Source organism: Etheostoma spectabile, chromosome 2, assembly GCF_008692095.1.
Source record: "Etheostoma spectabile isolate EspeVRDwgs_2016 chromosome 2, UIUC_Espe_1.0, whole genome shotgun sequence".
NCBI classification, from domain to species: Eukaryota; Metazoa; Chordata; class Actinopteri; order Perciformes; family Percidae; genus Etheostoma; species Etheostoma spectabile.
Window position 1 is genome coordinate 30,467,010 of NC_045734.1, and position 72,089 is coordinate 30,539,098.

Sequence of the window (72,089 nt, forward strand, 5' to 3'; positions counted from 1 at the left end):
CAACCAGATACTAATTTGTATCAGGTAAACCTTTACACCCCTAACCGTAATATTAAAAACTTTACTCAATTTAACTCAAATATCACAAAAGGGCTGTTAGAGCTATTTAACCCTTATGTTGTCCTTGGGTCAAACTGACCCGTTTCAAAGTGTTTTATATCAGAAATATGGATTTCTTTTAACAAAATTGCCCAAAAATAACATGGATGATTCCATACAACGTTCTTCATGTAAAATTAATGATTACTTTCATTGAATTGTTGGGGTGTTTTATTTAATCTTATAGCATTTGAACTTTTTTTTTTTAAGGGTTTCAAAACAGTATCCGGACTAAACTTTGACATCGACCCATCTGAGATCCACTCAACATCCTCTGATCTTAACTATTAATCAAAATAATTCATAATTTCTGCCTTTTTAACGAAAAACGTATGTATAATTTGATATAAAAAGGTTTGTTGACCATGAATTCCAAGAATAAGTTTAAAACCTATTATTAAACTAGCTCAGTTTTTTTTTTTTAAAGTGAATAGCATGAAAAAAGTGAGCAAAAACATCAGAAAAGCTAAAAAAAAATGTTGATTTTCAATTTTGACCCCAGGTTTATGGTTAATGGGAAGACAATACAAGGGTTAATCTTGCTTTTAATTTCTATTCACATGTAGAAAAAGTAAAAGAAAATATGCAACGGACTCTAAAGTAAAAGATTATCTGGAAGATGTTGGAAGAACGTTGCTCCCCTTAAAAAAGGTGAGCTTCCCTGAACGCCATGGTATAGTTTGCACCTTTCATCCAATAACTCTCTGAAGCTTAGTGTCATCTGCATATCACATTTCACCAAAAGACTGTCTTCCTTCGAAGAGTCCAGTGAGATCAAAGCATGTAGTATGATGCTTATTCATTGGGAACAAACAATCAAATTGATTAATTTATAATATATTTCCACCATGATTCAGTCTATATTAAAATAAAGAGAAATGCTACACAACACTACATTATGGGAATTGCACACCTTTCTTGACATGCTTGTTCATAGAAGCCATGTGACAACATGTTTAGCATTTTCAAATCAGTGTCTGAAATGATCAGCAGTGAGCTCAATCCAGTGTGTCTCTTTGAACCCAAAGGGAAAGATATCTACAGTTAGGCCTGGTGTAGGTTGGCGCTGGGCTGTGGGAAGGACGGCCTTTGTCATCTTTTTCCTGTTTGCGACATTCATGGATAGGATATCTTGGTAAGGCAGGGGGCTGTGACAGTAGGCAGTTTGACAACAACAGGGTGGCATGTCTGTTGTTCATGGCAAATGGCCTTATCGAACCATGAACAGTATTCAGCGGAAGAGGGTCTGCACCTTCCTGGAGTCAGCTGTGTCAGTCACCATGGTGAGAATGCCTCCTGGGTGCTTCATGTGCAGATATAAAACTGAACAGATTATTCCTTTGGGCTTGCTGGGATTAAGAGCTGGAGGGTAAGCCTAGGAGAAGCATTTGGAGGATGTTGCGGTCAATAAAACACCATTGCACTAGCATTGCCCCTATATGCAGCAAGGAAATGGACTTGTTTGGTCCTATTTTTTGATTTCTTGTGGACGGGCTAGATTGATTTGGTTTATATGTTTGAGTTCAAGATATTAGTCTTCCAGAAAGCTTTGGATTCATGTGGTTTGTCTGTCTGTCTGATGTATTCTTCCAGGGGACAGGGCCACGTAGAGTGAGTACTTGTGTGTGTCTCTTTGTGTCTGCAGGCTACATGTTACTAACAAACACTAACGAAGAGAAATGATCCTTTTAGCTTCGACTGCGCACTATGGGCTATACAAAGACACACACACACTTGACATGTAGCTTATCAGTGTGTGAATGGCTTCTCTGAAATTTGGACTCATTCTCAGATGTAAGGGACTTGGACACTAATCACTGCAGCAGTGCTGCCACACACCACAATAGATTGCAGTGTGTGTGCGATGGTGGTCTGTCGATTCTTTCATGGCCTAATGAGGTAAGCAACAACATGCCTTAGGCCATGCTGGAGACAGGACACACACAAAGACTCACAGAAGCTGGGCTAAAGATAGTTGCTATTTGAGTTGTTAAACTTCAGCCGCCTGAATCACTGGGTCAAACAGAGTTAGCCTCATTGGCTTGGATTGGACATTGATGGGGAGACACTGTTTATTGTTGATTGTCCTTATTTCCTTCTTTTAGTCTCACATTGCCAGACCTTTCTTCACAGCGCCGCGAAGGAAGATCTGGCAACAGGAGCATACACTCCTGGATAGGAGATGTAACGGTCAGTGGATGTTTGCATTTCTTAAACCATTCACAGTCTTCTTGTAAGCACCAGACGGAGTGAGTGTGGCTGTTTAAAATGTTTTTAAGAAGGAACTTGTTTAGGTGGAACACGTGCACCCCACACATGAAAATGCCATAAACAATATTAAAAGAAGTTAACTGTTTACACAAAACATTAACATAAGATATATAAATTAGCTGGATACCTGGTTTAAATATAATTTGCTCCTACCAGTTTATCGCCTTGTTTATTTTGTCAATAGTAAATACCCACCATTTTCCACGTGTATCGTTGCTTAGAGGTTTTGGGCTGCTCCTCCTTGTGTTTTCATAAACACAAAGAAAGCAGAAAGTGAGGGACATCCAGCGGGACGTCCAGCGGGACGTCCAGCGGGACATCCAGCAGGACATCCAGCGGGACGTCCAGCGGCGCCGGAACTGTCGCCTAAATGAACCATCGTCAATCAGACCTACTGCGTCTGTAATGAAAAAATTATTTCAAAGGAAAATTAATCATTATTATTTCAAATCTATGTGACCTGTAGGCAGTGATGGGAGTAACGCGTCACAATAGGAATGTGATTACAGTAATTTATTCCTCTATGCTGTAACGCATTAATATAGCACATTACTGATAAAATGTTGGTAATGTTATACCAGTTATAATCTCAGTAATGCAAATTCAACGCTTTTTAAACCAAAATGAAGTGGTGTTTTGTTTTTTTGCAAATTGACCAACACCACAAAACATTTCGGCACAAAAAAAGTCTGTGTGTGTTTTCTTGTTGTTGGAATTCGATGGTCCTCACATCCTACCTGCCAAGTCATAGCCTACTGCTGCGGTTATTTTGGTGAAAGTAATTATTAGCATTACAATTAAAAGACAGTAATATTATACTATGACTAATAACACTCATGACAGTAACTAGTAATCTATAATGTATTCCAGTTTGAAAGTAACTTGCCCAACACTGCCTGTAGGCAGGAAAATGAATAGTGTAAAAATGAGGCTTGGGTAAAAGTAAAATGTAAAGGGTAAACAATGTATTGTTTGATCATTTTGTGGCTCACTCTAAATGGTGGGAAGGCCAAATGTGCTCTTTGATGTTGGCTGTTTTGTCATACACCGTGAAAGATTATATTATTGTAACATCTGATATTAACAAATATATCTTTTTGTCGAATTTGCGCAAAAATGCAATCGCACACAACTTGTTCAGTTTACATTTTGGTTTACCGGGGGATTAAAGACAAATAAAAGTACAAAACCATGTTGTGATGTAGGCTACAAGTGTTCAAATGTGAACTGGTCTTACCCCGTACCTGCCTTTTGCTACTCAGTCGCACAATGTCCGGTCTACATGTTGATACTTTCAGCTGCACACATGCCTTTGAATGGTCTGTTGCCAGATATTATTGGGATATTATTGACATCTACACTACTTTCATCCACAGCCACGCTGAACACCACTGCATTTATTAGTGCAACAGTTTGCTGGATGTTAAATGTAACTTTCAACAGTTCTTGTGGACAGGGGTAAGTCTTTGATCCTGGATATAAGATGAAAAGACCTACTACATTTGCTTACCATGTTGTCATTTTTCATACAAAGTAGTGACAAACTGTATATCAGTTTTGTATTAAAATATTTTTCACTTTTTCATGTGCTTTGCATGTCCACCTTGGCACGCTTGTCATAGGTTGCTAAGCACTGGGATTGTGTAAATGCATTCAAATAGGGTTACATTTGGTCATAGTTGGTGCTGTACAGCATACAATTAATTGATTATTACAAAAGTGCCATTTTATTTTCAGAGCTCTGGCGGGGGGAGTGTTTATTAAAATACTGTTTTAATAATGAAGTGTTTATTAATACACCAATCTACAGTCTGAATTGTGATTCATGAAAATAAATTTAATGGGGGGGACAGTAAACTGTGTTTACATCCCAGTCATGTTTCTGTTCTTCTTTGTCTTTCACCAGATATCAAGGCACGGTAACCCTACCAGTGCGGACAGAAAACCATTCTGATAGAAGCTGTGCAGACGTAACTGGTCAAACCACACACACTCATATACGCACACACACACACATGGGGCTGTGAGGTCATTAAGGTTCATTAGCAGTGCTGGCGCTGTCCTGTACCACAAGGTCAGACTGCTAATTACATTGGCCTTAAGATGAGACAGTGCAACACACACAGAGCCCATACAGTAGCCCTATACAACAGGATAGAATGGGTAATGTAATTGTGATAATGACTGGACATCAAACATGAAACATGACTCGATAGATGGGACCACCAAGGGAGAGACATGGAAAGTTGAAGAAAGAAAGAAAGCAGGGAAGTACAGTGGTGTGAAAAAGTGTTTGCCCCCTTCCTCATTTCCTGTTCCTTTGCATGTTTGTCACACTTAAGTGTTTCGGAACATCAAACCAATTTAAACAATAGTCAAGGACAACACAAGTAAACACAAAATTGTAAATGAAGGTGTTTATTATTAAAGGTGAAAAAAAATCCAAACCATCATGGCCCTGTGTGAAAAAGTGATTGCCCCCTAAACCTAATAACTGGTTGGGCCACCCTTAGCAGCAACAACTGCAACCAAGCGTTTGCAATAACATGCAATGAGGCTTTTACAGCGTCCTGGAGGAATTTTGGCCCACTCATCTTTGCAGAATTGTCCTAATTCAGTTACATTAGAGGGTTTTCGAGCATGAACGGCCTTTTTAAGGTCATACCACAACATCTCAATAGGATTCAGGTCAGGACTTTGGCTAGGCCACTCCAAAGTCTTCATTTGTGTTTTCTTCAGCCATTCGGTGGTGGACTTGCTGGTGTGTTTAGGATCATTGTCCTGCTGCAGAACCCAAGTTTGTTTCAGCTTGAGTACACGAACAGATGGTCGGACATTCTCCTTCAGGATCTCTTGGTAGACAGCAGAATCATAGTTCCTTTTATCACGGCAAGTCTTCCAGGTCCTGAAGCAGCAAAACAGCCCCAGACCATCACACTACCACCACCATATTTTACTGTTGGTATAATGTTCTTTTTATGAAATGCAGTGTTCCTTCTACGCCAGATATACTTTCACACACACCTTCCAAAGAGTTCCACTTTTGTCTCATCGGTCCACAGAATGTTGTCCCAAAAGTCTTGGGGATCATCAAGATGTGTTGTGGAGAAATTGAGACGAGCTTTGATGTTCTTTTTGCTCAGCAGTGGTTTTCTCCTTAGAACTCTGCCATGCAGTCTTTTCCTGATGGTGGAGGCATGAACACTGACCTTAACTGAGGCAAGTGAGGCCTGCAGTTCTTTGGACGTTGTTGTGGGGTCTTTTGTGACCTCTTGGATGAGTCGTCGCTGCGCTCTTGGGGTAATTTTGGGCGGCCGGACACTCCTGGGAAGGTTCACCACTGTTCCATGTCTTCGCCATTTGTGGATAATGGCTCTCACTGTGGTTCGCTGGATTCCCAAAGCTTTGGAAATGGCTTTATAACCCTTTCCAGACTGATAGATCTCAATTACTTTCTTTCTCAATTGTTCCTGAATTTCTTTGGGTCTCGGCATGATGTGTAGCTTTTAAGGATCTTCTGGTGGACCTTACTGTGTCAAGCAGCTCCTATTTAAGTGATGCCTTGATTGTGAACAAGTGTGGCAATAATCAGTCCTGGGTGTGGCTAGAGAAATTGAACTCAGGTGTGGACAACCACAGTTATAGTATGTTTTAACAAGGGGGGCAATCACTTTTTCACACAGGGTCATGATGGTTTGGATTTTTTTTCACCTTTAACAATAAACACCTTCATTTACAAATTGCATTTTGTGTTTACTTGTGTTGTCCTTGACTATTGTTTAAAGTGGTTTGATGTTCCGAAACACTTAAGTATGACAAACATGCAAAGGAACAGGAAATGAGGAAGGGGGCAAACACTTTTTCACAACACTGTACATAGAGACAGGCAAGTATACATAAATACAGGACAGTGCTACAGTGCAGGCAGATATACTGGTCTTTATGTGTAATATATACACTATATTTACTGAAAGAACTTGTTTGTATTGTCCCAGACAGCTTAGATATCATAGTATCAGGACTTAGAATCTTTGACCACACCAAATTAAGGCTTTAAATGAGTGCTGTCAGTTAAACGTTAACGCATTCAATTTTTTTTATTGCAAGATTAACGTTCCTTTTGGCCTAGCAAACTTTGTAGTTTTTTACAACATCTGGTTACGTTAGAAAACTACAACACCACATCTAGCTAGACCGGAAACCAAACAACGGGCATGCCGCACACAGGCCATGTGGGCTTGCGAGCCGGCCAAAGAGTGGTAACGTTACGTTTTAAGTGGATGGCAAGGGCGAGGCGCCGAAATGGATGCCAATAAGATTCTGAATGGAGAGTTTACTTTTTAAAAGTTGCCAAATGGTTCCATTGATGAGACCAAAGTGATATGTGTGTGTTTTGTTGTTGTGAACTGAGCTATCATCACAGCACGTCCAGTCTGAAATACCACTTGATGACCAAGCACAAGCACACAGCTGATGCTAATCGTTTGACAGTACTACTTTAAATGCGTTCTGATGCACTGTATTGCTCTTTCAATATTGTTTTTGTACCACATGAAACTGAATGGTAGCCCATGGTTTCTTCTGAAAGTGGAGATGGACAATGTAACTAGCCATCTCCCATCGTCTGCTGGCAATGTGCTGCTGCTGGCTGAGGACAAACACTGTTTTATGGTATTGATACATACAATAAAACATAGCAATGGTTTATTTATCTGGTTTCCCTTTTTGAAAGTCGGCTGTAGTTGTTACGGTATGGTTGCGACCCAGAATGCAGAGATTACCACACGGGACTAGTACGTCAGTTTTCAAAGGAAACTTTAAAACAACACTATGTAACTTTTTCCCGCTTTGGTGCCCCTACAGGTTGTACAGAATTGTCCCATTATGTCTCATTGGAACCACAGATCCACTGGCCAATCTGGCAAACTTGCATAGTGCGGTTATAGCTGGTAGAGAGCCACAAACCAAATGCAGAAGTGCCGTTCACCTTGTTACAAGTTGATGAACCACTGAAACGGTTTTGTAAACAATATTTTACGTCGAGGACTCCTAGGAGGCCGTCTGCAAAGGTGAAAACCCTGGCTGGAGCCAGGCGTAGAGTCCGATGAGCAGGCCGGACGACCAGCAACACACTGGGGACAGGAGTCACTGGGGAAGCCAGGCATAGTCTCTGAAATGCCGGACAATAGCACAGTCTCTAAGGAGTCAGGGGAATGACAAAGTCTCTGGGGTGCGAAGGACCTTGCCGAGGACTTCTGGCAAAGACTCTGGGAGAGCGGTCAGCGTAGACTCTGGGAGAATGGCCAGTGTAGAATCTGGTTGAACGGTCAGCATGCAATCTGGGAATAGGGTCAGCGTAGACTCTGGGAAAACGGTCAATGTAGACTCTGGTAGAACGGTCAGCGTAGACTCTGGGAAAACGGTCAGCGTAGACTCTGGGAAAACGGTCAGTGTAGACTCTGGTTGAACGGTCAGTGTAGACTCTGGTAGAACGGTCAGCATAGACTCTGGTTGAACAGTCAGTGTAGACTTTGGTAGAATGGTCAGTGTAGACTCCGGCTAAACGGTCAGCATAGACTCTAAGAGAACGGTCTGTGTAGACTCTGGGAGAATGGTCAGCATAGACTCTAGGAGAACGGTCAGTGTAGACTCTGGGAGAATGGTCAGCATAGACTCTGGGAGAATGGTCAGTGTAGACTCTGGGAGAATGGTCAGCATAGACTCTAGGAGAACGGTCAGTGTAGACTCTGGGAGAATGGTCAGCATAGACTCTGGGAGAATGGTCAGCATAGACTCTGGGAGAATGGTCAGTGTAGACTCTGGGAGAATGGTCAGCATACACTCTGGGAGAATGGTCAGCATAGACTCTGGGAGAATGGTCAGTGTAGACTCTGGGAGAATGGTCAGCATAGACTCTGGGAGAATGGTCAGCTGAGACTCTGGAGACATGGTTAGGGGTAGACTCTGGGAGAATGGTCAGTGTAGACTCTGGGAGAATGGTCAGCATAGACTCTGGGAGAATGGTCAGCATAGACTCTGGTAGAATGGTCAGTGTAGACTCTGGGAGAATGGTCAGTGTAGACTCTGGGAGAATGGTCAGCATAGACTCTGGGAGAATGGTCAGTGTAGACTCTGGGAGAATGGTCAGTGTAGACTCTGGGAGAATGGTCAGCATAGACTCTGGGAGAATGGTCAGTGTAGACTCTGGGAGAATGGTCAGTGTAGACTCTGGGAGAATGGTCAGCATAGACTCTGGGAGAATGGTCAGTGTAGACTCTGGTAGAATGGTCAGTGTAGACTCTGGTAGAATGGTCAGTGTAGACTCTGGTAGAATGGTCAGCATGGACTCTGGGTGAATTGTCAGTGTAGACAATGGTCACTGGTCCACTCTGGAACACTGCACGTCAGCTGGGACTCTGAAAAGCTGAACATCAGCAGAGGTTCTGGAAAGCTGCACGTCAGGTGGGGTTCTGGACCACTGCATGCCAGAGAAAGTTCTGGAAGGCTGCACGTCAGCGGAGCTTCAAGAAGGCTGAACGTCAGCGGAGGTTCAGGAAGGCTGCGAACTTGAGCTAATGTTACAAGTTCTAACCAGGTTTTCTGAGTAAATGATTTTATGGACATGGGTGTAACAGATGTCAACACAGCAGATAAGGTCTTTACTGTCTGAAATCGTGCACAGAAATGTTAGTGCACTGCTGTATTTGATGAGTGGACATGAATATTCTAAGTGGAATATTGCCATGTTAGTTATCATTATCGCGCTCTATCATGATTATTAAAATGATTTGGTTATTTATCAAATATTTTCCAAATCAGGTTGAGTGTACAAATTCTTTACAGTCTTTCAATATGAGAATCTTGAGAAAGGTTTTATGGGACCAAACAGTGCAAGTGTACATGAGCTGAGGAAGTAGTGCTACCCAAAGACAGAGAGGGAGAGAAGAGCAATGTTAACTAACTGTGGTGGACTGCAGCAATAAATCAGAGTGTCATTCTGTTTATTGAAAAGACTGCTGCTGGAACGACAATTATAAACACTGTCTGTACTGTGTGCTAACCACAAGGATATCAATCTATTCTCTTCTGCTCTATTCAGTTCTTCCTCATAGGCAGGCAATGTAAGCGGTATGGTTTTACAATAAACAAACATTTGACAGGAAAGGTTGAACCCTCGTTTTCTGGCTTTAAGCCCCAAGTAAAGCCATGACCCGGTACTAAATAAAATTAGTCCTGCTCCAAGGACACTTAGAGACTCTCATTCACAGCTTTCTTATTTCACCTTTTTTCTTAAAAAAAGGTTCTTAATAAGAATCCCTAAATTTCAATTGTTGAAGTTATTCTTTCCCACTTTGGGAGCAATGCCATTAATTTTTCTCATGGCAGACAAGAGACTTTTATCTCAATATTTTTTCAATTATGTTTACATCAGATCAGTAAAACTAACAATGTACTGAAGAGTTTTAGTTTTATTGTTGTAATGTCTCAGAGTTGTTTTCAGCTTACACTTATACATAATTGTAATGTGTCACACTGACACTGCTATTGTTGCAATGATGCAGGATTATGCTCATTGGTCTGCAAACAGTACTGTAGTTAATTCAATCAGCAGTATAACAATGGTTCGCTGCAGGTGCGTGTTAGATTTTTTTTCACAACACAACTCTAATTTCTTAGATGTCAGATGTCTCCCCAGCACATTACACACAGTCTGTCAGACCTGTCAAGTCCATGCTTCAGAAACACATTACTTTTACAAAATTTAAAAACTAACTGCTCAATAATTTTAAAAGTAGTAGGGCAAATTATAAACAGTGATTATCTGTGGAATACCTGATTAATTCTTCCTCGTTAGTTTCCATTTCAGAATATTGAGAATTGATACCCCAAGTTTCTGTTGGATGTTGGTCCCATCTCTTTACTGAGTTGACCCCATAATTCTCTTTCCCACAACTAAAGAATCCAAAGATGTACCTCAAAGGCAATTGTTCTGTAACAGTAATTTTGTATGTTCTCTATTTAGCTCTCAGTCTCTCTCTGGACTTCAGCTTATCTGATAGACTCACTGACACACATCGCTACTGCAGTGCCTGCTTCCGCGGCTGAGGCTCAGGTGGTTGAGCGGTCATCTACAACTTGTAAGGTCAGTGGTGTGCAGGCTACATGAACCCCAAATTGCTCTTGATGCTGTGCCATCAGTGTGTGTGTGTGTGTGTGTGTGTGTGTGTGTTGTGTGTGTGTGTGTGTGTGGTGTGTGTGTGTGTGTGTGTGTGTGTTGTGTGTGTGTGTGCGCGCGAGTGTGTGTGTGTGTGTGAATGGTGCTTAAAGCACGTTGAGTAGTTAAGACTAGTAAAACGCTATATTAAATGTAGTCCATTTACATTTCTACTACTTTGACCTTTGGATATAATCCCGCCAACAAAGCCAAAAGTGTGTTTTGGGGAATGATTGGTAAAACTTTTTATTGAAAATTCCAAATGATGCAAGGAAAACAGGTTTTTCTCAGAATTTTACTTAAACCAAATCTTTCAAGCTTTCAGTTATTTCTTCAATAGAAGTCTAGGCATACAATATAATTAAACCTGTTGGTGTTATTGTGTTATCAGCAGATCAGCAGTATAAGATGATGATGATGATGGAAAATGCAACCATGTCTCTGTCATTGTTTGACCTAACTTCTTATCAGTAAATTGTCTGTTGTTGTTTTTTGGGATATGTTTTTGGCTACCTTTGCACAGCTTGTCATTCTTCAACAAATTATACTATTTTCTGTATTTGTTTTCCAGTAGTACAGTAAGAAAGACAGAATCCAAAATCTGTCATTTCTTTCTTATTATTACATGACTTAATTATGTCAATGTGTAGTTATACCAATAGAAATAAAATTGATAGAAAGGATATTGAGTGATTTTGTAACATTTGTAACCAATGCAGCAAGAAAACCCAATGGAAACAGCAAGCCAGCCAACCAGGGGACAACTGGCTAGTTAGCTAGCTTGCTAACTCTGCCATCCACCATGCCACACCAGTTCACATAAAACGTGCATCAAGTCAGTTTATACGGTTAGTCACATATAAATGGCTCTGACCATTTTGCTAGGTCTTCTTGAACAGGAATGGCCTTTCAATCCCTTGTTCTACCTATCTATTGTCAGATTTAGTTTGTTCGGATCCCTCTTTCTTAATACACATAGATCTGACTCTGTACTGTGATAGTAATGATCTTGGTTGAGGTATAAGAGAGCTGACTTTGTTCAAAATCAGCCAACTCCAACAACACCTAGTGCTGATCTTAAAAGTCACCTTGATCTTGTTAGAACACAAGAACAAATGTAAAGGTTCAGTATAATAAACTATTTACTTCCAAGTCTCTCCATTTCCACTTCTTTTTCTCTTACATATTCACTGCTAATCTCTCTCTCTCTCTGTCTCTTAGCAGAGGGATGAGATTTCCATTATTCAAAAACTTTGTTTATGGTGAACCGGCCCTCTGCCAAAATCTCTGACAATCAGTCACCCACCCACTTACCCACACATACACACACACATGCTTCTCTATCTGTGGCACTGCCTTAAAAATGGCTTCCTGTGGTTTGAGGAGAATGTAAACAGAGGGACAAAGAAGAAAGAGAGACAGTCCGAGAAAGAAAGACGAGGGACGAGAAGCTCAGAATGTACTAAGGCTGGAATTTAAAAGGACGACTCATTCATATTAATCAGTTCATCTGCCATTTCACTCAAAGGGGCCTTATCAAGAACATTTTTGTTATTTTGTGTCACCGGTGCTTCCACAAGCAAACACACTTGAAAAGAAAAAAATCCATCTATGCTGTTTTGAGTGAGATACAGGTTTCTGAATGTCCTCTGCCTTCAGATGTAGATGTATTTATTTTATTAGGACAATGCACATTAATCAACATTCCTGTAAATTGGCTTTTCAACTGTAGTCCTACCTAGCATGCATGTCTTTGTGGTGGGAAGAAACCGGAGCACCCGGAGGAAACCCAAATGGGGAGAACATGCAAACTCCACACAGAAAGGCCCGGAACAACTTGGAACCAAGAAACGTGTAGCTGTGAGGCAGAAGTGCTAACCACTGAGACGAGGTGGCTAACCATAGCATGCTAGCGCTTTAACACCTCACTGGAGACATAACACGTACTAGCCTGCTTTTTGTCCTCCACAATCATCCCTGTCCCTAAGAAAACAAGGATCACAGGACTGATTGACCACAGACCTGTTGCCCTGACCTCCAAACCCTCACCAACCTAACCACCAACAAAGCCAACAGATGATGCAGTCAACATGGCTTTTCATTTCATCCTCTGGCACCTGGACCATTCAGGAACCTACGCCAGGATCCTGTTTGTGGACTTCAGCTCTGCCTTCAAAACCATCCTGCCAGCTCTGCTGCAGGACAAGCTGTCCCAGCTGCATGCCTTACTCCACCTGCAGGTGGATCACAGACTTCCTGTCTGACAGGAAGCAGCATGTGAAGCTGGGGAAACACGTCTCTGACTCTCTAAGCATCAGGACCGGTTCCCGTCAAGGCTGCCTCCTTTCCCCTCTGCTCTGCTCCGTGTATACAAACAAGTGCACCTCCACTCACCAGTTCTTCAAGCTCCTTAAGTCCACGGAGGACACCACACTCCTTAGACTCATTTCTGGTGGAGATTTGTCCGCCTACAGGTAGGAGATTGACCATATCAAAAACGCCCAGCAGAGGATGTACTTCCTGCAGTAGTTGAAGAAGTTGAAGCTGTTCAACCAACCTATCAAAGACAATAATAGTACACTTCTACGCTGCCATCATTGAGTTCATCCTCACCTGCTCCATCACTATCTGGTACGCTGCTGCCACGGATAAGGACAAGGGCAGATTGCAACGTGTCATCCACTTTGCTGTAGAGGTGATTGGCAGCAATCTGCCCTCTCTCCAGGACCTGCACACCTTCAGGACCCGGAGACAGACTAGAAAGATTGCAGCCAATCCCTCTCCTCCCTCTCCTCCATCCCCTCTGTCAGGAGGCTGCGGTCCATCAGGACCAAAACCTCACCCCATAAAAACAGTTTCTTCTCCTCTGCAGTCAGTTAACAAGGCCCTGGACCCTCACTGACACTGACTCTCAACCCTAAATGTTCCTTTAGCCTCATTGCATTTATTCAATTTAACAGGAGTTCTGTCTGCATCAGCCAATTATGTTGGAGTAGCTTGAAATTGGAATTATATGAGTTAGTTGTGGGAAAGTTTTCCTCCAATCGTTTTCTGAAATGTCCTCTTTTAAGTCCACCCTCCATGTCTCAAGTCTTACTGTCAATGTTTCTTTAGAGACAGATTATGTATTGATGAAATCAAACCCCTCTCATTGCAATTGTTTGTTATAATTTAGGAAGGATGAGAGTGCAGCAATCCCGATTGATTGGTTTTGCATAGAAGAAATAAAGTTTGTTAGAATGTCACATATTAGATAGATTTCTTTAAAGGTCACTAGAATCCCTTCTTTAAAGAGGTCACTTACTTTACTTATTCCTTTCTTTGTCCATATCTGGAATCCTGTATCCAGCTTGCCTGGTTTAAATGAAACATTCCCCCACACAGGGCGAAATCGTGACAGTAAGTCTAATATGTTCATATATGCTTTTACCTCATAACATATATTAACCCTATTAAGAACTATAGGATGAGCAGTATGTGTACCTACGTAGCTTTAGCTTGGCTGAATACAATGTAATGGTACCTTAAAGGAACCTGACTCTATGTCCACCTAAGACGGAGCATCTGCAAAAGAAAAATAGAATTATAGTTCTCAATTGTGTTACTAAATAATACCAATAAAGATTAAAGATGTCAGCCCCAAAGTATCAAAGCAAAGAAACAGCGGAGATAAGTCGATTCGATGACATTTTTAGTTCCATGTACGTAAATTTCCTAAAGAGTGCTGTAAGTTTCTTAAACAATCCTGCATGTGGCATGAGGGATATTTTGAAATGAATGGGATTAAAAATGGAATTAAAAAACCTGCAGCCTTTTGATGCATGTCATCCCCCCTCTCTCTCCCGTTTCATGTCTAAGCTGTCCTGTCCAAAAGACCTAAAAATGCCCCAAAAAAGTATCTTAAAAAATAATAATAAAAATGTTGTCATCAGCAAATAGAGCTATTCTATGATCTCTGTTGCCAATTGTAATCCCCTGTAGTTGCCTACTAGATGTAACTGCTATTGCTAGTGGTTCAATGGCTAGTATGAACAGAATTGGCGATAGAGGTGATCTTTGGGGGAAACTCTTGTAATATTGAAGGCCTCAGACACCACTTCATTTGTCAGTAGCTCAGGTATAAGGTTTAGATATAATAGTTTGATCCAGTTAAAGAAAGTATTTCCAAAACCAAATGGAGCTATAACGTCAAAGATATAGGTCCACTCAACCCTATTGAAAGCCTTCTCCACGTCAAGCGAGAAAAGAAGTGTCTTTTGCTTCTTTTTGGCAGTACAATACAGTATATTATACTTATGGGTTGCATATTCCTCACATTTAGTGTTAGGTTATCCTGGTTTTGGAAGCAGGATGACTAGTAGTGCGTTCCATTTACCTCGAAATTCAGGAGCTGACGCTGGGAATGCCATCACACCCGAGATGAATGCATTCCATTTACAAGTTGGAATTATCAGCTCTAGCCAGGTTAGCCATTGTTAGCAATGCCAGCTTATAACAAAGTATTACGCTGTTTTTGTGCATACAAACAGCCTAAAAATGTGTCCACAGATATAATATGGACAGTGATGCTTGTATGACTGATTTAGTGAGACAAAAATAACAAAGTGTGCATAACTGTATGTTATGTTCACAACTGTTGGAGCAGCCATGTTCGATTTTTAGCCCAGGGCACTCAATGGTTGTCCGAGTTTCGAGCATGGAAATCGGAAAATCTGAGTTCTGCGTGCAACGGTAATGCACTATAAGGCCTATCTCAGTACATATTCACTGTATATATATATATATATAAGCTACTTATATCTCAACCATGCTTAATTGTTTATCCAGAGATATCCTCAGCTTCTACTTGAGTATGGGAAGTGAGTACTTTGCCATCTCTGCAACATGGTAACAAGATGGCTATAGTTAGTCCAAACAGCCCCTATATTGAACAACGCAAAGAGCTGCATTTGGTGGTAAAGGTGAATCCATGCAATACAATCAAGGAGATCCAGTCTTAGGTACAGATCCATGACTTTGAAGGCTTCTCAGATGTTAAAAAAGTACACAGCAGTTTTAATTTTAGGAAGAAGTATTTTACTGCTATTGAAAGTTAGAATGGCAGCAATCGTTTCATTTTTCGTTGTAACAGTCGCAAGATAAACAGTAGAAATATGGCATTTTAGTAAGTATCTACCATGAATGTTTTTGATTAATCAAGCAGCGCTTAATCGGATGACATTGCATGGTGTCAACTTTCCTGCTGGACGAGGTTTGTTTGCCAGATCCTTCTGGATTGGGACCTCTGATGTGTCAATGGACTGGTCCCGGTCCTCTTTTTTTTCCATGGAGTGCTGTTGTCTGTCTGAATGTGGCCTTACCCTGTTCAGTGTTTCTGGCTCTCTCTTTGGAAAATCTTCTGTGAAACATAAACATGTTGAAGTGTTTTAGAGAGAGCTTTAGGTCGAACACCAGCACATTCACCAAGAAAATGAGAAACATCAAACAACCACAGTTTATTTAATGCTGTGTTGGAAAATAGACAATTTACAAAGTACAAAAATGATTACTGGAGCAATATTATATCAGCAATATTATTCACTGCATTCATTTAACTAACCCTAATTAGTTGTCAGTATACATAAACCGCTGTAGATTAGTAGATTGGTGTTTAAATTATTATATCATTCTCAACTCTGATTAGATGGAGAAAAAGCTTTTTTGTAGAATAAATGGCTGACATTACCCTTCAAAATTAATGCACATGGGCATATGAATAATGGGAGAAAAAAATGGAGATTATAGAACTATCCATACACAAGCTTCTCACTTGATGGAGGAGTAAAATCACATCTAAGGTTGACTAAGTGCCACAATGTTTCTATTTATAGAGTGTTTTGCAACAAAATATCAATTAGAAATGATTGTATTTGAATCGTGAAAGTTGTAATGGCATAAGACTCCACAAATGTGCAGTCTTGTTTTGACATCTACAAAGTGTTTTTTCCCATACCAACTGTATTGCAAATTATTAAACTTCCAAACTCTGCACCTGCCTTATGTAACGAAGTTAAAAGACTCCAAACACATTCTAATATAGTAAATATTCTAGTATATGTTTATTGTTTATAGTTTTTAATTTCCATTCCTACATATCCTAAGTAAACCACAAATTGTTTTATATTACAACAATAATACGTGATGTCTATTTTCTATAAAGCTGCATTACGTTATATAATTTTTAGCGACTTGGGGGCAGCAGAAATAGCTGAAGATGTATCATCTGACATGTTTTTTCACTTGTTCAGTTGGTATTGCAAAACCCTTGCCCATCTAACATTTTAGAAGACACAGAGCTACATGAGCATTTCTTTTTGGTTTTGGTTTCTGACTTCTTAAAACAGCACCCCCAGATACTGAGATATTTTAATTCCAATATTCACTCAGTATCGCTCCGTTTTGGTCTCCACCAAAAACCAAAATAATGAGCTGAAGGACAGTGAAAAGCTATGCAGAGCTCAGGAGAACTGCAGACTTGGGTGATACTGTCCTCATCACAATGAGTTTTTGTCGAGTCCTTTTCCTGTTTTATTTTTGAAGGTTCACTTCTTATGTGTAATGTCTTGATTTACTTTCTTTGTAATTGCCGTTGTTCTTAAATGAAGGGCTTTTACATGTACTTGTATGCATGACTTAAAGTGGCCATAAGAACAGGTGAATGAAAATGTACTAAATATCTATTCTTCTCTAATATTAGAGTGGAAAGTATGTAGGAGTTTTGCCATCAGGACAGATGACCACAGAGGATGTTAGGAGCACACTGTCAAATACTGGGTGTGTTATTTTCCTGTACTGCTGCCAAATACCCACTAAAGCCTGGTCATCAATTTCACCTTGTTAAACAGATAGAAAAGACAAATCAGAGATGAGATTCACAATGAACTGGCGTTCAGTGCAAACCAAGTGAGTGCTTCAGGTTTGTGAGGGGATTTACATGGATTTGTCTGTATAATTCTCACTGATGATATGTGAGCTGACGAAGGCAAAATAATGCAAACAGGACAGCACAGACATGGAAAATGAATTTGTGAATGTTCCTAACTTTGGCGGAAATGTGATTTCTAAAAGAATTACACTACCGTTCAAAAGTTTGGGGTCACATTGAAATGTCCTTATTTTTGAAGGAAAAGCCCTGTACTTTTCGATGAAGATAACTTTAAACTAGTCTTAACTTTGAAGAAATACACTCTATACATTGCTAATGTGGTAAATGACTATTCTAGCTGCAAATGTCTGGTTTTTGGTGCAATATCTCCATAGGTGTATAGAGGCCCATTTCCAGCAACTATCACTCCAGTGTTCTAATGGTACAATGTGTTTGCTCATTGGCTCAGAAGGCTAATTGATGATTAGAAAACCCTTGTGCAATCATGTTCACACATCTGAGAACAGTTTAGGTTGTTACAGAAGCTACAAAACTGACCTTCCTTTGAGCAGATTGAGTTTCTGGAGCATCACATTTGTGGGGTCAATTAAACGCTCAAAATGGCCAGAAAAAGAGAACTTTCATCTGAAACTCGACAGTCTATTCTTGTCCATTAGAAATGAAGGCTATTCCATGCGAGACATTGCTAAGAAATTGAAGATTTCCTACAACGGTGTGTACTACTCCCTTCAGAGGACAGCACAAACAGGCTCTAACCAGAGTAGAAAAAGAAGTGGGAGGCCGCGTTGTACAACTGAGCAAGAAGATAAGCACATTAGAGTCTTTAGTTTGAGAAACAGACGCCTCACAGGTCCCCAACTGGCATCTTCATTAAATAGTACCCGCAAAACACCAGCGTCAACATCTACAGTGAAGAGGCGGCTGCGGGATTCTGGGCTTCAGGGCAGAGTGGCAAAGAAAAAGCCATATCTGAGACTGGCCAATAAAGGAAAAAGATTAAGATGGGCAAAAGAACACAGACATTGGACAGAGGAAGACTGGAAAAAAGTGTTGTGGACGGATGAATTCAAGTTTGAGGTGTTTGGATCACAAAGAAGAACGTTTGTGAGATGCAGAACAAATGAAAAGATGCTGGAAGAATGCCTGACGCCATCTGTTAAGCATGGTGGAGGTAATATGATGGTCTGGGGTTGCTTTGGTGCTGGTAAGGTGGGAGATTTGTACAGGGTAAAAGGGATTCTGAATAAGGAAGGCTATCACTCCATTTTGCAACGCCATGCCATACCCAGTGGACAGCGCTTGATTGGAGCCAATTTCATCCTACAACAGGACAATGACCCTAAACACACCTCCAAATTGTGCAAGAACTATTTAGAGCAGAAGCAGGCAGCTGGTATTCTATCGGTAATGGAGTGGCCAGTCAGTCACCAGATCTGAACCCCATTGAGTTGTTGTGGGAGCAGCTTGACCGTATGGTACGCAAGAAGTGCCCATCCAACCAATCCAACTTGTGGGAGCTGCTTCTGGAAGCGTGGGGTGCAATTTCTCCAGATTACCTCAACAAATTAACAGCTAGAATGCCAAAGGTCTGCAATGCTGGAATTGCTGCAAGTGGAGGATTCTTTGACAAAAGCAAAGTTTGATGTAAAAAAAATCTTATTTCAAATACAAATCATTATTTCTAACCTTGTCAATGTCTTGACTCTATTTTCTATTCATTTCACAACGTATGGTGGTAAATAAATGTGACTTTTCAGGAAAACACAAAATTGTTTGGGTGACCCCAAACTTTTGAACGGTGGTGTATGTACACAAGAAACACATTTTTCTGCATCAAGTTAGGAGAAATCTGGTTAAAAGAGCTAGATTTTTTTAACAGAGAAGCTTTAAGTTGATGATGTTGTATGTGCTCATCCATACCTAAAGAGCTTTTGTGTGTAATACATGGAAATAGGTGTAATAGGGGTGGCAGCATCATAGCTGGATAAAAGGCAATAATATAACTTGTGAATGTGTCCTTGTATCCCAAATTATTGATTTCAAATTACTTAAACTGTTTTGTTTACCTTCTTAAACCTAAACCTACTATTACTACACACACACTGAAATACCCTGCACAGGGTTATTATTATTGTAAAGTGATGATCAAATGAACTCAAATCCATTCAGGTGCACAAACTTCATCAGGGATTCAAACGTTTTTAAGTTTGGGGGTGGGGGTGGGGGGGGTGCAGAGTCTAGTTTATGGAAACTCAAAGCTTAGTTTGGACTCCTTCTTAATGAGCACCTAATTACCTTCAGACACACAGCTGCAGTGATCCATTAATCAGGGGGTTGTTAAAGTTTTTCTTAATGACAGTTTTTTTTGCCTTGATGATTTCATGGTTTCTAACTGTTATTGTTGGGAAACCCCAGTAGTATTCCACTCTAGTAATACTAATGAATGGAAAAGCTGGAATCTCCTTGAACTTATGACTGAAACGTTGATTCAAACATCCAAGCCGGTGAGTAACGTGCAATCACATGTTTGAGTACCATCAAGGTATCCTTGAGCAAGGCATTCAACCAATAACTCAAGCACTAACAAGGCAGCCTGACCTGTAATAAAAAGGTCATCTGTTCGGCTCCCTCCACTGTCACAAGTCCTGACCAAGTGTCCACTTCCCAGCCATAAATACATGAACTCCCAGCCAAGTTGTTTCTCCGAAGTCTCGTCCTTGGGCGGTGGGTGAGTCCAGTCCATTTTAAAACGGTTCTACACAACACGTAACAGTCAAAGGTCCAGGCTTCAGATGATATATTTAACTCAAAGAAGTTTTTACAAATCTGTCTGCAGACATATAAACACCTGGAAAAGTACTCAAAACCACCTCTGTGGTATTTGTGTCTCCGAGACCACATTTTGCCATGATCACACACACACACACAAACACAGACTACATCCACACTATTTTTTTTGTTTAAAAAATGCATATGTCTTTCCACATTTATGACTCACGTCACTGTTAGACATTTGGATACAGTGCTGACCCAATTTTGGTTTTGCAAACTCTGGGTTTGCTTTGTAGTCTGGACCTTTGAAAATGGCGATGCACTTCAGTACCTTTCAGTGACAGTTCCACCTCCTCGTTGATCCAAGCTAATAAATCCCTGGTTTATTTTTTGCCATTGTTCTCCAATCTATTTTTTGTATTTTCAACTACACATCTATGATTTTCAATTGCGAGTAACATCAGATAATTAGCTTCACACCGGCACTCATATGTCCAGTGCATGCAAATGTGATATGTCATCAGACCTGTTATTATGGAAAAAGATTAGTTCTGCTACAGAGTTCTGCTTTATGTAGATGAAGGTTTGCTTTGGTTTCAAAACGCTGTTTAAAAAGACCTTGGGAACCGGGGCACAGCTCTGGATTTGGACAGGGATTGGATAGACCTGAGAAGGGAACCACTCCTTCCATTTTCCGGCAGTACCTCTTCTCCAGATCCACAAAACAAATGCATACTCCCAGGCCCCCTCCAGGATACTTGCGAGAGTAAAGAGCTTGTCCGTTGTTCCACGGCCATGAAAGTCTCAAGATTGACTTTCGACCATACCCTCCTTTCCAGCACCTTGGAGCAGGGCTGTGGTCAAGTCCACTTTTGTTGAGTTCAAGAACTGGGGTCTCTTTTATAAACGTGGCATACGGACACCAGTGATACCACTAGTTGATGCTTTGATTTTGGCAAGGTCTGGTGGCAATCCCAAATAGTTGTAAACATATACATACTGCGGTGACCACCATGCGTAATGCTGCATGATGGCACTGCTGGTCCTGCAGAGTACTAACCCCCAACGGACAAAGGACGATATTATTAATATAGGTAGTCCATAGATCAGGTTTCCCTACACTGTGCTAGAATAGGTCGAAATTTTAATTCAATTTGCAGAAATTCACCAGTGTCTGAGAAGAGTTTTGCTTCTTCCCCGCCAGTTGTCATGATTCGGCGTAAAGAACAACTGCCAGGGTCCCTAACATACTGATCAGCGTTCATGAGGTGCTTTGCATTGACTATTTATGGTTAAAATGGGCGGGTACAGGGTGGGATAAGAGGCGGATTCATGTACGCACACTTTTAGGTAATCTGTGATTTATAAAGGGAACATTGCTTACTATTGTGTATACACATTGTTTTATAAATCAAATTTTATTTTGGCACATGCCATTTTTGGCTTTTGGGCGTACATACACTTTTAGTAAGGATCCTACACACTGTTTTATAAATGAGACCACTGGACTAAATAAGACAGAGTCCAAAGAGGTTCAAGTCCAAGTAAAGGCCGAGTCCAAATGTGTCCCTCAAGGTGTCCAACCTCAGACACATATAGCAATTGTAAGTCGCTTTGGACAAAAGCGTCAGCTAAATGACATCTAATGTAACAAAGAAGAGAGTCCTCTTCAAAACCACTTACTGTACTTTCCTGTTCTTAATGTATGTGTTTTGTAATGACGCACCAACACTGTAGAATCAACTTAGGCTATAATGTATAAGTAGAGCAATTTCACATTTCAGTTGAGTCGTTTTATTCTGGTGTAACAATAACTTTCTGGACTGCCAATAACAACACGGGTGTCATTAAAAATATGTATATGTTCTCATTCATGAACCTATTACTTGTCTTGAAAAGTAAAAAGTACAAAGTGCTTGTGTCTGAAATGAATGAAAATGATGGATGCCTGACGATTGAGGTTTATGAAGCAGCCAGACATCCAGAACAAGAGGCTAGTTCTAGATGGAATTTTAATTAAACTAATACTAGTTTTATGAACAAGCATGCTTCAGTAATGATTTTGTTTTTAAAGAGGAAGTTACTTTAGAAAGAAAAGCATATTTCTGGTCTCTTCTGGTCCCCCTTTTTAAAACAGGGGCACCACCACACTGGTCTGCCACTTCCCAGTTTTCCAGAAGCACCTTGGTGCCGACTGAAAGTCCTTCTCCGAACTTCTCCCACACCTGCTGCTTTGCCTGTTTCATGGCAGAGGCTGCAGCCCTTCGGGCGCTTTAGACCCCTGCCTCCGGAGTCCTCCAGGATAACATGTCCCAGAAGGACTCCTTCTTCAGTTGGCTTCCCTGACCACCGCTGTCCACCACAGTGCTTGGGGATTACTGCCCCTTGAGCACCTGAGACCTGTGGATTACTACCATTAGTTTATAATCAGTTTCATTATTGCTTTTATCAATAGCATTATCACTGTTATACGTAGCTTTATGTGGAGATTAGTTGAATAATTTATAATTGTTGTTTTTTTAGGAAAAACTGAACACTTTATCCAGATTGATCAATAAGAAGAATTGTTGGTTGCATCCATAATTGCCTTGGGGGGAATTATTGGGTCTTTGTAAAGTGTGTGTGTGTGTGTGTGTGTGTGTGTGTGTGTGTGTGTGTGTGTGTGTGTGTGTGTGTGTGTGTGTGTGTGTGTGTGTTTCTGTGTTTGTTTTCTTCGTTCCTATCTTTTTTGGTTTTAATTACCATATTAATACTAAACTATTGTATCACTGGTATTGCTGTCATAATCATTAGTGCTACCAGTACTATGACTGTTGGTGTTTGGGGGAACTGAACTGGTTTGGAGTCCGTACCTGATCCCCGCTAAACCCCTCTCCAACCACAAACAACGACAAGTCCTGTAGAGGTGGGGGCTGCTCTAAAAGGAATGTGACCTGACAGACCAGCCACCTCCTGGGTCTAGTGACATCCTAATCAGAGGGAGGGGAAAAATGAAAACATAAATCTCTGCCTTGACCCAGATGTCCTTTTACATCCCATCTCGGGTCCACCCCGCAACCTATCTTGTCTCTGTCCCAGGGGCTCAACCAGAGAAAAGCATTGCAGGGATGGTTTTTTTTCTTCTTCTTCTCTTTTCTCCTCTCATTTTCTCTCTCCCTTTGACTAATATTGCCTCCCCCTTTCGCGCTCCCTTTCCTCTATATCTTTTAAACAACAAACCTAGGTACCTACGCAGGCACGGGCACACACACACACACACACACACACACACTTACAAACACACATTAATCTAAAGCAAATGCTATGTCTTTTTTGTTTTTGTTTGTCTGTTTTAAGTCTAGTTCCCCTTTTTGTTGTAACTGTCTTTACATTGATCCCTTGTATTGCACAATAATAAATAATATTTACCACATACTGTATGTGATAATAATGTATGTACTTGTGTGAATAGTACATACAATATGTATGTATATATGCATGTAAAAATATATGTGTGTATGTGAGTGTATGTATGTATATATATATATATATATGTTTTATATGCATGTATATATCTGTATGTATATACTGGTTGCACTGGACAGCCAATGGAAGTTGCTTAGCAAAATCAGTGGGATTCAGCAGATGACACCAACTGATCTGTGCAACAGACATGTGCTTAAAAAGGCAGAATCCATCATGTCCGATAGTTCTCACCCCCTAAATGTAGAATTTAATTTGCTGCCTTCCGGTTCCCGTTTCAGTCAGCCACCAGCCAAAACTAATAGGTACAAACTCCTTTGTCCCCTCTGCTATCTCTCTGCTTAACTCTGGAAAGACTAGGTAACGTCGGCACATAAGGTACACCGGGGTTTAAGCTTTTAATGTTGTGGCATTTATTTTTGTCATTTGGTTTGATTCTGTATTTTAATTGATGTTGTTGTCTTTGTTGTCATGTACTGTGTTTCAATTTCTTGCTACTGCAGCAAAATGAATCGAATATTTACACTTTTGCAACTGTATGAAATATGAAATTTCACACTCAACTTTGCTCTTCTGAATAAACAACTTAGCCATAGTGCAACACATACTGTACATCTAAAGCAATACCAGATCAAATAAAATGTGTATAAATCGATAAGATAATGTAGATAATGTTGAATATGATATTTTTTTAAATCCTTAAAATTATCCCAGACTGGGTTCAAACGGGTTCCAGTTGATCCAAATGTCAGTACAGAAAGATCAGACACCTTCAGCCTGAGGAACACACTGCCGTTTTGGCCCTGTGGGGCTGAAAAGGAACACAGGGACCACAGGGACATTTCCCTTAATTGAATGTCCTGAAACAGAGACAGACGTGTCATATGAGCAGTGGGGGTTGAGGTTGGAAGCCCAATGTGTTCCCAGGCTATGTTCATGATGAAAATTTTCTTTGACATACTGTTTTTGATCTCAGGTTGATTTCCATCTGTCCATCCGACTGTGGGTTTGATGGCTGAGAGCCATTTCCAGAAATGGCAGACTGTTCCTTTAAAACACTTCGGAAAAACAAAGGTTGGCTCACAAGCAAAGCGCACACTAGTATGAAATCACATAGTAATTAAGTAAGTAAGATTAAAAAATGAAAGATGGAAAGTAACAGGTCTACCACCAATCCTTGTCCATCTATTGATCCACTGTTAAACCCCTAAAGTCTGTCTAGACACAGAAAAATGTGTGTCTTGGCAATGTGAGGGTGTGTGATGTGGATCTTTTGGCTCTGTGAAGATGAATAAATGGCATTGTTTTCTCACACGGTGTGAGTGTCCCTTCTCTCTTTTCATTTCTCTCAGGTTTTAGCCACAGTCCTTCTGTTTCATTCTGAACTCTCAGTTTTAAAAAGACACTAATCCCTCAGATTAACTGTCTCTTTGGTCTCTGACCATATAGAGAGGACCTGGGGAACGCATTTTGAGTCATTTTTCTGGTTTAAACATGATCCCGTCGACAAAGGATAACCATCCAAACAAAGAAAACATGTTTAAAGTGTCTGTATGTAACTTTCAGTTTGTGTTGATTCTAGCAACCGTGGTGGTGTTTTTACCACACCTGCTGTCATAACGGTCTTTTCTTCACGGTGCTGTTTTGCCCTCTGTGGATTAGTGAATTAGCGTTATGGGGGAGATCAATGATATATTTTGTTCAGTCAAAAAAATCATCCATTTACAATAAGAGAATAGGTTACAGATGCAATGTTGCATTTCAAGTGTTGCATCCGGTAACTTGGACTACTTTGGCTGTACCGTGAGCTAAACTGGGTAACGTTATCACTGTCACTTTGTCACGAGCCAAAACATTAAGAGAGTTTGTTGTAGCAACCAAAATAAAAACTCAGATTAATACACCAATGAAACCCAATAACTTTATGGGGACTTTAGGGGGACAAGGGAAAAGAAAATAGGCCAACACGGACTAAAGGACTAAAACATCCACTCTAAAGGGGAGGGGCATGTAATTTAATGCCAGCTACTGACATACAAGCACATCGCACATTATAAAGTTATTTTATTTTTTTACATAGACATATTACATACCTGAGGGACAATTCAGGAAGGTTTTTTTTTAAATAATTTACAATATGAAATTGTCTCCATCTGTTGAAAGACCTTTTTAGCTTTTAGTTGTTTTTTGTTTAATTTCCTTCTTTCCTGTGATGGCCATACCCCAGTATCAGCCATACCTACAGCAGATAATATCTAAAATGAAAAATAAAATACAATTAGGCCTATATAAAGATGTGACTATGTGGTAAAAATCGGACCTGGGAAGAGGCATTAATAAAACCTATATAAAAATGGCGTTTCTTTTCTCAGTTAGTTTCGTTTGCTGTTTCACATAGTCACTTTAAATACAACTTCATTTTAAATACTGTAAAATTCAATTTTATTTATAGTGTCAAATCATAACAAAAGTTATCTCAGGACACTTCGTATAGAGCAGGTCTGCAGTATCTCAGACCAGTAAGAAGTGAGTTGTCTGTGGGTCCGTTGTGGGTGGCCATTCTGAAATCAGTTTTTTTTAATAATCCTTATCCACCAATGCAAGGGGCTGCAATTCCAGACAAAAACACATGTAATACATATGTGATTTGGTTTCCCAAAAGGTTGTTCCCTTGATGCCCTATCTACAAAGTGGTGAGTAAGTCATTCATTAATATCCCCTCCTTTCCAGGTTCCTCTTGCTGTTTTGCCCTAGTCTTGCTTTGCCAGACACTCCTCCACAGTGCTGCGAAGGAGGGTCTGGTGAGTCCACACAGCATTCTGGGATGGGAGAAAAAACGTGCTCTGTATCATTGGCACCAACCACAAGCAAAAGCACTGCTAAGCACCCTACGGAGCAACGGCTTCTCTGCAAAAATACACTGGGGAAGGAACTTGTTTTGGTGGAACATGTGAACGTTCAGAAGTAGTTTTAGTCATGCAAGACAAAACTCAGATAAGACAGATAATCTAGCTAGCTGTCTGGATTTACCCTGCAGAGATCTGAGGACCAGGTAACCATAGTCCTCAGATTGGACAGATAGTCTAGCTAGCTGTCTGGATTTACCCTGCAGAGATCTGAGGACCAGGTAACCATAGTCCTCAGATTGGACAGATAGTCTAGCTAGCTGTCTGGATTTACCCTGCAGAGATCTGAGGACCAGGTAACCATAGTCCTCAGATTGGACAGATAGTCTAGCTAGCTGTCTGGATTTACCCTGCAGAGATCTGAGGACCAGGTAACAATAGTCCTCAGATTGGATAGTCTAGCTAACTGTCTGGATTTACCCTGCAGAGATCTGAGGACCAGGTAACCATAGTCCTCCGGAGGTTAGAATGCCAACTCAAAGAAAGAGGAAGGAAACGCATATCCGGCCAAAATGGATGAAACTTAGCAGAATTTTTGTCAACGGAGCAATCTCACAAGTGGAACATCGAGGATATTGACTAGTTTTGCCCTCACTTTTGCTAAAATGCCTTCATTTCTTTTGGCCCATTTCTTAGTGTTGTTCTAGTTCTTTGCCACTTTTTTAGCATTTTGCCCTGTTTCTCATTCATTTTGCCCCATTTCCTTTTACTTTTTGCTGTTTGGTTTAGTTCTTTCTGTCTGCCCCTTTTCCGATAGCTTTTTTGACTTTAGCTTAAATTCATTTAGTCTTAGATTTGATGTGCCGTGATTGCGCTGCCCGTTTTTATTAATGGCTTTTGTGATTTTTCTTTACTAATTTTTGCTTGATTACTTTTGTATTTCTTACACAGCAGGGTGCCATCTTGTTTGCAGGTATAGGCACCTGTGAGGTTCCTTCACTGTGCTGCATGTGCATGTGAGTAATTGCACGGGGACACAATGTAGTCTATATTACTGTGAGGAATGAGATTTGCAGTGTTGCACCTAAGGTGAGTAGTGGTGGCAACCCTGAACCTCAGTGTGGTCTGCCTCTCCACCAGTGAGTGCTTGGTTTGTTTATAGGTCCATTTGGGCTGAATTCTTAATATTAGATACGTATTTTTACATCAGTAACAAATCTTTGTGTATTTCTCTCTGTGTTTTCTCTCTCTGTAACCCTATTATAAATCAGTAGAAATAAAAATGTTCTAGCATTTGTTCCGGCAACTGGATATTCTGGATATTGGTGAAACATTGAATGTGGTTTTAAAAAGCACACTTAAAAGATTGACTGCTTATGTGTCATTGGGCAGGGTGGGGGTGTTTGGCTGTCTGTCTTGGTAGTGGAAAAAAGATAAGGAAGTAGAAAAAGAAAGACAGAGAATCAGAGACAGAGCTGGATGTAAATACTGTCTTCGAAAATAGGTATTTTTCTGTCTTTTTTTTCAATCCGTTTTTTTTCAAACTGTTCCACCCTCTAAGTGTGTGTCAGACATGAACACACACACACAGGCAGATAAAGCCTCTGTGTGATGACTCAAGGCACAGAAAATACAGAGGACCCATCTTCATTCCAAGAATGTATTCATCAGGTTTTCTCCCAGAAGTGTTAAGCTTCTGTGAAAGTGAAATGACAAGAAATACAAATACCTTTTGATGCACACTGTAAATGACGAAGGCGAAAAGCTTGAGGTGCTCCTATTAACATGTGTGTCCTGCTGTTTATTAAAGTTACAATCTTGAAGATCGTTGGCGGCACCTTTGGCAATAAGCCATGATTATAAGTGTCTTTTTGAATATCACTTTCCAGAGATCCAAACCCCACTTGCAACGCCGGCTGAGACCGGACTAAACAGCACACCACTTCACACACAAGTGAGTTGAAGAGCGAGTGTGTTGCGTTAGCTCAGCCAACCCTCTCAGACAGACCAAGTCCTGCTGGGTGATGGAAGACGCAGCACAGCTCGTGAATGTCACCAACCAGTTCTTAATGCTGAAAATGAAAAGGCTTTCATCAGTGGGCCAGAGCCTCAATCTCTATTGTCTTAGCTCATTCCGCACTATAGTGACTTAAAGGGATACTTCACCGATTAGCATTAAGTTTTGTATGAGTAGAAACCCGGTAGTGTTTTCAAATGACCGTGCTTCACTCCCTCATGTCCCTCGAGAACGATTTCTCTGTATTTTTTGGGGCTGGAAAAAAAGCCTCTGATGTTCGAAAAATGTCATTTAGCATTGGAAGTATTTTTTTCCCAAACGTGGTTGTGGACTGTTCCGCAGGTTTTTAAACCCCTTTGGCCTTTTTCTGACTGTTTTGCATCTTCATTTTAACCCCCAAAGCCCCCGCAGACACCACCTAACAAAAGCCCCCCCGGGGGTTCGCAGGTTTCTGCCTAAAAGGAAGTTTTCCTCGCCCTGCGCACGTTTGCTTGCTCTGGAGAAATACTAGAACTGTTGGGCCCTTGTAAATTCTGAGTGGGGTCTAGACTTACTCTATCTGTAAAATGTCTCGAGATAACTCTTGTTATGAATTGATACTAATAAAATTTAGTTAAATTGAATTGAATTACTCAAAGCGAGCCAAAGCGAGTCAAGTGTCAGCCATCTTGGAGCTGAGCTAAACAGGCTCTCTCTTTTCAGCAGCAAACTTTTACAACAAGTATATGCAATCAAACTACCGCACATGCGTGCCACCAGGATACATTGGTACGGATCAGAAAATATGAAGGAAACTTTAATAGAGACGGAATAATCGACACAGTACGCGACCTTCACCTGCCACGGAGACCAGCACCTCAGCCAGCATCAACAAGGGCAGGAGTTCCAGCTACGTGGAAAGCTAACGCTAGACAGCCACCTGGACTACATCCAACTTCAACGAAACTCCCAACAGGAGTTCAGAGACTGCTGTGTTTTTGTTTTTATGGAAACATGGCTGAACAACAGTATACCGGACTCCACTATCTAGCTACCCGGCCCGCTAGCCTTCCAAGCAGATGCTGTTCTGTCGGGTAAGACTCGTGGAGGTGGGCTGTGTTAACACGGACACGGACTGGTGCAGAAATAGGGGGCTTTTATCCAACTACTGCTCACCGCTGGTAGTTTGTGACTGTTAATTTCGGACCATTCTACATTCCACACACATTCCCTCAGTGAGTATTTTATACTCAGTGTTTACATCCACCAAGCGCTAATGCTACCAATGCGTTAGCTGAACTATACGGAGCCTATGTGTGTGTGCACTAAATGTAGCCTGTTTTGTACGTCGTTTTTTTTTATACAATTTCATTTTTATCTTGGGCATCACTTTGTTTTTTTGTTCGCTTTCGCACCGGTCATGTTTTGAAAGACTCTCCCTGTAGTTTACTAAGGTAAAAATAAAAACAAATATGTTTACAAAAATGTGGTGAGAGTCGACTCATTATATTTAGAAGAAAGTCTTACATTTTCAAAAAGCATTAGACATATGCAAGTTCCATTTGGCAAACACATGCCCCACACCCTCCCTCAACCTGTATCCCAATGTTACAGTTGTTGCAGTGTTGTGAACTGAGAAATGTGTAGCCAGCGGGAAATTGAAGCCTATGGTTTTCATACATTTTAAATGTGTAACACAACATTGTTTTGTGTATATGGTTGAAATGACAATGACAAAACAAACACACTTGAGTTGAGTTGACTGCCTTACTATCTATGTCTGTAAACGGTAGGCGTTGCTTGGGAGTGGACTTGTAGAGCAGAGAAGCAAGTGCATTCTGGGATTTTGTGTCTTTCATCCACATGAGCCAAATTAAAAGATAAATTCATCTGTCCAACGGTGAAATACCCCTTTAACAGACATTCAATTAAAATCTTTGAGATCATTACGTTAAGGCAAAAGACTGCATGGCCACAGAATGTGGATTAAACAAGGGCCTTAATCAAGGGTGGACTGGCGATCGGGACTGCCGGGACGTTGTGGATGGACTGTTCTTATATAGCACTTTTCTGGTCTTATTGTCTACTCAAAGCACTTTTACATCTTACAGGAACCATTCATACACATCCATACACTGTGGCTGAGGCTGCCATACAAGATGCCACCTGCTCATCAGATAAACACTCACGCACATTCACACTCCGATGGCGCAGCATCGGAAGCAAGTGCCAAGGACACTATAGGACCACCAACCTTCCTGTTGGCAGGCGACCGCTCGACGACTGAGTCACAGACCACTGGACCGTCACACGCATTGGGCCAGTGCAATAAGATTTAATAAAACACCACAAAGGAGGAGCTGAGCACTGTGGTTTCAGATGGCTGTCATTGACTCCACTTTACAGTTTCTTTGGCAGTGTCTTTTAGTATTGTTCAACACTACTATCAAAGCTAAAAACAGCACGAAGGTTAGCTAGAAAAAACATTTAAATACCCAGTGACTACATTTGGTACTGCTGTTGGCAGTAGCTGCCTCACTACAGATGAAAGAAGAAGACACAGAAGATAACAGGGATAAGCTAGTCTTAGTTAAGTTAGAAGAATTATGTAATATTTAAGGACAGGCCAAGGATATCCACAGCAAGTGGGTTTTTTTTCCAGAAAAAAAAGCTGTCAGTCTGTCAAAAAGTCCAAATGATTTTCAAACATTGAAAGCTTAAAAACACAAGAAGTTAATATACACCTATTTTGACCACATTATTGGTGGTACCTGTGGATTTAGATGATGATGGTCCATCTGTCCAGCACTGGGACAGATGGGATCAGGATCTGGGATCTGAGATCTCATGGGTTGGCTTGTGGCTCAGAGGTAGACTGGCAACCCCATAAGCACAAGGTTGGGGGGGTCAATCAATCCTCTGAGGGCAACAAGTCAAAGTGTCCCTGAGCAAGACAAGTTGCTCCCTGGATGAAATGAAATAAAGGTGTCCACTGGTTCCAGTACTTAGGAAGGGTCAGGATGCAGTAATTGAAGTAAAGTTAATTTTTTTAATTTAATACCAGACAGATTCACTCTTTTTTTGGCAAGGCAATATTCCTAGTTCCCAGGGGAGGACTCTTGATTTTCCTCACCCCCTGACTTTTCCTCCTTTGCTACCATAATGTCAAAATTTACACATGTAGGCCTACTCATCAGATATCAATACTGTGATTCAGTCATATCAGAATACCACAAAACCTAATGGGCCCCCCCAGAGAAATTGCATGTGCTGGTAAAAAAAGGATAGCGTTGTACAGAGTATGTCTCAAAATCTAAAGACCACTTGGCAATGATTCCCACTGATTTGAATGACCAATGGTTTTTATTAATTTCCAGAATTGAGTTTAACAATTGCTACGTATTGTACATTATATATGTATACTTGCTTGGGTTTGGTAGAGGGGAAAAGGAATTATTTTCTGAAAGTATAACCCACCTTGTCCCATGGTGAGCAACATCAGGGTATGGTGCTTTCTTATCTTTCTCACTAATAATTAAAAGTATACCACAATGGGATGTTTGCAACACATAAAGTCAGCTGATCTCAGCACATGATGACTGCAGCCTATAGAGTTGCACTATAGTGTGTAATGTAATTGAGTCCAGGCAGCAGCAGCAGCAACAGCACTTCACTCTGAAAAGAAACTTCCGCTGCTCTGGAATGTACCTGCACGTCATCACACCGCCTGACACGCTCTTTCTCTCTCTCTTTCATTCTCTCTCTCTTTCACACACACACACACACACACAGGCCCTGCTACTATGTCAGGTTTATTTGTACAGAGGAGGAATGGTTGAGATCAGAGGAGAGGGCACATAGTGTGCATGCGTGCGTGTGTGCGTGTGTGTGTGTGTATGCATGCATGCGTGCGTGTGTGTGCGTGCGTGCGTGCATGTGTGTGCGTGTATGAGTGTGTGTGTTTGTGGCTGCGTGCCTGTGTGTGCATGTGTGTGCATGTGTGTGCGTGTATGTACGTGTGTGTGCGTGTGTGTGTCGGCCTGCTCTGTGTAATCCATCTATGTGAATGGGAGCTGTTGCAGTAATTTAGATCGGTTTGTGTCTCCTGATAATGATACATAATTAGACTGTAGGTCAGTCGGTCAGGCTCCTGATCTCTCCCCTTCTCGCTCTTTCTCTCTCTCACACACACACACACACACACACACAGAGTGCAGCCCCCCATTCAACACTTAAACAAATATAAATCATATGCCTTCCTCACAGAGAATTCCTCCACACATTCCAACCCCCTTTTCTCCTCAGGTCTGTCTCCCAACATTATAACCAGCACACAAAACATATCTTATTATCTTTAACCATCATTCATAACCAATTAGAGCATGCAAACATTAGTAACAACCATGTTTAGGCTGCAGCTAGCACTTTGAACCAGTTGTGGTCTTATCGTTTTTAACTGTTTTGCGCCTATACTAAACCCTCCAACCTTAACATGGTTTACACTGTTTGTTATCACCACTCAAAGTATGAGTTACAATAAACATACATTTATGTCAACAACTCATTTAGGCAATTCATTGTATTGCTTCCACGTTTACGGCTGTTTGTCTGTTGCTGAGACTATATTTACCCCATACATGTTTTACATTTTGCTGACAGGAAAAACTGAAGCACAGATATTTAATGTAGCCTGTTTTCCAAATTATATTCCCTTAGGATTCCTGGAATGTTGTGTATGTTTCTTAGTCATTCTCGGGTCAGTCACGGAGTAATATCCATCCAAGTGTGCTATTGTATTCATGCAGATGTCACAAAAAGTGTGCATATTCATTGATTGTGAAAAGCTGTCCCATGTGAGTCCTACCATTCAATTTCAGCAACATTAATGTAATATGCCTAAGCTTCATACTACTTCACTCTACGCCCCAAACAGTTCTGTCTGACAATTGAGACTTCAAAATATATACGTCCTCACAGACCAGGATTGGGTCCTAAAACACAGAAGGCAGTTGGTTTTTCTGAGTCCAAGGTTGCACCCGCTGATGTGAACTACACTTTAATTGGGGGTTTGGTTGAAGCCTTTCAAAGTTTGTGATCAGTTTGCGTCCCCTATAAAGCACATTGCTGACAAATGGTAGTCCGTCTTTCAAGTGGAGTTACAGTGTGTTTACCACCTTAAACCAATACCTTTAAACACCAGACAGTCGGTTTAAAAATGATAGTTCTTAGTCTTTTCATTGTGAGGCATGTCATTACATTTAGTGTCATACATGGATGATTAGACAGTATTACTACTATTAGAGCATCATGGACAAATAGCATAACAAATTACATTTAACAGTTATTTTGCCCTCTTATCAATGGGAATGGGTAACAATGGGTATTCCCAGTCTTTTGAGGTCTAATGACATAGCATTGGCTATGCTGCAATGCAAACAAATGTCTATTAAAAGCTGCAGTACTCAATATTAACAGTAGGTCAAATGAATATATGCAATTTGAAAAGGGTGAGTCCATCGTAGTATTGATCCACCAGCCAATTATCATCCAACTCTTCAGTCTGCAGTTTCCCTCAGCTCAATGGAGCATTTTAGCATCTTTCAGCTAATTCTTTTTGGTTTTATGAAAACAGTCCATTTTTCAGGTTGTTTGGTTTTCATTCTTGCTCTCATCAACTTCATTTTAAGCCCCAGCAGGCAGTTATTTTCAGCCAAAAAAACTCTGTATGCTATAACTGCCCAGCAACAAAAGACTGACAAAGTTAGCACCTTGCTGGTGAACGTATGGATTGGGCTAAGAAGATCAGGTAGTTCCCCAGGAGTTGGTAGAGACCAAAAACAGAGTTAAAGTAGAGTGAATAATGGACTAACACTATCAGGTGAACACTGTATTGATTCAAGTGGACCATTTATTCACTTAATATTGATGTGCCTTGCAAAAATATATTTTCATGACTGAAGTCAGAAATAAAGACATTGTCCACCCTGGCGAAATTGAAATGGTGGGACTGGTCATCTAAAGGAGCTCCGCAGGGTTGTGTGTCTTTTCCAGGTCCCAGTGTTTCGTGGAAAATGTAGCTATGCATATTTTTTTCCTGATTTGGCCTTGATGCCATCTGGATACTACCTGGCTCTTTACATTTAGTGTGTCCACAACCTGCACCCCAGACCAATATGATTATGATTATGATTATTTAGCCCTCTGCCCAGGGATGTCTATTCCTGACTTCTTTAGAGAACCAAAAGTGGGGGTTAACACCAGACTGGGAAGTCCTTCTCTGGACATAGGAAACATACAAAGCTTCCCCTGTCAGGCTTCTGGCATTTTCTTATTGTGGGAAGCATGCTAGCTGTGTTCAGCACCTTATGATTCACATTTACGGAACTGAAACTAACACCAAACCCAACAGCCAGATGCAGAACCTCTTCTTCAGGTCCCGATAACTAAGTAGTGTTACAGTGGCGACGTAGAGTCGATTATTGTCTGAAAATGATAGAAGGCTCAATATGCAAGCATACATAAAGTGTTTAAATTCAGAAGTTGTTATTGGTTTTAAAATCCCAGGGATCCTAGAGACCAGGGTCCTTGACAGAGCTTTCAGGGATCTTTGAAAGGTCCTCCGTGGCCCTCAGAGGGTCACCTAATGGTCCAGCAAGATTTTCCAGGCATCACTGACCAAATGCCCATTAGTATTCAATTTAATGGAAATTTTCATAATAAAACAAAAACACATGTGCTTTTATTTCCCCAGACTGAATATTTGTTGAGATTACTAGTTCCATAATTTGGTATAAGGGAATTGTTCTAATTGTCTAATAATAATTGTCTAAACTTAAAATATTCCTACACCTAGACAGCTTTATTAAGAGGAAGAAGGGTATTTTATTTATGTGTATTTATTTATTTTCCCCATGACAATATACAACCACAGGTCAAGCATAGATATAAGTTACCATTTGATCTCTCTCTCTCTCTCTCTGCTCTCTCTCTCTCTCTCTCAGTCTCTCTTTCTGAGAGTAGAAGTATAGACATGTTTTATTTATTCATATTTGAGTAAATAGGTGTTGGATCTTTTAGCTGCTATTTTAACACGTTGGACATGAAAGCTCATGAGTATGAGCATCATGCTCGAGTAGAAAGAGCAAAGGATAACCTTGGTCGTTTATATCGAAACTTTATATCGTCCAGGGGCGCCGTGCTGTGACCCCTCTGAAATGGATAGGAGGGATAGGCGTGGGCAAATTATACACGTCAACTGCATTGTGGGGATTGCCTTCTTCAAAAGCTCCTTGTGTTGAAATAAACGGAAAGAAAGAACGTTTAAATCAAAAGGGAAAACGTTAAATGTTCTGAAATGTGTGCAAAACGGCTATTTCAAAGTTTCGCAGCCCCGGAGATTCAGCGGGCTTTTCTCTTCGCTGAAACCGAGGAAAGCGGTCAGGAGGTCGGTCACATTGTCAGGTCGGACCGGTCCGGACATTTCACCGGGTGCGCCATTAGGCGACATGAAGTCGGGTATCAAGTTGTCTGTTGATCCTCATCAGCTGGAGCCGTTATAGGCCACTGCAACTGCCTGCCATGATCGCATGTATGCTGATTGACATCACCAGTGTTTTACTTTATAAATAGGCTATTATTCTCATTTTTATTTTTTGGGGGTTATAACTATTCTTTTTATTATTATTATTATTATTATTAATATTATTACATTTAAGGCCTGTCTATCTCGTACACATGGACGTATGAAACACATAGTATTCTATAGGTTGCGTCTGGAAGCAGCAATAAATAATTTCAGAACTATAGGCGTCAAATTCACACAGGCCTTTATGAGGCCATCTATGCATGTTGTAAACAAAAAAATGAAAAACGAAAAAAAAAGGTTAGACTTCTTCTTTCTTTATTGTAAAGGAATTTACACAATTGTTGAATAAAGCTATTTAAAGGATTTTTTCATTCTCATAACAAAATGATTTAAAAAAAAAAAAAAAAAGATAATAGGCCTGGTGCAATTTTTCACATTTAGGATCATTTTTCTGTGGTTATCATCAGTGAACATCGGAAATTAGAGCCAAGTGTCCACTGACAATTCTTTAGTGTGTGTGTGTGTGTGTGTGTGTGTGTGTGTGTGTGTGGTGTGTGTGTGTGTGTGTGTGAGAGAGAGAGAGAGAGAGAGAGAGAGAGAGAGAGAGAGAGAGAGAGAGAGAGAGAGAGCTCTTGAAGCAATGAAATAAATGTATTTATTTAAGTCCAGAAAACTGACATGCATTGCACAAGTCCAGGGCTGGCTAGTGTCTGTTTCTGTGGCCTTCACAGAGTGACTATTTGACATCATGTGGACCACTGGTTCCTTCATTAGCTCTGCTAGCTCACGTTAATCCAAACTAAGAACACACAACCAAATGGAAGGCTACCCATCAGAAACACGTAGCCTAGGTCTGTCCAGACGTTTGCTATTGGAAGACATTTTGAATTACATAGGCTACGATTTTTTAGGAGGACTACATACTTCGCATGGCTTCAACAGATGTCATATGCTACCTAATCAATACCGAGAACATGGAATAAATGAAACATTTAAATTGAACATGCATATCAAAATTAATGATGAATGTATTTCCAAACACCAGCTTTGTGCATCCTGGCTTCTCAAGATACACACTTTGTTTGTAAGATTATTTTTTTGGCATTTTATTGGACAGTTTAGGCATGAAAGGGGAGAAAGGGGGAATAACATCGGCAATGCTGCGCAGAGGACTGGACCTGTGCACGTGGAGCGCACGCTCCACCAGGTGAGCTACCCAGGCGCCCCCAGGTAGGTTGCACTTTAAATTATTGTAGACAATGTTATAGGCTATATAGCAACAACAATAAGCGTGTCCTATTTAAAACTGGAACGAAGTGTTACATTTTTTCAGAAAAACGATGTGAACTAAACTAGACCTACATAAATAAATCTGCCTAATTAAAAAAACAGCTTACAGGCTACTAATAGTCTACCGTATGTAGACTATTGCCAAACGTTGCTAGAAACGGCAACAGCGTCATCTCCCTTTATTTCTGACTTTTTAAGCTAATTGTTGCTGTGCATACGTGCGCGTGGCCCTCGCGTGCGCGCGCGCGCGTGTGTGCGAGAGCCAGCAGGTCTATTTAGCAGGCCCATTGACATTAAAGAGAAGTAAACAGAGCCTGCAGACGGGGCCAGATGAGGGGGTGGGGGGGTTCGCCATTGGTTGACAGATGCTCTGAAGTCAGTTTCTCCTCCCCGGTAGTAAAGATGACGTAGTAAATCAGACTCTCTCTCTCTCTCTCTCTCATACAGACAAGCTGGCTTTACCATAGCTCAGTATCAACTAGCCAGTAGTGACCCAGTGCCTGCCCAGACTGGTCCTGCCTTGCCAAACGGCTCTGAGGCTGACAGCTAACTGACTGACAGAGGATAACATGAAGCACAGCGAAAACGAGGAATAGGCTACACACTGTGAGTGAGTTCTCTAAAAAGAAGAAGAGAGAAAAAAAGGAGGGATACACGCTGCTGTGACTTAATAACTAGAGGGAGAGAGAGAGAAACAATGTCTTAGAGGAGGAGGAGTTGTTTGAACAGAACTGAGCGGCCTACAGGGCCACAGGACTAGCCCGGGTGTAGCCTACCGTTGGACCAGGCTAGCTGGGCTGTTTCTGTCGGACACCGCTGTTACTCAAGATGCTAACATCCGCCCTGGACAACCGTTAAACAGGGAAGGCAAGTTACTGCTGCAGCATCCGAGCGCGTGCGTGGTGTGGTGTGTGTGGTGTGTGTGTGGGTGTGTGTGTGTGTGTGTGTGTGTGTGTGTGTGTGTGTGGTGTGTGTGTGTGTGTTCACTATGAGTCTTGTCTCGGGCTTCCCTCACCACCCGGTCATGCACCACCACGACAGCCACCACTACTCCTTGCATGCGGCGGCGGCGGCGGCGGCCGGTCGATGTCACGAGGACACCGGGGCTCCTCCGTACTTCACGAGCTGGCTGATAAGCCACGCGGATATGTCTCCCACAGAGTATAGCCTCGCGCCCGGCTACAGCCCAGAGTACCATGGTAACAGCGGCGGCGGGTCCACAGGCGGCCTGGACCCCCACCATCACCACCACCACCACTACGGACCCGGCAGCTTGGTCCCGGGGGCCGGCGCCATCTCAGTGAACGGAGCCGCGGTCGGCATGCACCCCCATCACACACACCCACGGCCCGTGAAGCGGAGACCCACGGCCAACCGTAAGGAGAGGCGGCGGACCCAGAGCATCAACTCGGCCTTTGCGGAGCTGAGGGAGTGTATCCCCAACGTCCCGGCCGACACTAAGCTGTCCAAGATCAAGACACTGCGGCTGGCCACCAGCTACATCTCCTACCTGATGGACATCCTGGACAAGGACGGACAGCACGGAGACACGCAGGCTTTTAAAGCCGAGCTGAAGAAAACGGAGGCCCGGGAGGAGCGGAGGAAGAGAGAGCCGGTAAGAGCACGACATAGGTCTAGATATGAGCTAAATGAGGCCACCATTTGTAGGCCTACTTTATTTTAATAACAGAAAAGTAAGCTATGTTAAACACCTTTTATTGCTGAAGCTGACTTAAACTAGGCTACATTATTTTCTGGTTTAGTCTAGGCCTACGGTAAACAGAGATAAACTAGTCTAGCTTAATTATAACCTAGTGGGGTATAAACTTGTCTAAACTACTCCAGATTTTGGCAATTGCAGTCGCCTCTTTGAAAAATGAATAATAATAATTATAATAATCATAATTAACATTTAACTGACATGAGTCAGGGGGGGGGATGGTTCATTGTTGCTGTTCTTAAATTGAGTTATTGCACGGAGATGACCGCCTGGAGGTCACAGTAATGCCTTCTCCTCATCAGTTCTAGCTACTGCAGTCAAAAGGCAGCTCTGACGGCAAATCCACTAACAACATGCATGTTGTTTATTGCTATTCATCTTGGGAAAAAAATCAGACCATAAAAAAAGAATGAAAAAGTAAGACAACGTGAGTAAAATGCGCGTGCGTGTTGGTAAAACATTAGAGAATTTATAAAATAGGCCTATGGGCCAGTTTGGACATGCTTATAATCCATACGGAAATGTAGCCTATTTGTTCAAATTCAAAATCTACGGTGCACATAAGAACAAAAAAAGGCGTGAACAAATTGTTAAAAAAAGAAATGACAAGCCTATTAAAATATGAGGCTGCTTTGTGTCAGCTGAATAGGAGTAGGAGCCTGCGCGGCTATGTGGGTCACCGGCCATCAGGCCTTTCCATTTGCGATCTGCAAACGAGCTTATTTTTTAGAGGATTAACGTTATGTTGACCGTTAGATAATTAGATTTTTTTTTTTATTATCTGCGACCGATAGGCGTATACATATTTCTGCATCATTACAAAAATGGCAATAGGCTGAATAAAGTTTAAGCAGGAGCTCAGCGACTGAGATTCACTAAAAAGTCAGGAACATTTTTGCTGATTGGCTATAGATTAATCTCATTTATTGAATAGAAGATGAAGACGGAAGTCTAGGCTCTCAGTGGGCTATTTAAAAAAAAAAAAAAGCAAGAAGATGAGGATACTAACACAAAAAAACAAGGAAATGTAAAGTAGGAAACCGTTATTCTCTAATACTTATTTTTTATATAATCATAAATGGGCCTATGCAAGTAGGGTGAAACTATGGAGACTCTAGCATTACACGCTACCAATGTAGACCGACCTAAAACCATTTAGACCTCCAAAACCATATGATACACACTTTGGTTTTTCATCTTCAGGCCAGAGAGCTAGCACAAACTCAGCTAAAAAAAAGCCAGGCTACACATGAGAGAAAAACGTAAACAGCAACACAGGTTTTCCTGTGCATGAATTACACACACACACACACACACACACACACACATGGATGGAATCTCATAGCCCTATTTATTTGGGGGAGGAATTTACAAAAGCCAGTGAAGCATCTGGGGGGACTGCTGGAGAGAGAGTAAACAGTGACATATAAGTGTGTTTACGCATTTTTATAATTAACATTTGAATACATAAAAAATATATTGTATCCCCATGCAGTTGAACCATATAAACAAAAAGATTTTACACAACAATGGTATGGTCAAATTGACCAAGTCCATATAACAGTGGAGCCGGAAAATTGGTTGCCATCCTCAGACAACGTGGAGCCAGGAGGGGCCGGGTTCAGCCGTGACCCAGCAGTAATATTCCTATCAACACTTGATTCCACTTTATTATACACATTATTTTGGTCCCAGCTCCATGCTACGCTGCCCATGTCCTATTCACAAGCACCCTAAGGATTCATTGTTTGGCACATTCGAGACACTGAAACACGTTTCAACTGTGCTTGTTCGAACACAGTGTTTAGCACCAAATTGCCACTTTATTTATGTTTTATTTCCTTATCCTCTGTGTGATCAAACTGGCTGAAGGTAATAATTTAGGGCAAACAGAATCATCGATTCTATTTTGACAAAACTGCTGCTTATTGTTTTGGAACATCATCACATCTCATCTTATCCGGAGATAACATCGAGCTTCAGTCCAGCAGGGAAATTAAGTGTAGAAGTAAACAATACATGATCATACAGAGCAGGTCAGAATAGGAGAAAATCGAACAGAATAATTATTTCCTGTCTGTTGCCTAACGTGCTGCCTATAGGAAGTGCGGTGCATAATTGAAGCCAGAAAGCACATTTCAAACTGCAGTGACTAATAGAAGGATGTAGTCCTGTTAATAACTCATGTCAACTCTGTCATGAAACTCCAGTCTTGGATTCAAAAACTCACTCCCCCTGCTACAACTGAGACACTACAGTTGAATAAAGATAGGCTATATGTACAGTATGCAAACAGAATTCTTTAGTTTAAAAAAAAAATCCTTTAGAGTTTGCTCCTCAGTGCAGCTAAAGTAAGCACTTAATGTTGCTTATGCTCCTCAGTCTGCTCTTACATTAATGATGAAGTGGTTAACCCGTAAGTGAATTTAAAGTGTATTTAGAGGATGACCTCTAAGCTTGCAAATAAGGGGGGACTTGAGATAATAAACCCAGTCATTTCAGGGACTCTGAGTTTGTATTACGCTGCAAGAGAGAATGTAGATAGGCCAGATCTTTAAATGAAACTACTTTTTTTTTCTTCATCCACACTGTTTTGTTTTGTTGTGTATCACTGATTACAGCTCTGGCCTACCTCAGGCTGGCCCAGTGTGGATGATGATGTTGTTGTACTGCACTGGAATAATCCAATGATCCAGTTTGTGCAAAATCGACTTCATAGAAGAAGGGAGAGGTTGCTGATGCATTTCAACCGAGACACATCAGTTTGATCAGTTTGACTTATTTTAGGCCACAATGTAAATCCATTTTTTAAATTACCAAATATGTGCATGATTAGCTTTACCTGAATTATGTTATCACAGTGCAGTGGCAAACTGATGGCAAATGTACATTTAGATCATTATCTTAAATAGTTCAACGTGCAGCATGATACAAAAATCATTGGCCTTTGGTCACAGACGCATGGTGCTGACTCAATTACGGCACGTCTTTTTATTTTGTTGCAGAGAAACAAACAGTTTTTATTGCTATCTGTCATACTTGTGGCATTGTGGTACAGTCAGTGATATCCATTTTAATGTTGTTAGTGCTGCTTTCCGCAGCCAGACTGGGAACACAGTGATCTGTATCACTTTGAGTGAGATGTAGCCTGCATACTAGAGCCTGAACTAAGAGCACATGGGACTGGAAACTTCACAAATCCTCTAGTTAAGTGAGAATACACATAACAATACACTAACATAATCCCCATTGGGTTAATATAGACATTGAGTACATTAAGCTATATGTATTCATATTTTTTATATTATCAGAAAGCTATAGTACAGGCTGTGAAATGTTAGTTAGAAATAGGCCTAGCTATGACGTTCAATTAGCTGACCATTTTAAATGATTACCAAATGATTACATGACAAATGACAAAAATGATTTGTTCTTACAATGACGTTAGCCTGGGGTTTGCTATTCATAACTGGGACATGTCCAGAATAATAACCAGGATAAACTCAGTGTGTGTAAAATCATAACTGCTTATTCAGATAGGCCTAAGTATTTTATCCACATCCATTATTATTATTATTATTATTATTATTATTATTATTATTATTATTGCTGTTCTCGTCGCTTTTAGTGTTGCTATTTTATAATTTGACATTTTATAAAACTTTGACTTTTTGTTGTGATGAAAGACCGGATCGCGCTGTTCCGGCCGATGGGGCACAGAGACCAGAACACTACACAATCAACACAAGGGGGGTGAACTTGTTGTGTGTGTAGTCGTGTAGGCCTGTATCAATGTGCACATCCTCCTCCAGTTTGCAGTAACAATTGACACGTTCTGCTGGTATTTTATTGGACCTATGGCTTTATTAACGCACCTGGACCGAACCAGGTCGATTTGGGTTAGGGTTCAGGTTGGCCCCCCAGATAAAGAGTTACCATGAAAACACAGATCTGGCCGTTTCAGGTCGTGTATTAAAGCCTATAAGCCCACTTATGCTGCGCACTCTTTTATTTAAGTCCGCATATATACATTTCCAGTACAGACACACTTGGAAATGGCTGCATATTGACAATAAAAATTCCTCAGTGGTGATAAAATATTAAAATCCGTTAGCCTACTTTAAGTAATAGCAACAAAATCCTGCATTTTGAAAACGTAACAAGTCAGGCATTTAAATGTGTCAATAATAGAAGTAAAGGCATAGTGCAGAGAGTTAAATTAGGAATGCGTTCACATGTAGGCGCTGGTTTACTGCAGGAGTTGCGCTTGAGCAATGCTTATGTTTTCTGAGATTATCATGTCTTAGATATTTTATTCCTCACTCTGCAAAAAAAAGACAGGAGCCTATTCTGAAATGCCACTTCAAAGTCGCACCGAGTTCGGATTGGTACTGTGTACAGGACTGGGTGGATGGCTGACGGACTAAAGGGTGTTTACCGAACTCCACAGCGGTCTACCGCTGCGTGGGTCTGGGCTGGACTCGCTAACAGCGAGGCGACATTAGGCTGTCACGCTTTTAGGAAGTTTGATGTAAGGGAAGAATGAGGAGTCGGGCCTGGTGTAAATCCTGGAGATGCTGGATTTCAGAGAGAATAAAGCGACTGAATAAGGAGGACTGACTACATTTAACATTGTTAGCCTGTAGCAGGTCAGTGTCACTGTGTCATCAATCCCAACAACAACAACAACAACAACAACAACAACAACAACCCTCAGTGACGCCACAAAGGCCGTGATGATTTTCACAATGTCAAGATAATAACTCACCGCACCATACATCCATTCTTAAATATTTATAAAGCAAATATTTGCTCATTTCAAACGACTGAAGCTACTTTATAGCATGGGTTTTATCTCATTGTCTTTATTATTATTATTATTATTATATTATTATTATATTATTATTATTATTATTATTATTATTGAAATAACTACTTGGTTGGAATTTTACTCTCCTCCGTGCGTTTGCCTATTTATGGCAAAGTAAATATTTTTTTTAATACGGCATAAAAGCTTGTATTAGGCTACTACTATAATGATTTTCCACCATATGTATATCAATATATTTTCTATTAGGCTAAACAACTTCCGCTGTTGGCAGATGGACGGGCTCGGAAAATAAGAACAATATTTGATGATTGGTTTATCTTGGTCCTGCTCTTTCAACATTAAATCCTTCCGTTCATTTTACACGGTGCACACGATATAAGCGTCCACGTGCACACACATACACACACAAGCAGATTTGAACATTTGATAAAACTATTAAAAAATCTGTATGCTAGACATTCATTCATGATGCTGTCCGAGTGAGACACCAACAGGTTATTCTTCTATTAACTTTAGTATTAATAAGTCTTATGGCTGTCTAAAAGATCTCTGGAAACTGGAGGCCTAGTGTTCTGGAGCAGTAACAAATGAAAGATTAAAACATTATGGACTCTTGCTACGAAGTGTGACATGAAAACCAACTCTCCTAAACGTTCAATAAGCTGTTATTATGAAGAAAAGAAAAAAAACGCATCACATTGCACATTTGAGAACAGTGACAATGACATAAATGTAATGTAAGCATTTCCATGGTGACAAAGGCTGCTGTCAATCGCCTGTCTAGCTTTTTTCAATAGCCCATAATTCAAGATTCAAAAACTTTATCAATCCCACAATCGGGAAATCCACACTGCTGCAGCAGCAAGGGACGGGGGGGAGGGGGGGGGAGTACAAGACACAGATTAACAAACACAAATAAATATAACTAAAGAGAATAAATAGGAAAGTAGTCAAATGGATCGCACAGTCACATGTGTTACTGCAGGGCTCAGTCCTGGTGGGAGTGGGTTTTGTCCATGTGGTCTACCGGGAGCAGGGCTGATTGTAGTCTATTAAAACATAGATCAATATGGATATCATAAATAACAAGAAACGTTATGTGTCTACAGGTGGAGATCCCTAAGGCAACATCGTCATCATCGTCATCCTCCTCGTCAGCGGGCGATAAGAAGAGTAAAGGACGGACAGGATGGCCTCAACATGTCTGGGCCCTGGAACTCAAACAGTAGCCCCCCCCCCCCCCCCCCCCCCCCCCTCCCTCGCTCCATCCTGAGAGCTGATAGCACCCTTTCCCTCCTCCAGCTCAGCCCGCGACGAGAGTGATGATGGGACATTAATGACGAACTGTAATGGCAGTCGATCATCATCATGTCTCTGGAGCGCGAGGCTGTTACCTTTCCACAGACCGTAGCTCCGTTCACCTCACCGTGGTGAGACACCGAGTAAAGTTACTATAGTTGGAGTTTGTCATAAAACATAACTTCAGATTTATAACTCCCCCATCGTTCATCACGCGGTTTGGTTCCGTGTCGGGGTTGGTCCCCCGGGTTGGTGATGGGATATGTAGTCTATGCTGAATTAAAAAGGGGTCTAAAGCTCTAGGTTGGGTTCTACCAGATGTGTACGCTTCCACTGAGAAAAGTAGCTTTACACCACTGCTGGATTTGAACGGAGTGCGGCGGAGTCTCTCTTCCTGTCGAGAAAAAGGGTTGGGGACAGGCGGAACTATTTTCTCTCTCTCTCTCTCTCTCTCTCTCTCTCTCTCTCTTCAAAACACCCCCCACGCCACCACCACCAACACACACACACACACCACACAACACCCCACACACACACACACACCGTGTTCCCTGCTTTATTTAACGGAACATATTTATGTGCAATGCAGCCGTTAGAAGGACCCAAACAGCCATTCCGCTTACTGATTTCGGACATTTACTGAGTAGGCTACCTTTGATCTAACGACAAACTGTATGTGAAGCTCGCTCTCCCTCTCTCTCTCTCTCTCTCTCTCTCTCTCTCTCTCTCTCTCTCTCTTTCTCTCTCTTTTCTCTCGCAATTTTTTGGTTGTAAATGTACTGACGTCACAACGATGACGAAGTGTCCATGTTGTGGTGTGAAAATGTGGTGGGAGTCTAAATAATGTTTTATGTTGGTTGTAAACAGTGTCATGAATTCAATAAACCACCGCCTGGTTACATGGTAACTGACGCAAACTGCGCTGATTTCTTACTTCCACTTGGTCAAACAGCATTCTCCTGCTAGTGCTAATTGATTCAGGTTTGAGGATGAAGTAACGAGGCACTGTATCCACTGTAGGGGGAAAACACATTAAAGTTCCTTAAAGTCCTGTGTTGTTCAGCGTGTGAGTAGAGCTCCCTATTTCAAAGGGGAAAAGAAGCCTAATAACTAAACATAACCTAAAAATCATTTTCAATTTCATGTCATGACCTAAACTGAGCCAGGACATAATAAAGGACTTTTGGACATGGACGGAAAATAACTGATAGTCTGCATCAGTGTCACATGTACATTTAAGTCATGCAACAGACATCATTTATGTTGTGGTGTAATATAATTCATTTTACAATTTTTTTTTCTTTACCTGCTCAAGATTTCTGTATTTACATTTTTTTAAAGGCCACTTTTTTGAGTATTTCAATTTTAGATATATTTACAAATATAATTTAAGAGCTTGCTTTATTGACATAAATATGTTTAATTTCTAATATAATGATTGTTTTTCTCAACTTACAAGCCTAAAAAAAGAGGGTTTTACTTCTGTGTTTACAACTATTAATAGACTACACAAACCTTTAACAGCAACATGAATAACTCTTTGTTATCTAGTGTTAAAAGCCCTGCCAGTTCATTTAAGAGCAGGTCCCGTTCCTGTGCCATGTTTAAATTTAAATTACAGACTGGGTCTTTGTTTCTGACTCCATATTTGTAACCGAGTGTGTCGCAGTTTAAAGAAGTCGTCAGGTTGATGTCTTTATATGCAGGGAAACATATAAACATAAAATGGCATTTAAAGGATTTTTTGAAATGTCTTAGGGTTTTTTGGCCCTGCTAGACACAGCTTTGCATGGAGTGCATGAGGTAACCACAAGCGCAAGGACGCTTTAACATCATAAAAATATAAGGTCAAATATTCCAACCATAGCCCAACCCTAACTGTTTAAAGTAAGCTTGCATCGGGAGTTGCAGACATTTCCTGGTTCCTGTTTTATGCATGCATTTTTTTAATACAGTGGAGGATTACAACAAGCATTTCACTTTTTTGCCCATTGCAGTAAGTAGTTGTAGATAGGTTGGGGATTTAAGAAACCTGTTTGAATCTCTGGGCGCATGTGTCACTTGTCTCATTGGACTCGATTGTAAGCATCTGTGTCTTTAGTGTTAGGAATGATGGGAAAAGTACAAAAGACTTCTTATATTATGTAGAACGTAATAAAAGCTTATTTTGTAGAGACAGACCTAGCTAAACATGCACAAACTACTGCACGTTAGTCTATTTTCAAGCAGAGGCAGACCTAGGACCTTTTCTATAGACCAGTATAGGCCAAGGAGCCATACTTTACACAGCAGACCCCGGTATTAAGCTGGGGGTCTAGGAGCCATACTTTACACAGCAGACCCCAGTAATTAGCGGGGGGTCTAGGAGCCATACTTTACACATCAGACCCCAGTATTAAGCTGGGGGTCTAGGAGCCATACTTTACACAGCAGACCCCAGTATTAAGCTGGGGTTCTAGGTGCCATACTTTATACAGCAGACCCCAGTATTAAGCTGGGGGTCTAGGAGCCATACTTCACTCAGCAGACCTCGGTATTAAGCTAGGGGTCTGGGAGCCATACTTTACACAGCAGACCCCGGTATTTAGCTGGGGGTCTAGGAGCCATTCTTTACACAGCAGAGCCCAGTATTAAGCTGGGGGTCTAGGAGCCATACTTTACACAGCAGACCCCAGTATTAAGCTGGGGGTCTAGGAGCCATACTTTACACATCAGACCCCAGTATTAAGCTGGGGGTCTAGGAGCCATACTTTACACAGCAGACCCCAGTATTAAGCTGGGGGTCTAGGAGCCATACTTTACACATCAGACCCCAGTATTAAGCTGGGGGTCTAGGAGCCATACTTTACACAGCAGACCCCAGTATTAAGCTGGGGGTCTAGGAGCCATACTTTACACAGCAGACCCCAGTATTAAGCTGGGGGTCTAGGAGCCATACTTCACTCAGCAGACCTCGGTATTAAGCTAGGGGTCTAGGAGCCATACTTTACACAGCAGACCCCAGTATTAAGCTGGGGGTCTAGGAGCCATACTTTACACAGCAGACCCCGGTATTTAGCTGGTGGTCTAGGAGCCATACTTTACACAGCAGACCCCAGTATTAAGCTGGGGTTCTAGGAGCCATACTTTATACAGCGGACTCCAGTATTAAGCTGGGGGTCTAGGAGCCATACTTTACACAGCAGACTTCAGTATTAAGCTGGGGGTCTGGGCTCTGGGGATCCACACCCAGGAAAATTTGAGTAATTCATCAGGTTGTCCTCATGAACAGTACAGCTACAAACAACAGCTACAAAGAAGAATGCACTGTTATTCATATGAATTCCTCCCATTTATTTCCTGTGAGCCCCACATGATGTTTGCTGTATAAGGCAGCACCCTCTGCTGTCCGTAGTAATTATGACCGCAGCAGAAATACAGGACTTTATTTGAGTACTTAAGGGGAAATATTGGACATTCATTTAAGTAAGGGGACCAGTGTTTTGCAGGAACCAAAAACATTTATTGTAATTAAAATCAGTCATTTTGCTACGGTCACAACCATCACTGTGACCTTTACCCAGCACAGTTTGGTACCTGTCCAGACGGTCCACACCCAGATTGATTGATTGATTGTGCGAGCAGCTCATTTTTGTCCTTTTGGCCCTGTGGCCCCGCCCCTGTAGCATTCTTGCCAAAGCGTCATTAGTTTTTAGCTGAAAAGAGATACCTTTATGTATCTGTGTACTGTACGTCTTTGTGAGGTCTCTGTTTCTCTTAGCATCAAGATGGAAAAGGACAGGATGACACCTTGTTGCTACACCTTGGGAGAGTTGATCTATTTTTTTTTGCAAAACACAGATTCAAGATGGTTTATCATAAATTCAACAGTGCATGACATTCAGCAGCTATGGCTCTTGTTTTGTAGGCAGTGTTGTTTGTATTTGTTGCTGTTTACTGCCCACAGTGACACCGTAATGTGATTTGTGACACCAACAAGTTGGAGCCCTTGGAGGAACATTCTCACATCCCACTTGAATAATCACCAGGATGCTGATGTGACAGGGTCTTTCTAGCTATAGTGTGTAGTTTCTGTCGCCCCCACGAGGAATTCAAAGTAATGACAACAACACTGTTGGCGCCTTCCCTGATCGCATCCCCTTCTCCTCATCCAAACAGTTGCTAGTAGCCGAGGAGGACACTGAGGATTAATAAAACATAATGGACTCTTCAGAAGAGGTCATTATCTTCACTCAAGCTTTAGCCCGCGAAAGTCATTGGACGCCACAACCTTCTGAACATAGTCATACTGAGAGGTACAGAGAGAGTTGTGTGGAGCTGATAGTCTTATTTAGCTTTGTAGCAACTCATGTGGCAATGGCTACCGGACGTTCATAAATGTCAAAAGTTATCCAAGCTTTAAAGTAGCTTTAGTAATCCAGTGGAAAAGTGGTTTAAGTCTATAAGCTTCTGTCCAAATATGTGAAGTGAGGCACGCCATGCATAGGTTCACCCATCTTATATCACTTTGCTCAGTTGTTATCTGTTGACAATAAAGCCTAGCTAAACTTCTTTGACAGTGGTGTTTACAGTTATGTTCTACACCTGCTTTTATAGAAAATAGGTGGAGATTCCTACAAGCTAATCCTGCAACGGTCTTCCCTGCATATGCCTTATCATCTTCCTGTGGCAAACGTGTGTAGTGCTTTTGCTGTGTAAAATGTAAAATGTAAAATGTCCGGTGAAGACTCGTGATTAGTTTACCTGAGCTTCTTTTTGTTTTTTGCTTGCTGGTAGCAAGTAATCACTTTCTATTTCATAACTTTTGAGCATAGTTGCTTGACATAAACAGCAAACTGCCCTAGTGACAAACAGAAGCTGTGTATTCAGGCATGATTTATGATTTGAATATGAGTGTTTGAGTCCTATGGTTTAACAATTTCAAATGTTTCTTCACCCAGACTGAACATTCTGTAATCTGAATAGTTTGAATTTTCTTTCGACGTTTGTTGGCCAATAAGTAATCCCAAATCAAATTTTTACCGGCTAAACACATTGGCCAATAAAGTCCCCAACTGTTTTGTCATGTTGACAGCTGAAACACTAACACACAATTAACCCACCCCATGGAACAGTTATAGACATGCTTCCCGGTCTTTACATTGCCACAGTATCTGATGGAGCTGTCACTCAGTTATTGATAAGGCCTTATCTGGCATCCCAGTTGGTATGTTGTTGATGGGAGACGGGGAAAAAAGAGCTCGAGAGGATTTTTTCTCTCGTCTTGACAAGGACTAACGCAAGATGTAATGGCCTGAGTCTGGCCTCAGGTGAAGACAGAGAGCACATAATTAGTTAGGGAGCTGGCGTCAGACAGAGTTGACCCCACAATGACCGGGACATAAACACATGCACACGCACACATCTAAATACACACACACTCCAATATATCTCTGAGTCAGCTATAGAGAGCAATGGAGCTAGTGACTGTGAATTAACAGTGCATTAATGGTTATAATTTTCTACTACAAAATAAGGCCCACAGCTGAAATAAAAAACACACTGAATATTTTCCCTTAAACCCAGTAAAATACTACCTCTAATATTACCATGAGAAAAGTATCTGTTGTTACCAAAGCTGTACCGGAAAATGAAGTACAACAGGTTCTCTGTCATGCTCACAATTTCTTTTACAAGCACTCACACACTGCACATAGAATGAAATATTACTTTATGGCCGACTGAGCTTAACATCTAATGACCAAGGAATGTTGTAAAACTAATCCCATACTGACTGAACATGACATACTTTGGTGTGAAACTGGAAAGGAGAAAAAGGCTGTTGATGCCCTGTCTGGGCACATCATCAACGATGTAGTTTCACTTTGCCAGACCATCCTCCAAAGCATGCTGAAGGAGGGTCTGGCTACTCCACATAGCAACCGGGGATGTGAGGAAAACGTGTTCTGGTTTAAAGGTGCTCCACGCATGTTGGGTGGCGTTACTTCTTGTTGACGTTTGAAGTATTTTCAAACAAAACAAGACAAGCTTGCCCCTCCCTCCGACTCATCCCTTGCCCTCCCACTCCCTTGTGTGCTTCTGCACACCAACCCCCCACCACCACCCCCAAATCCTTCTTGTCGGCTATTGGCTGATACGCTGGAACACTGTTTGTGTATGCTTCGTGGTGCAGGTGGGCACAGTTTGTTTCTGTTGCCGTCTCTAGACCCTGGGCTGTCTACAGAGACCGTGATCTTTTACAGTGTGTTCAGGGGACAGGCAGCTAGCAGATAGTGAGGAGATGTTTTTTACAGGTGTTCAGGGACAGGCAGCTAGCAGATAGTGAGGAGATGTTTTTTACAGCGTGTTCAGGGGACAGGCAGCTAGCAGATAGTGAGGAGATGTTTTTTACAGTGTGTCTAAGGACAGGCAGAGCAGATAGTGAGGAATTTTTTTACGTGTGTTCTGGGGAACAGGTAGCTAGCAGAATAGTGAGGAATGTTTTTACAGTGTTCTGGGGAAGGACACAGAGATAATGAGGAGATGTTTTACAGTGTGTTCGGGGAACAGTGCAGCTAGCAGATAGTGAGAGATGTTTGCTGTGATGACAAACAATGTTGTAGCCTAAATGCAGTGCTGACATCGCTTAGGACACCTTTAATTTATTTATTTATATTTTATTTCTGAAAAGGGGACAAACATATAATGAAATTTTCACAAATGTAAATATGCCAGATTGTAGCCTTAGGCTAATTTCCATCTGCAGACCCCTGGCAGGTTGATGGTACACAAAAAATAATAAATGCATACAAATACACTATACACAGGCTAAATACAGAGAAACAAGGACAAGAACAGTGATCACATCAGAACAGACAGTAACAAGAATGACATTTCTTTAAACAAATCATGATCGTCTTGGGCGGCACTAAACTCCGCACAGAGCTGCTGCAAAATAGTCTTGCAAGTGAAAACTCAGATTGGACAGATAGTCTAGATAGATGTCTCAATTTACCCTGCTGAGATCTGAGGAACAGTCAACAATAATCCTCAGAAATCCACTGAATTTAAAATTTCAATACAAAAAACGCAGAATAAAACAGAAATTACATGAATTTCAACATCAAACATTTTTGCCCAGGCAACCTAGCTGAGGCTGTTTCTTCACAGCCTGTGTGCAGCCCAGCTTAGTGATCAGGCAGTGGAGTGTGTGTGGTCCTAGACCAAAACTGACCTTTGTGTATCATGTCAACGCGGTGTGTAAAAAAGCCAACCAGCGCTTGTATTTCTTTTATAAGCTTCAACATTTTAACATTGATGTGATTTTGGTGAGAAGGTTTTACTGTTGTTTTATTGAATCTCTGCATACTCATATCTTCATAAATTGGTCCAGTTTACTAAACCAAAAAGACAAAAAAAGTTTGTGGGAAAATTGTAGGCACTACTCTGGCCGATCTCTCCAATTTATTTAGAGCGAGAGATTTTAAGAAGGTGGAGTCAATTTTAGCACCCCACACAGGAAATGCCTTGCTCCCGTCTGGCCGTAAGGTACTGTTTCCATGATGCAGGACTTCCAGATTTTAAAACTCAGATGTGCACTTACTGGTTACTTTTTTTGTGGTTGTCAATTGTAATGATTGGATGTGTTGGTTGCTGGCTGTGTCACACATTGCCCCTCTGGGATAATAAAGACTACCTTACCTTACCTTAAGTCATCTTGCAGGGTAAATCTTTCCTGAGTGCTTGAACATCAAGGCTATGTCTTTGAAAGCATTCAAAAATCCCAGTCTTCTTCCTCTGGAGAAATATGAAGTGGTTGTGGATCAAGACTGATTATAGCTTCTACACTTTAGACAGATACTGGTGGTGATTACAATGTTAATTTCTTACCATTCTCTAATTGGGATCTATTTTTGGAAATTGAATTAAAACAAATTATTAATCATTCTAATGGGGCGCCTGGACCTATACTATACACCTACATCTGCATACATGAATGGGCCTGCCTATCTGCTAAAAACATACCATTGATACATTTCAATTCATGCAGAGAATATTTAGCCCGGGACAACAAAGACACTAAAAATGATTTACCGTTGCAAAGTTTCTAATCACTCACCACCGAGAAATAATAAAGATGCCAACGCACAGTGGACAGGCAACAGTTTAAGTTACTTTGTTAAACAGACCAGACCAAGGCTGCATCGCATCACAATAATGAACACGCATTGACAACGTATGATGCATAATTAGGCCACATGGATGGCACCAGCGGGAATAGACAGCATTATGTTTATTAGACACAAATTATTGGAAATTGTTATGCGTAAATAAACATGTACGACAAGTGCCACCAAAGATTCCAATACTTTAGATCTCCCCAAAAAACTTTCCATTTATTTTCCAAATAAAGCTTTCTATGGAGTTTATGTCTCTTTCCGAGGAACAATGCTGCCTGTAGGTCTTCCCGAATTTCTAATTCTGATTGAGTTGAAATTAAAAGTGAAAAGCACATTATGAAGTTCTTAATTCATAACTGCAGAAGATTTCACAAAAGTTGAATAAGACTCCATGTTGCATTATGTAATGCTATGTAACAATGCATTTCCAAAAACTAAAAAACAGTTCATGCTTTCAAAAGATTATGCTCAACAGCACATGTCAATATCTAGGTTTATAATTACATACCTCCACCGATAACACCATCACCACATACGCACGCACACACACGCATGCACACGCACACACTCACACACACACACACACATATCTCTCTGCATGTCTCCTGTCTGTCTATCTGCCAACCTCTAAGTGCAGTCGACTGGCGAACATGATAGATGACTACGGCTGGAATAGAATTTTTCCCTGCGATAATACCAAAACATCTGGCAGACATTACTTCATGCAGACCCCTCCCTTTCTCCCTCACCCCTCCTCCTCTTGCTTCCTTTCCCACCTACCCACCATTTTATGTTGCTGGGTTTTCCCTCCACCAGGGGGGCCTATTTCTACCAAGGGACCTGGATGTTTTTTTCCTTTGAAGGTCAGCTTTGTCCAGGAAAAAAAAAAAGACAAGGATTATTTAAGCAGCTACTGATCCCTGAATAAATATGATTTACTGTGCATTGGTGCATTGGTGCATCAGTGGCAACAGAAAGTGTAATTGTGGCTACATATGATGCATCACGGACTACAATAGTGACCATAGACAATGCTTTGCAAACTTCTTCTAACAACTACGAAGCCAGATTGTTAGGTGGCTACATAGTAGATGGCGATTTAGTAGCTTTTTTGGTGAATTGGGATCACTTACAGTAACTAGAAAAGTGGATGGTGTTTTTTAGTGTGAAAAAGCAGGATGTTGAGGGTAGGATTGAAAATGATGAAGAAGCAAGGGAGGAGAAGAAAAGAGATGTGGAGAGAAGAGGAAAACAGAGAAGAGGGTGGGCCCTTGGCAGCCTATGAAACAAACCCCAAGGTCACTCCATTCACCCTATAACTGCTATGACGCAACACTTAACACACACACACACACACACATGTACTCACACCCCATATGGATAGATAGGGCTTTCCATCAAAAGAGACTATGACAAAATGTAGTTTTTTTTCTTCCAATCAGCCCCTGCCATAAGGGTGAAGTATTGGATTCATTAGCAGCCAAACCAAAGACAGCCAGCCCATTGTTCTCCTTTATAGATGGAAAAAACAGAAAAGAGAAAAAAAGAAAGAACCAGGAAATAGAGAAAAAACTTAATCTGGAGAATTTATAGCTCCTTACCATATGGAGCCTTCTTTCAATTAGGCCTGTGGAGAGAAATCAACAGCACAGCATTCATTTGCAGCCATTGAAGGGGCAATGGTGGTGTCAGCAATGAGACACTGGAAGCATTAGCCGTCCATCTCAAAGAATAAACTCCACCATCTACTAGGGCTGTCAATCGATTCAAATCAATTTGATTAAACGCATGATTGTCCAAAATTACCTCAAGATTAAACGCACATTTTCTATCTGTTCCAAATGATACGGATACTTTTCATATCCTTAATGCTGTTATTAGTAAGATAGCATTAAACAAATAGGGAGGCAAAGTCCGTGCCTTTCTGGTAGACCACCATGGGACCTTATTTAGAGAGAAAAAAGTACTCAAGCGGGGAGAGACCAATTCCTTTTTGAGCCGAGCATCAAGCAAGGTGACACAAAGGTAACGTGGGAGACATGAGAGAGATGAGAGATATTCACACAAAGCTAAGTGGTACTACGACAAACCAACAACAAACTAAGTCTTGACTTGCAATTTTTTCTTATAAATGGATGAACATCATGTGTAATTTATAGCTCAATTCAAATAGGATTAAAAAAATCCTTTGTGTCTTACTATTCTTACTATACATTTAATACGGAATAATGTCCCGCGGTCCCCCAGAAGGAGGGCATGGCCTCACTGTAGCTTGCTAAATGTTTATTATTTCCATTAACAAACTGTCCAAATTTCATCCAGAAAACATCACAGATCCACTGTATACTATTCTGCGATCTAAAGGGATGTATAAATAAAATAAAATCATTTAAGGTGCAATATGTTATGACAGCAGACTAAATTTCGTTCTGCCAAACAAATTCGAAATACTGGAGGCGGGAGTTGTCACCCGCCGCCCCTCCTCCAGACTCCAGTCTCTAAGGTGCCAGTGAGACGCAGCATCCCAACAATGTTGCTAGACGCTAGTCTCACAGAGCCAGACGTTACTTCACAGTACGGTGGAGTAGCTAATGTTAGATGCTGGCTAGGTTATTGTCATGCCTGTGCTCACGCTCATTTCTGTACATATGTATACATATGCCGTCCTTTCTATACCCGACTGAACAGACTTTTTTGGCTTAGAATTACGGCAACAATCACTAAACACACTGGTAACTCACGGTCCTCTCTTCCTGATTTACAGCCCCCCTTTCTTGGCTTCAAATAACTCACCGTTGTCAGCTACGGCCGCTGAACAGGCTACACGTGGTAAACAGCCGTGACCCGCTTGCCTGGTCCTCCGGTAACGTTAGCAGTTAGCAGGGTTAGCATGGTGGCGTTAGCCAGGATCAGTCGGGATCATTTTTCTGGCTGTGTCTTAATTGTTTTTGTGAAGAACCCACTTGGGTGCAGTAAGCTGTATAATTCAATGTGAGTACACAAATGTTGAAATGACATAAATGCCAATCCCGTGTAGCCGTGATAAATTAGCCTAAAGCTAACACTCACCTGTTCAGGAGGTCTTCAACCTTTAAATACATCGCCAATATTTACCCGGGGTTTGTTACATCTCAGTTAGAAACATGTAGGTTCTTTCAGGTCGGGTAGAATCTATCTCTGTTGATCCCGTTTGTTTGTTTGCTGCTTTAATGGCTGTACTAACGTTACAGGTTTACGTGTTATATCTGGCAACCCAGCCTGGCCGTCCAACTGGGCGGTTGATAACAACAGACACAAACAGACATTCCGTCGCAGAATGGAAATTTCAAAAGGAGAAAATACCAATATAAGTATTTTTCAGAAAAGGTTTTCAACTCAGCATCTTTCCTTAATATCTGGTCCCACATTGGGGCCATTTTTGGATTTATTGCAATAAATATAATACATATTGGACCTTTAAATCAACATTTGTGGATGGTTCCCAACAACGCTCATCACAAGTTAAATAAATAATCAGTTCAATACTTTCATTGAAATTGTGTGTTTTTTGTCAATTTTATAGCATTTGGAGACAAACAAAAACACTAAAAAAGTGTAAAATAATTGTGACAAAAAAGTGACAAATGTAAGAAAAAAAAAATTTGGGGGGAAATCCACACTCAGAAAAAGCTCAGAAAAAGTCAACAAACATTAACAAAAGGGACAAAATCATTGGGGGAAAGAAGCAAAAGGGTTGAAAAGACGACCACAACCTTGATAAAAGGTTTTTTATTTTAAATTCTGACTCAGAAAAACAAAACTTTCCAGCTCGGCGGGGAAAGACAACACAAGGGTTAAGGCACTCAAACCGCTGATCAGTGGATCAAAAGAGAGAGAGCGGATGCGGGAAACGAGGATAGCTAACAGAGCTAATGGGAACAGTGCAAACAGAGCATTAGCTCCCTGGTGAGATCACTAAGCGGGGCCACATGGCTTCCACCAGAGAGCTGTGCTAACCAGCAGTAAAGTCAACTGCTATGAGCGGGGCGCAGGCATCTTCAGCAGGTAACATCTGTATGAGTGAATCCATCCAACTGAGAACATCCAGAAAACCTCACAATTATATGCTTTCTTTGTGCAAATATTAATTATTTACAATGGCAAATACTGTCCAGAAAAACATCAAAAGTTTATGTATGTACGTTTCTGGCTAAGCACAGTGACACTGCCAATGTCACTAGTGTGTCTTCTTTTAGCATCACTTGAAATGTAATGTCATTCAGTACAATGATTTACGTTTAATGCTCACTTTCACATACTGCCTGATTTTACAATGTACAGTTGTAGAACCACATGTTTAAGCTTGCTTTATTGCAGTCACATGAGCACTCGTCTCACATTGCCTGACCTATCTCCAGCGCTGTAGAGTTAGGTCTGGTTTAGTCGATATCCATGATGTTCCACTTCCGAGATTGTTCCGGTGCGGCCGGAAATTCAGCCAGATGTCTTTCATTTCGGAGGGATGTCCGTCATTTTCTGTTTTCTTTAAGTTGGCGTTTTAACCTCTGGTAGATTTCTGAGGACTATGGTTACCTGGTCCTCAGATCTCTGCAGGGTAAATCCAGACAGCTAGCTAGACTATCTGTCCAATCTGAGTACTATGGTTACCTGGTCCTCAATCTCTGCAGGGTAAATCCAGACAGCTAGCTAGACTATCTGTCCAATCGGAGTTTTCTGTTAAACCAATAAAACAACCATGGCTACGTCTGGCGCCCAAGACGACTGTGATTGGTTTAAAGAAATGCCAATTAACCAGAGCACGTTTTCTCCCATCCTTGAATGCTATGTGGATTCGCCAGAGTCAGGCAATCCAAGAATGTATCTGTGGCTAAATCACAGATACATTGTAGGATAGGAGAAAAAATCCCCTGGGTTTTTAACATTTCTTAAACCAATCACAATTTTCAGCGCTGAGCTCCAATCACAGAGACCGAGGCTATGCAAAATACCCTTGAGAAGGAACTTGTTTTGGTGGAACATTTGCGCCGCGCAAAAGAAAACGCCACATAAAATATTAAAATAAGTTAACTGTTCAAACAATACAGTAACGTAAGCTATTTAAATTAGCTAAGACATAGGTAAACGTAATTTGTTCTTATGAGTGTATCGCCGTTTGAACATCGTCCACAGCAATCCTACCAATTGGTCCCAACACAACCCAGTTAGATAATTAATGCTGCAATCATTCCCTGAAAGAACCAAGCAGACCTACCTAATCGCACAACTCCAAATGTTGCAATAATTTCATTATCAAGAATAGACAGGCCAACTTAATTTATAATAAAGATAGGTTTACTTGCAAGTAGAATCAGTTGTACAGTACTCACAGCAACAGTACAGAAAAATGACTGACGAAAAAGCTTTCTACAGCAGCTCAATGCAGAATGAGATGAATCACACAGTCCCAATTTTTTCATTTTTTCATTTTCATTTATTTGTTTATTTGAAAAGGGGACAATGTACACTGATCAACATTCGAAGCAAATGTGAGCGTACCCGAGTTAGCCATAGGCTAATTTTCATCGGCAGTCCCCTAGCCAGATGTTATTAGGCATCCTAAAATAATAAACATCCTAAAATAATAAACAGTCATAATACAATGAAGATATTTATACAATAGACAAAAGGTGAAAAATTACAATGTTAAATCACAACAATCAAATTAACAAAATAAGCAAATAAAATCTAAAATAGATGATCCAGTTATTGTTGGTGGATGGGACCAGCGTCAGTGTTGACAGTGTTGATTTTAAATCATCCATTTATTAACATTACTCTTAAATGAGTAATAGGATGGGGACTCTCTAATTAATGGTAATGTTGACAGTTTCTCACAGTCCAGGGGCGCCTGTTCTTTTCCCGGCGTCACAGTCAAGGACATGACAGTGGCTCCCAGGAACCAGGTGCAGTAACAGTGGTTTGTATTGTCAAATGCAAACAGTTTTAACACTGAAATGAGAAAAGTATATATGTAACATATTTTTCTAACACCAAATTATCTTCAAAACATGCCATTTTCAGCGCGTTGTTGTTCCCTGTAGTGAAGGGATTTTGAGAACGGCAGCACATAGGGAGCGGGAGGTGAGGTGCAAAGCCCGACATCCGACATCTGACACACATGAGCACCAACATGTGTTAATGAGCCCGGCTTCCACTGGGGAGAACTCCATTCAATCATTTTGGGTGATGGACTGGAACAGAGCGCTTCAATGCTTTAGTGCTAGGCTATGGTTCTGCCCAGCCAATTTGTAATGAGCAGGTGATTTTACAATTATGACAGGAAATAAAAAATATAATATAACATATATACATATATGATGTTCAGTTAAAATCAGATTAATACCATCTGGAAGTATTTACAATAAAACCTGTTGAAAGCTGAAAAGATAACCATGCAGTTCCATTCCTACATGGAAAGTCAAACAAACATTCTGTCTATATAGTTTTCATCTGTACATGTTTTGTTTGATTTTCATGTTATAGATTTAGCTATGACTTTTGCACATCAGACATTCAAAGATAATGATATTCATCCACGCATATTCTGCAGGTTTGTAATAGTTTAGGCAACATTTTGGCACATTTCTCATGTGGTTCTGTACATACTTATAAAAAAAAACATGAACGTAACATAAATCATTAACCAAAAAAATCTGAGCAACATTAATTCAAGCCTTCGTAGGTCATGTGCAGAATAACGACTAGTCTTAATTCCAGCTTTTATTTAGAATTTATTTTGAATTTTTGATTTGCGGGACCCCCCCCCCCGTCAGAGCTGGTTTATGTGACTCAGGAAAGGAAAGTTTGGGGTCCCCTGCTGGAGTTGCTCCCCCCGCAACCCGACACCGGATAAGCGGATGAAGATGGATGGATGGATGGATGGATGGATGGATGGATGGATGGATGGATTTTTGATTCTCCCCTTTTCTTGTAATGGTCATTTGACAAGGGACACACACTCTTTTTTTAATTCAGCTGAGTAAAATTGCCAAAATCTAAAACTATTGAATTCAAGTCAATACAAAAACTTTTGTATTTGTATTGTGTTTGTTTATGTTTATTACCCAGTATCACACACAATGTCCCTGACCCAATCAAGCTCTCTCAGAAGATGAAGAAAAACCTGGACATAAAAGAGAAAACAGCAGACACCTTCGGAGAGGTCCCCTCTCTTTGTTGATTTTGTAAAGGTTGCCTTGACTTAATTCTGGCTTGATTCACCTTTCCTCCGGCTTTACTCTTAAAACACATGCAGCCTATAATTGTTAAATCTTGGCTTCCTTTGAGTTTTTACCTTACATAATCTGAAGCTCCTCCAACGTGATACTTACCTTCTTCTGGCATAGTCCACCAGCTCTTCCTACAAAGGTATTGAGTATTGGGTGACTGGGATTTGAAGTTTTGTTACTTGCTGTCTAAGCATGCCATGAGTACAGTGTGCTCACAAGTTTATGAACCCATGCTAAAGTTGACTAAAAAGAGGAATACAAAAATCCTCTTCTTAGAAATTAATTGTAATGCCTTCATTAAGAAAATTTGGAAAAATCCAAGCTTTAAGGACACCTATTTTATTTGTGAACAAATAATGTATTGTGAATAAATAAATGTTGTTTTTTATAATAAAGGGGGCATAAGTATACACACCCCTATGTTAAATTCCCAAAGAGGTAGGCAGATTTTTAATTTATGGATGCAGGATACTATGCATCCTGATAAAGTTCCCTTGGCCTTTGGAATTAAAATAACCCCATATCATCACATACACTTCATACCTAGAGATTGGCACGGGGAACTTTCCATAAAATCATCTCTCAATGTAAATCAAACCAGCTATTAGGCTAACTGAAATAACACCATGCCAGTCTCTAGGTATGGTGAAGGGTATGTGATGATGTGGGGGGGTATTTTAATTCTAAACGCCAAGGGAGCTTTATCAGGATGTTTTATTATTGTCATTTTATTATTGTCATATGTCCTTAAGATCAATTTCCAAAAGATGATTTTTTTTTATTCCTCCTTTTATTCAACTTTAGCATGGGTTCATAAAGTTATGAGCACCACTGTATCAGCTCATGTCAGCCTGGGTAGCTCGCCTGGTGGAGCGTGCGCCCCATGTGCAGAGGCTCAGTCCTCGACGCAGCAACCGTGTGTTCGAATCTGACCTCCGGCCCTTTGCTGCATGTCATTTCCCCTCTCTCTCCCCTTTCATGTCCAAGCTGCCCTGTCAAATAAAGGCCTGAAATGCCAAAGAATAACTTTAACCCTCCTGTTGTACTCATTTTCAAAGTTTCTATATCAGAAATTTGGGTTTCAATTTTTTGGGGTTTCTTCACAAGTAAAATGAAGGATAATATCACCACTTTGATTGAATTTTTTGTGTTATACGTAAAAGTGTGTAGCATTTGAAAAAAAAACAATAAAACAAGAGCCTAACTAAACTTTCACAGTGTGATTATCCACACTATTATTTGACGCCATTTTGCTTACCTTCAGTCTGCCATATACTCATTGTCTATTGTTTGCCTGTATTTCTTGTGTGCTTACTTGTTTGTGTGTTTTTGTTTTTTGCTGTTATTGAAGAAAATGCTGCTGCTGTAATAACAAAATTCCCCCGTTGTGGGATGAATAAAGTATAATCTAATCTAATCTATCCACTTAATTTAAATTCTTGAAATAATTGATGTTAGTGAGTCAAAAAACTCAAGTTGCATGGTCGACGGGAAGTCATTCCACAACACGGCTACAGCATGCATCAGTGGCTTAGTCGTTCCCACTCAGGTCTGCTAGGCCCCTCGATGCTTCAGATCAAGGTCTCTTGGTTGGTCTTCCCAGTTTGGAACCCAGACTCCCAGGCTCATTCTGCTGCCTTGGTTTCCAGGTCATGGAACAGTCTCCCCCTGGGGGTCAGGTCAGCAAACTGAATGTTCCAAATCATCTTATCTAATGACCCACAGCATTTTATGGATGCTCATGCTTGTATGATTGTTTGTATTCAAATGTATTTATTTTCTTTTATCCAGTGAATATTTACTTTTTGAAAAGTATTTTTATTAGTATTTATATGAAACTATTCTTCTATCATTCTTGCTGTGTTGTCTTATTATTCCAATGGAATTGTTTTAATTTCTTGAGTTTTGGCTGGTTTGGTTTTTACCTTTCTTTGTGAAAAGTGTGAAACAAATGAAGTTGTTACGATTGAGGCCATGGAGAGATGACGAGGTCCCGCGGAGATGTGTTGACTGACTGATTGTGTGTTTATGTGCTAATAGGAATGTCTGATGTCCCAGACTCAGGTCAGCTAGCCAAATTGCATTCATGTGTCGTTGCTGTTGGTAAATCCAAAGGAGGCCAGCAGTCAATGTTCAGCAGTGTTTAATTCACCTCTTTCTGTTGTACAATATCATCCATAATTATTTCATTGCACCATTTATATTGTTTAATAATAATTTAGTTTCAAAGATAGAAAGAGGAAGTTAATCTTGGTTACAGATGGTGTTCATTTCTCCCCAATTTCAGATCCCATTCCTGCTGGAACATGTCCGGTTATTTGGTTTAGCAGACTTTATTGGTGAGATATAGATAAGAAAAGCTGACCAATCAGAGCAGACTGGGCTTTGTCGGGAGGGGGACTTAAAGAGGCAGCGCTCCAAGAGAGCAAACGCAGGCTGTGTGTCATACTACACACTTCAAACATTTATATTTAAGTGTATATAGTGTTGATAACGCATAAAGTCAGTGTACTGAAAAAACAGTCAAAACGCTCAGTGTGGAACAATGGACACTACACGCACCAAACCTGCACCATCTTGACTACAAAGCGGAAAGGGGAGGGACTTGGGACGTCGACCGGCAGCTGATTGGACGAATGCATCACATGGGTCTGGCTTCTCCCTGCTTTCACAACCGAGCTTAATAGCAGGCAGATGGCGGCTCATTCAGAATACAATCTCATATTTTACAAATAGAGTTTACCGAAACGTGTTCCTGAAACACGAGAAATAGTGAGAAATAGGCCATGCGGTTGAATCTGAATCTGAATCCGTCTGTTTTTTCGATCAACAAAGGTCAGTTTAAAAGATTTTTGTCAGATTTTGAGAGGTGGTGAGCCGAGCCGACCACTCGTCATTTCCAGTTAGTGTTTTAACATAAGTGTTCCTTTTGGGATAATACGAACCATTGAATGTGGGCACTAAGGCAGTATGTGGTCAGTTTGCATTTGCAGTAGTATGTGTCAATCAATAAAAGATGCTCTAAGCAATGTTGGGTGGTGTCAGTTCTTGTTGATGTTTTGAAGTATGTGAAACAATGTGAAAGCCAGCTCGCCCTTCCCTCCTTCTCATCTTGTCTCCTCTCCCTCCCTTCAATGCACTAACCCCCGAAATCCTTTATTCTCAATTATTGGCTGGAAGACTGTTAAGTTTCGTTGTGCAGGTCGGTGCGGTTCATTTTGTTGTTGTTTGTGGAGCCTGGGCTGTCTACAAGGACTGTGTTTTTTTTACAATATATTCAGGCAGCTTGCAAATAGTGAGATATTTGCTGCATGTAACAAAAAATGGTGTAGCCTATAAAACGCAAGATATTGCTTTGAGCACCTTTAATGGGATATTTGCAATGGTAATGTACTTTAGACCTTGTAGCTCACACCTCTCACTAGTTCCGGACGTTTGCTTCCACTTTCGCGCGCTCCACCAGTGCACCGATGTCGACTCGTGTCGGGATGACTGTCGCAATGCATAACTGCTTGCAGTTCTACTTTTTTTTTTTTTTTTTTTCATTTTGAAGCGTGTAAACATGTTCTAGTAGAAACACAAAATACAAGATTGAACCTGGAAATGTTATAAAATAAGTCTCCTTTAAGACACCTGAGCACTGGCGGTTGCTTCTTGGGTTAGACTTTAAAAAACACAAATTTGACACAATGGCCAAATGAGATTCTGTAAGTATCTATAAATTATCTTTGAAAAAAAGCCATGACATGAATTCATTATCACTTAGCACCCACTGGTTTCTCCTCCTCTGTCTCTCGTTTGTTCTCCTTTGATTTACTGCGGTGTGAGCAGGTCAGACGCGCTGGCAATTTATTGCTCATTAGTTGCAATGTTGGCAGGTCTCACACCTCCTAATCCTGGGTGGCCCTCTTCCTACCTCTGCCTCCTTTAAAGTCAAACTCGGAAGTTTGTCTGAGGGTAAACCAATCTTAGCTGCTCTATTTCAAATTTCAACGCTTGTTTTGTTTTTTAAGAAATAAAATATCTCAATCTCAGTGGCACAAATTGGGTCAGAGTTGCTAGTGTGCAGACAAACATAGCTCTCTTCACTGTTGATTTACACTGCTGTCACAAAATGCAATGAATAGGTGCAACACATTGATTTCTTGTATTTTACTAAGTGCTAAAACAGAGCACTGCCAACATTACATGTAGAGTATCATATTCTGTTTTACCAGCTAAAAAGCAAAGGTATTTTCTATAAGACTGCACAAAAAACAAGAGGCCTCCAAAGAACAACGGGATCTAGGCCCTTAAATTGTTTTGGGAAAATTTGGGGGCCCTTGTTTTTTTTTGAAGATGGACGTGTGGCCTCAAAAACCTCAAATTTTTTCCAAAAAAAACCTAAGCGAAAACGCCCATTTTCCCACGTTTTTCCCAAACCGAAACGCTTTTTTAACAAAAGTAGGCGGGGAAAATTTTGTCTAAAGTTCCCTTAAAGCGGCCCTTTAGAAAAAACATTACATGATTTGGAATTCATTTTAACCTCCCCAAATCTTTACACAAAGCCCTTGGTCATGGGGGGTTTTGTTGGCCCCAAAGTTAATATAGTTTTTCATTTTTCTCTTTATAAAAAAAATGCAAAACGGTGGGGAAAACACCTTCTACCAAACCTAATCAAAATCGGTTAGATTCTTTTCCGGGAAATTTTCGGGCCCCGGGAATTTCCGAAAGGATGCCCCATTTTGGTCGGATGTCCCCATCTTCTGCTTTCTTTTGGTGGTTTTTTTTAATGACCAGGTTAATGCTCCTTAAACTCTGCGGTAAATTCAGGTCTAGTGTCATACTTTTTTTGTGATTTGGTTTAAAAAATGCCCAAGTCCGGCTGAAGTGTTCCCTCAGGGTGGGTAGTAACGAGTTAATTTTTCCCCGTTTCTTTCTTGAGTAAGTTTTTAAAAGAATTGTACTTCTAGGAGTAGTTTTAAATCACTATACTTTTACTTGTACTTGAGTAGATTAGTGAAGAAGAAACTGTACTCTTCCTCCGCTACATTAGGCTACAATGAGCTCGTTACTTTCCTTTTTCCTCTTTGGTATTCTACGCGTCATTGTTTTTACCCCAGCGTACGTCTCATTTTAATGTTTTATTTTGACAGACAGAAAGAGTCTTCCGCGGAAGGCTCTACCACGTGACTGTGTTCCACCAATCAAACGTCGTTGTGCAGTCACGTGACCATACTCGATCTCAGCGCCGGGACCGGGACGTGTTACCTTACAGTCGTAGCAAAACAAAGAATGTCGCCAAGGCAACACAGACGTGGAGGAACCCCACCCCGGCCTCATAGTGAAAGCATGGTTACCTTTTAGGAAAAGTGCGAAACAGCAGCTACGTCATGCTGCGCCTTCAGTGTCGACCAAAACAAACGGACATGTGAGCGTTCAACAACTCAACATCTAACCTGAGGAAACGTAGCGATAGTTTTAGTTTTTGCTGTGGAGAGGTGGATGTTAGTCTTTTAGGTTACATACAGTATGTTTTGCACATGCAGTGTCCATCCAAATTTGATGTGACAAGTCTCTTCACTTAAGCTATTTTGTAATTAATAAATTAATTTTAATTTATTTTATTGATTGGATGAACAATAGTTTGCCTAAATATGATTATTTTGTATTTTTGTCGGTCTGATTGATGCTTGTGTTAAGACATAAATCAGACGTTACTCAACAGTTACTCACTACTTGAGTAGTTTTTTCATCAATACTTTTTTACTCTTATTCAAGTAATTATTTGGATGACTACTTTTACTTTTACTTGAGTCATATTATTCTGAAGTAACAGTACTTTTACTTGAGTTAAATTTTTGGCTACTCTACCCACCACTGCTTCCGGTGCAGGCTCCATTGTCAAGCGGGTCAGCACAGGAAATAACGTTTTTTTTAAGGTCGTAATGTTAACTTGAAGGTCAATGAGCGCAACCTGATGCCAGTTTGCAAAGGTGGGTGATAGATTTGCTTCACGCCAAAATGTTGAAATGCTGTTGTAAAAATTGCTTCCGTTATCAAAATATAAATACAATTAAATTCCTGAATGTTACACATAAGGGCTATGTCTTTGTGTTAAATGCGCTTTCGACGTTGGTGGCTAGTTTCTGAAGTTGTATTTTATGCTGCATTCAGATGCTATCAGAACTATGGTAAATACGAGTTTCAGCCTTGAAAGTCAAACATAAACACCCCCTCAAGTCACAATGTTGAGTCTGAAATTCAGAGACTGGTAAAGCCCCAAGAAGCAGGTCAGAATAAACCTTGTGTCTGCCTTTTAAAAAAAAGAGCATTTCTAGTCCTTTATTTGGAAAGGACAGCTTAGGGAGGGAAAGGAAGAATGACATGCATCAAAGAGCCGCAGGTCAGAGGAGGCTTTAAATTGGGCTCTGACAACAAGGCACTTGAACATAACATGCTCGTCATTCCAACTACACAGGTAGGAAGTAGGCTCCTTCAACTAGCACATGAAGGCTGCATCGCTTTTATTCTGAAATTGCGGATGAGAGACACCGACCAACTGCGAAGGACAACAAGACTACAACTCACAGATGCGACTTCTAGACCACAGCCTACTCACTCTCCTTCTCTCTCCTTTTTTTACTCCTCTCCCGCTGTGTTTTGTGTTCACGCTGATTTTCACAGTTTTCATTTTAAGTTGGCTGTTGCTCTTCAAGTTGAAGTGTTAATGTTACTGTAAATTTGTGTAAAATATGAATGATAGGCCTACATACGTTATTTATTAAATTTACTGTCAAACTGTGGTTTTTGTGTTTTACTGTGTTTTCCTTTTTTATGAGACATGAGGAAATAATGATTAAAAATATAGAAACTAAAAAACCTAAGCAAAGCTCAAAGTATAAATATGTAACTACATTGGAATTGGCCCATCTACTGTAATAGCACACAGCAGTAAATGGGTTTTACATGATAAATATCTTACACAAAAAGTTGTAGCTCATAAAATAAGAGGCTAATTGAAGAAAATTCACATGAACAAGAAAAGTTTGATATTGTTCTGACAATGTTGCTCCACAGAGTTTATTGTATTTTGACAATCTGAATAAGACATCTAACAGAAATAATAGAAATTACAAATAGAATGTACATTGTGTAGCCTATAGTATGGACAGGATCTGCAAAATAAATGCTACATTACCAGAATTAGACATTTTAACTTGCAATTTGTTTGGCTATTTAAATTTAAATTTTCTGCATGCATTTCCTATCCTAACAGTGGCTGTATTACTACCCAATTTGAGTTGAGTGCAGATGTTTCCCTTTGCAACAAGTAGCCTACAAGATTCTAGCGAGAGACTTCTGTAATGTCAATACAATAAAAATGGACTTACACAACGAAGTTGGTTCACTGCTGGCTACAAGTTAGAATCAAACACAACAAAGGCTGTCAGTGGAATGGCGTCTTGAGCTAACGTTAGCAATCAAATAATATAGATAAAGATATCTAAACCGTTTTAGAAATGATTTCTATCTTCTGTTAATTATTTTATGGATTTCACAAATTTCAGTATGACACGTTATGCCATGGACTGTTTAAATCTGAGCATGCGCAACTCCCATCTGCACTCAACCATAGACTGTATATTATTATGTTGAATCAATGTGCGACATTTTAGTGCGAAAAAAGGATATTCTGGCCCACTACCCCGGACACGCCCCCCCCGTGGCTTTGTCTGATGGGTGACGCTGCGGCGGGGATGATAGGTTACGCCTCCGAGTAACGTTGCCCAACTCTACGTGTACATATATTTCAGTATATTCAAGTAAAGGCATCTCCACTTGTCCCGTGAGAATGTGCCATACGAAACTCAGATGTGGGGGGGTTATTTCTAAATCACACGGGGTCCCAAAATGATTCTAATACTGTGTGAATAGGGCTTATGATTTTGCACTTGAACATTACCTGTATCAGGCTTTCATATATGGTTATAAACAGATCTCTGTGTTACAACACTACGACAAAAGCGTGGTCAACCCCCAAAATGAAGTTCACGTGCCATGGATAAGCTTTGCTAAACACATAGCCACGCCATGAAACACCCCCCACTTTATCGACAATTTTAAAATCAAAGAGACCATAATTAATAAAACTGATCATCATTATGTGTTGCAGAAGGCTTAAAATTAGTGATTGAAACCATATACTCATTATGAAAATGTTTACCAAGGTAATAAATCAAGTGAGAAGTGGGTCACTTTGCCATGGACTGCTCCAGAAACCGACCTCATTTTGTAACCGCATGTCGCCCCCTGCTGGAATTCAGATAGAATGCAGGTTTAAGGAGTCTCCCCCTGCTGGAATTCAGATAGAATGCAGGTTTAAGGAGTCTCCCCCTGCTGGAATTCAGATAGAATGCAGGTTTAAGGAGTCTCCCCCTGCTGGAATTCAGATAGAATGCAGGTTTAAGGAGTCTCCCCCTGCTGGAATGCAGATAGAATGCAGGTTTAAGGAGTCCCCCCTGCTGGAGATCAGATAGAATGCAGGTTTAAGGAGTCTCCCCCTGCTGGAATTCAGATAGAATGCAGGTTTAAGGAGTCTCCCCCTGCTGGAATTCAGATAGAATGCAGGTTTAAGGAGTCTCCCCCTGCTGGAGATCAGATAGAATACAGTTTTAAAGAGCCCCCCCCCTGCTGGGATTCAGATAGAATGCAGGTTTAAAGAGTCCCCCCCTGCTGGAATTCAGATAGAATGCAGGTTTAAAGAGTCCCCCCCTGCTGGAATTCAGATAGAATGCAGGTTTAAGGCACTTCCATATTTGCAGCACTTTGCCAAACCAGATGCTCTGTCCACTAATATACAGTCAATGGACTCAACTCACATTGGGTATGACACGTTATGCCATAATCCGTTTAAACCATTTAAAAAGTGCATGCGCAATTCAGATCTACACTCTCCTTACATCAGGTTGTGACACCGTGAAGCACATGTCGTGAGCTGCTGTTGAAAATAGATGGCAAAGTGGGAAAGGACTTTACTTGCTTGGCATTTCCAGGAATGCTGCTGGTGATATAATAGTTGGATGTTGATATTTGTCAATAGTTTAATGTTAAATGCAAATGTTGACGGTAGCGTTGCAAAAGTTAATGTAGTTCATTTCTAACTGTCTTGCGCTCATGTTAGTTCATGTAGCAGCGTGATAGCGTGACTGTGTTTTTTTAAAGTAGATGTTTTGCTTAGTGAAATTAATGTAAGGTTAATGAAAACTTTATATCAATTTGTGTATTTGATGGCAGGCAGTTTTAAGTAATTGCTGTTTATAGTTTTTTCTTTTCTTGTAAAAGTTTTCAACCTGGCCAAATGAATAACTTCAGATTATTTGCCTAACCCTAACAGGAAATTGTAACCAAATCGAACAAACAACATACTCTAACTGAACATGGAAAACTAACTAAATGCAAAAGAAGGAAGATTAAAGAGGAAGCCATTTGAGTTGATTCCATTTAACCCTGTTGGGCTTTTTCGAGTTTGGGCAGATGTAAAGTCCCCTGAGAACCAGAAATAGAAAATGAGTTTGCTTGATGCTTTGAGTTTGTTGGCTTTGTGCGCAGTAAGCAGCGCTGTGTCGCTCTGGCAATGCAAGACTAATAATTAACCAAAGGAGACGGATATCTGTGGTAAACCTTCATATTGGTGAATTTGGGGACATTTTACTAAAATTACCATTACTGTATACTGGCAGCTGCTTTTTCCAATCAACTGCAGAAAGCTTGAGAGAAGGCTGCACAGTAAAAAAACACTGACACATCACTAGCAGTATGATAATAACATCCAAAACATACGTTTACTTTCTGTGGTTTTCTGTGACATAAGAAATTCTTTAACAAACTAAAAAATTGCGTAGTTCTTACTTACTTAGTTCTTACTGCTGTTAGAATGTGGACAAAACCACCTCTGAATGGGGTTTTTGCAATCCGATCTCAATGCGTCTCGGAGGGTTTTTGCCTGTACCTAGAGCTGATCCGATCACTCAGGACGGATGTTACTGCCAGATGAGGACAGGGTCAGTTATTCACACACTCACATACGGTAGATGCAGGAGAAACCGGAGATGAGACAGTTGAGGACAGCTAATTGTTTTTACTTACAATTGATTGTAAGCGCAATAAAAAGTTAAAGGCCAATTAGTACTTTATCAATTCTGTGAATGTGTGTGTTAGACCAGGATGGGAAATAAACTTTTTCCAACATGAACATTAACCAGCCACTGACAGATAAGTTCAAATTGGATTAATTCAATTGTAAAATTGTTATTTTGTGTCATAAATCCAAAAGCCTTTTTCATATTATACAAATATTTTCAGCATCCTGAGCCAGGAACACTCAACCAGAGTATTTTTATTCTCACTGAAACCAGTTTATTGTTATTTTTAAAGAAGTACGCCAAATAAAATGTTACTGTAATTTCATTGCAAGAAAAATACAAAAGAAATTGTAACTTTAAATGCAATTTATTTACAAAAGCTGCCGCATGATCAGGCATTTTGGCAGCAATGATCTAAAGAAAATAGCACAATCCTGGAGGCACTGATTAATGATGAATGCACACAATATATGAATATTTAAAACATACAATACCTTTTTCTTGTAAGGGGATTGCTCAGTGTCTTTCTTTATGTAGAATTACAACTTGCACTCCCAGAACTTGCTGCTTCTTTCTGCACCGAGCCAGCGTACAGAGCAATCATTACAACAATACTCTAAATGTATGATCACATTTTACATGAGTTTAAACAGATGTCTTGGTCATTTCAAGGACTAACGCTGTTGTAATTGTAAGTGTCGATCTTGTTTTCAATACACATGTATTTCAGGAAATTGTTTCCAATGCTTTGTTTTACCATTTTAGCCTTTCCCATAATTCTATTTTAATCTCAAGAGGCCATCTTTGTTGCATGAAAGTCAAATAAAAATAATTTTAAAATTATATTACAGATAGTATTTAAATAATACAAACATGTTTTTCTGATTGTTGTAATGAACATTTTTACAAGTGAAAAGTCTAGTCTTGTGTTCAACATTGTAAAACGTGACCTGCTCTGAATGACTCACATGACACGTTTTTCTATCAACTCCAACATTAAATTTGTATGTAATGCTCAAACTAATTTTCATCCACAAACTGCAGGAATAACAGCAGGCAGCTGAGGCCAACGAATATGTTATCATGAAGCAGATAATGACAAATGTAATGAACAGATGAGGCAGTAGAAAAAAGGAGACTACTGACTGTTTCCGGAGCCTGAGGGAAACCTTAAGTTTTTATCCTGGATTTGAGAACAGCAGAGGGTTCCTGTTTGCGGATATCAGG

The 72,089-nt window shown here is 40.6% G+C and overlaps 1 protein-coding gene across 1 annotated transcript; it reads left to right on the forward strand.

Moving 5' to 3' along the window:
• The first annotated feature begins 37,885 nt into the window (after positions 1 to 37,885).
• Positions 37,886 to 46,218, forward strand: hand2 (heart and neural crest derivatives expressed 2). The gene is made up of 2 exons (XM_032543246.1): positions 37,886 to 39,076; positions 45,122 to 46,218. The coding sequence occupies exons 1-2, from the start codon at positions 38,450 to 38,452 to the stop codon at positions 45,239 to 45,241; spliced, it is 747 nt and encodes a 248-aa protein (XP_032399137.1). The 5' UTR covers positions 37,886 to 38,449; the 3' UTR covers positions 45,242 to 46,218.
• Positions 46,219 to 72,089: the final 25,871 nt, after the last annotated feature.

What these genes read in the sequence shown, in the direction of transcription:
- hand2 (XM_032543246.1), top strand. Translation starts at nt 38,450, where the DNA reads ATGAGTCTTGTCTCGGGCTTCCCTCACCACCCGGTCATGCACCACCAC. An exon ending in AGCGGAGGAAGAGAGAGCCG is followed by an intron (nt 39,077 to 45,121) that starts GTAAGAGCACGA and finishes ATGTGTCTACAG; the next exon opens with GTGGAGATCCCTAAGGCAAC.